General features: G+C 37.3%; 5 protein-coding genes and 1 long non-coding RNA gene across 7 annotated transcripts; 4 read left to right on the forward strand and 2 right to left on the reverse strand.

Annotated features, from left to right (window-relative positions):
• Window positions 1-12202: 12202 nt before the first annotated feature.
• On the reverse strand, window positions 12203-15673 carry LOC112193236 (heparan-alpha-glucosaminide N-acetyltransferase). Its single transcript, XM_024333306.2, has 13 exons — window positions 15249-15673; window positions 14990-15127; window positions 14565-14646; window positions 14370-14446; window positions 14144-14259; window positions 13932-14043; window positions 13729-13845; window positions 13411-13502; window positions 13252-13318; window positions 13061-13142; window positions 12864-12955; window positions 12625-12768; window positions 12203-12529 (listed from the first exon to the last, which is right to left on the reverse strand). The coding sequence occupies exons 1-13, from the start codon at window positions 15531-15533 to the stop codon at window positions 12383-12385; spliced, it is 1551 nt and encodes a 516-aa protein (XP_024189074.1). The 5' UTR covers window positions 15534-15673; the 3' UTR covers window positions 12203-12382.
• An 8017-nt stretch (window positions 15674-23690) lies between these two features.
• Window positions 23691-25840, forward strand: LOC112192762 (protein NUCLEAR FUSION DEFECTIVE 4). The gene has a single exon (XM_024332630.2). The coding sequence runs from the start codon at window positions 23841-23843 to the stop codon at window positions 25641-25643; it is 1803 nt and encodes a 600-aa protein (XP_024188398.1). The 5' UTR covers window positions 23691-23840; the 3' UTR covers window positions 25644-25840.
• A 19790-nt stretch (window positions 25841-45630) lies between these two features.
• LOC112192248 (serine/threonine protein phosphatase 2A 57 kDa regulatory subunit B' beta isoform) lies at window positions 45631-50087 on the forward strand. Its single transcript, XM_024331896.2, has 2 exons — window positions 45631-47221; window positions 49521-50087. Exons 1-2 carry the CDS (start codon window positions 46067-46069, stop codon window positions 49830-49832), a joined length of 1467 nt encoding a protein of 488 aa, XP_024187664.1. The 5' UTR covers window positions 45631-46066; the 3' UTR covers window positions 49833-50087.
• Window positions 50088-67144: 17057 nt separating this feature from the next.
• On the forward strand, window positions 67145-69404 carry LOC112191626. The gene is made up of 4 exons (XM_024331009.2): window positions 67145-67467; window positions 67546-67656; window positions 68196-68264; window positions 69071-69404. Exons 1-4 carry the CDS (start codon window positions 67315-67317, stop codon window positions 69119-69121), a joined length of 384 nt encoding a protein of 127 aa, XP_024186777.1. The 5' UTR covers window positions 67145-67314; the 3' UTR covers window positions 69122-69404.
• A 514-nt stretch (window positions 69405-69918) lies between these two features.
• LOC112191625 (transcription factor MYB27) lies at window positions 69919-71100 on the forward strand. Of its 2 annotated transcripts, XM_024331008.2 has the most exons (4): window positions 69919-70018; window positions 70145-70297; window positions 70390-70519; window positions 70640-71100. In XM_024331008.2, the coding sequence occupies exons 2-4, from the start codon at window positions 70162-70164 to the stop codon at window positions 71061-71063; spliced, it is 690 nt and encodes a 229-aa protein (XP_024186776.1). In that variant the 5' UTR covers window positions 69919-70018; window positions 70145-70161; the 3' UTR covers window positions 71064-71100. The 2 variants fall into 2 exon arrangements, with proteins under 2 accessions (XP_024186776.1, XP_024186775.1); XM_024331007.2 differs by lacking the exon at window positions 69919-70018 and having other exon boundaries at window positions 70129-70297.
• Window positions 70293-71028, reverse strand: LOC121052050. The gene is made up of 3 exons (XR_005807854.1): window positions 70896-71028; window positions 70629-70824; window positions 70293-70467 (listed from the first exon to the last, which is right to left on the reverse strand). It is a non-coding gene; the product is annotated as an uncharacterized LOC121052050 (long non-coding RNA).
• Window positions 71101-71509: the final 409 nt, after the last annotated feature.

The raw sequence follows: 71509 nt of genomic DNA on the forward strand, positions 1-71509 counted from the left end.
TTCTATCTCAGTTTGTGAGTCTTGAGCGGTTCCTTTAGAACAGGGCTCTTGGATTGTAGGCAAATAAATATCCTGTGCCCGTTGAATCCAATGGAGTAAAATCGAGCTCGTTCAAGTCTTACATCCTGAAAGGAAAGCAAGAACGTATTAGTTTCGGAGTCAATGCTTCCACGAAAACTAATATAAGATTTCTGAGCCTTAATGCTACCAAGAAATCGATTTCCAAGAATATTTGGATTAGACCGAAACAATGATGTTTAAATGGTCAAAATCTATGCTCACGAACGCTCTTAGTCCGTAGCATACGAACGCTCTTAGTTCGTTAAATCGATGCTTACGGACGCTCTTAGTCCGAAGTCTTACGAACGCTCTTAGTTCGTTAATTGCGTGAATCCCCACGATTCCGCTTTTCAAGAATCGAACCCACGTTATAAGAAAGGTGGGATGTAGAAGAAGGGAGGTTTTCAAGTCCCCGAGAAAAGAAGAAATATTTAAATTTCGAATTATAGGAACTTCAAAACTTACTCTTTTGAATACTTACTTGTTGAAAATTCGGAGCAGATTCTGTTCTGAACAGCTTGTACTTCGATTGGTGTACAGATCTCAATATAACTCCGATAAGGCTGAAATTCGGAGGTTAGATGGAAGAGACAGAGACGAACAACTTTGATGAAGAAAGTTTTTCGATCTGAGCTTCCGAACTAGACGTTTCGAGGCTTGCAAGAAGACGGATGTGCACAGGAACGGGAAAAAGATGCAGTGGGTGTGCGTTGGCTTGTTTGCGCAGCAGTGATGCTTCGATGGCAGCAGGCTGGAACGCAGGGCTGCAGGAAGGGGGGCAGCAGGGGCTGCTGTGCAAGGATTGCAAGCGCACGGTGATAGGAGCATTTTAATGCGACTTTTTAACTGCATTTCCCTACATTTCTTACGTTATTTCCTTATTAAAATCCTGTTTAGGAAAGTTTCCATTCTTTGATTGGGAAAGTTCCTATTTGTAGAAAGTTTATATTTTTGTAGTTTCTATTTATCATTTTTAGTAAGTTGCCATTTTTCATTTTAGGAAAGTTTCTATTTTTCTTATTAGTTTCTATTTTTAGGACCTCCAAGCAAGTGGAAAATCTTGAGGAGGAAAATCAAAGTTGCAACCAAGTGGAAAATCTTGAGGAGGAAAATCAAAGTTGCAAGCAAGTGGAAAATCTTGAGGAGGAAAATCAAAGTTGCAACCAAGTGGAAAATTGAGGAGGAAAATCAAAGTTGCAAGCAAGTGGAAAATCTTGAGGAGGAAAATCAAAGTTGCAAGCAAGTGGAAAATCTTGAGGATGAAAATCAATTCAAGTTGAACAAGTGATAAACAAGTGGGAAGATATTTTTTACAAATTTGTCTAACATATCTAGCCTTTCATTTATGTTCATCTCCACCCTCCATTCATCATTTTTTGGGCTATAAATACACTTCTCCTCTCACTCTCAAAACACATTCCTTCATCCATTCCATCTCCTTGTCTCACCATTTCCTCTCCATTTTCCTTAGTCACCATTTCCTATATACATTCCTTCATCCATTTCATCTTCTTTGTCTCTCCATTTCCTTTCCATTTTCCTTCTTCATTCTCTAGTTTTAAGTTTCTGCATTTTCAAGCAAGGAGAGGAAGAAGAAGAAGGAGCCGTGAAGATCATATCCTCCATCATCCACCTTGAAGGCTTGCTTCCAAGATTCAAGATCCAACCATCTAGCTATCCATCTCCATCTCCACTCACGGTGTAATTCGTTCATTTTCCTTGTAACCTTTTTGGTTTCCTTGTTTGATTTCGTATGAACTTGTTTCTAGTTAACAATAATGTTTAGGGCAAAGTTTAAGCCCAATTTCTATGTTTAAATAAAGTTTTCGAATTCTATAATTGTGATTCTAAGTTGCTTATGTGAGTTTGTTCGATTAAATTTGCTTTACAGAAAACTTTTATATGTTTATCTTATTTGGGTCGACACTTGTAGGATTTGCATGTAATTGGTGCTAGGTTTAAGAACATGAAATCGACTTTTCGTTTTGTGTAACTTGAATCAAAAGTAGTAAAGGTTCTGGACAATAATCGAATTTAATTGAAGAGGATTGCAATTAGGTGGACTTTTCCATAACTAAGTTGTACACTTGAGTTGATAGCCTTTCTCTATGTCTAATGCGTTGAACATGTCATGATTGACTAGCTTTCTAGGGCTTGATTGCATGTTTGATAGGATTAATCTAGGTGCTTTCGCTTAGGTTAATTAGCATTGAAAAGTAAAATATGGGAAATCATTTGCTTTCGAATGTTTCACATGATCAACTCCTCTCTCATGACTTGGAAGAACAATTATAGGGTTTGAATCGAATTTGATTACATGGAATTGATTTTGATCTTTGTTCCTTGCGTTCCACCCTTGTATATATGTTTTTACATTTTCTTTATTTTATTTATTTTAATTTTAATTTTAAGAATCCTAATCCCCCCCCTTATTTGTGTTTACTTGTATATATTTATTCTTTATTTTATTTTGTAAATAATACTTTATTATTTTAATTCTTTATTTGTTTATACAATTGTATATATTTATATTCTTTATTTTATTTTTGTAAATAATACTTTTCTTTATTTGTTTCACAATTACAAGTGTACCCTCAATCCCCGGAATAGAACGATCCCTACTTGCTTATACTACTATGATATTTTTAGGGTTAAATTGCGCGCTTGCTTTTTAGCGCATCAATTTTTGGCGCCGTTGCCGGGGATTGAAAAATCACTTGCTAAATTGTGTCATTTATTGTATATATTTGTTGTATATAAATTGTTTAAAACTTAGTTTAAATATTATTTATATTATTGAACACAAATTTTAATTGTAGGTTGTAAATTGAGAGGAATAGGTGAAGTCTCTTTTGTTAATATTGGCCTAAACCCCTTATTGGTACCTAGCTCAGGTCCCTTAAGGTTGAGGGCGGCCTTTATTAACACTTGTTGAACTGTCTTCACACTTATGAACTTTTCATCTTAGTAAGTATAGCCTATGTGGAATGGTGTCTAGGAAGGGGACAACGTTCATGACGGGTTTTTGAATCCAGAAGTGCTTGCAAATGGGCCTAAACCACTATGTGGGAGTAGCTCATGCCAAAATGGATTTTCCTCTCGTGTTCGTCCTCCCCCACCTGGCCATTTCAGTAAGGTTGCCCAAACGATTTGAAAGGGAGTTTGTGTCTAGGCGACTATACTTGGGCCGCACGTCCACTTGATTTACCGCTTGGAATTTGATTCGATATCAATAATGTTTATAATAAAAGAAATACTTGTGAATACTCTATACGTGTAAATTATTTTGTTGTTTCACACTTTAAACTTGTAAAAATACTTTTCACGTTTTATACTCACTTGTATACTTAACTTGTGTCTTATGTACAATATACTTGTTAATTATACTTGTAGTTTGTAATTAATAGTTATACTTGTTTTTATTTTGTATTTCTTTGTTAATTATAGTTACTAACTTTATTTAATGTAGGTACCGTCTGGCTGCAAGACGTAAAATACAAGCGCTACTTGGGAGGCAACCCATGCTCAGATTTGTTTTCTCTTTCCCTATTTCTTTTTATTTTTCAATTTTTCTCTTTAGTTTTTATTTTAGGATTTGTTTTCGTAAATGTCTTCTATCTATGCTTACTTATTTCATTGCATGCTTTTAATTAATTACATTGAGGATAATGCAATATTTAAGTGTGGGGGAAGAGATTTATATTTTTGTCTTTCATTTTGAGTCCTATATATATATTTGTCTTTTATTTTTGAGTCCTTTCTATAAAAAAAAAATATTAAAAAATATTAAAAAAAAAATTGCATTCATTCAGTCTTATTTACAAAAAAAAAAAAAAAAAAAAAAAAAAAATTAAAAATTAAAAAAAAAAATATATATAATAATAATAATAATAATACTAAGCCATGTCTGCATCTCTGTAGGAGTTGAGACTGAGCTAAAGGGAAATGTGAGAGCCACCGCCATAATCGCCACCTACCTCGGAAGTAGTCTTCATGTTGCCAAAGATGTCCTCACCATGCATGGGGAATAGTGGAAGGGTTTCAATCTCCTGGTGATCTCCTCCTCGTTGTTCCATGAAAGATTGTCCTCCTGTTGTGCCAAAGGAGGTAGTACTGGTATTAGTGTTGAAGGGTGAGGAGGAATATGGGTCAACACCATAGCCGACACGTGACCCAAAGTTTAGATCAATGGATCTACCATCATCAGTAGAACTAGTGGATCCAAAATTGAGATCGAGAGATCCACCAACCGGAACGTTCCGAAATTCCTTCAACTTCTGCCTCTCACGAGCCTTGAGGTTCTGGAACCAAAAGAAGACGTTTTTGTCCTCGATCTGCCCATACTGTTTCAGATGGAGGCAGATCTCTTGAATCTGCTCTGGAGTTGGGTACTTAAAACCCTTATCATAGTAAAGGCCCTTGAGGATTCTTAGTTGAGGCGGTGTGGGAGCCCACCGGTTATTAGTCCCGGCTGCTTGGTTGTTTCCTCCATCCTCGATTTGTTGCTGGGTCTGTTGCTCCATTAGTTGCAGAGTTTGTGGTTCCATGTTGATGAAGAAAGGATTTGAGTTTCGAAAGAAAGGCTGAAGGGTTGAGAGAGAAAGGCTGGAACTCGGAAGAATTTTCTTTTGGAGTGAACAGTCGCTCAGAATGCACCTATTTCTAGAACGAGTGAGCAGATCTCCACCGTTGGATCGACGATCTCTGAGATTAAATCTACGCGTTGGATTAAAGTCACCCAAAAACACGGAAAAGTTGTTGACGCGTGAAGGACACATGGGGGAACCAAACTGATCTCGAGGAGCTGTGACAGATAAGCTACAGCCGAAAGCAGGTATGATTGCCGTAAATTAAGGAAAAGAAAGGACGCGTGGGGGAATCAAACGAATCTCGAGGACCTGTGACAGACAAGCTACAGCCGAAAGCAGATCTAAATGCCATAAATCCAGGAAAAGAAAGGAATATTTACACGTGGAGGAGTTTCTTGGGCCGTGAACTGTCATAACTCTTCTCCTTCCCGGAGAAGCTTTGTTAAAACCGTGTGCCTGTTGAGATTTCTACCCTATTTTGTGCTTTACATATACTTCCTTTTTTGTCTCCTCCAGATTTTACTAAGGTTTGTTTAAGCGTGCAGTTTCAAATTCGTTCTACTTCCTCATGGCTCGAACCAAGGTAACCCCTCGCAGGGGCGTCAATCAACGCCGTGTTCTCTCTTTGGAGGAAGAAGGTCGTCAGGCGGCCACTAGAGCTGGGCTTACTCGTCCATGGGACCATCGTCCTATCCGTGAGCGTACCCGCAGTCCCCCTCCTCTGCCTCGTCGCTCTCCCAGACTGCATCCCGGAGAGTCTTCTTCCTCACCAGCTGCTCGTGCTCCTCGGCCTATAGCCACCCTGGAAAGCTTGTCGGATTCGATTGATGATTTGCGTTCCTCTCTCCGCGATGGTATTATGGTGACAGATTGGAGAGTCAATTGCATGATCGATTACATCTCTGAGATGAACTGCTCTTTGATCCGCTGTCACACTGTAATAAACAAGCTTGCTCAGGAAGTCAATAACTTGCAGAGTTATCCTCCTGGGTTTCCTCGCAAGGACGCTACTGCATCACAACATGAGGACCCGCCTCCGAAGGCTGAAACCAGCAAGAGGGCTGCCACTCGCCCGCATACCGCTCCTCCAAAGGAGTAAATGGAGGTACAAGTCTAGGCTGAAAGACTTTAAACATTAAGCGCTGCATGGGAGGCAACCCATTTCAACTGTAGCTGTGGAGGAGCCATCAAACGCAGATTTGCTTTCTTGAACTCTTCCTTCTATTTTATTTTCTTAAATTTTAAGTTGTTTTAGGTTTCGTTGTGTTCATTTTCTCTTCTATGCTTGATTTATGCTTTGCATGATTTATATTTGTTTATACATTGAGGACAATGCATGAATTAAGTATGGGGGAAGGGTTATTGCTTTATTGTGTTTTTAGTAGTTAGTATATAAAAAAAAAAAATGAAAAATAGTTGATGTTGGATTGTGTTTTTTGTGTTTTTAATTGATGTTGTGATACACTAAGGTATATTGGATTAAACATAGTCTTGAAAAAGGGTAGCTGTTTCAGTCCCATTGCACATCGAGACTCCCTGTTCCCGTACCTAAGTGTTGAAATTAAATTATTTAAAAAAAAAAAAAAAAAAAAAAAAATTGGTTACTTTTGTTTTTGTTTTTGAGTCTTATAATGCCCTTTCAACTGTCTAGGATGATTCTATATCTCTGAAATCATGATTAAAAGAGGATCACAAAATTGAGATGATTTTTAAAATGGTATTCTTTGGTTAATTGAGATATATGAAAAATGCATGCATGTGTAGTGGATATGGATTTCGTAACCTTGGTACAGAATATGAGCATGTTAGGATGAGTTTTGATTCATAAAAGCCCATGTGAGATATTTGAGCCATGTCCCTTTTTCTTGGAGTGATAAATGAAAAACATATTCTTAATTTCTTGGCGATGTTTTGATGATCTCATTACTCTTTCATTTGATTGATTGCTTGCCATAGATTAAGTTTGATGGACTAGAGAATGCTAGAATTCGCTCTTGTGCTTGTTGAGACGTTTGTCAATACATGGCCCTGATTCTGGAAGGGATAGAGGCAACCTAGGAATTATCACCATTGCCAAATAAGCATGTGTCCCTATTTGTGCCCGTCATGGGACTCCCTTAGATAAACCCCTTTGAGCTTACATTAAGCCTTTTCTTTCATCACCCTTAAATCCTTAACCCTGAACCTTAGTATAGCTACACTCCTACCCTTTGTTCTAAAAACTTAGTGGAGCTATATTTTGGGACTTTACTTGAGGATTTGGCATTGAGAAAGAAGATTGAGAAGAGGTGAAAATTCAAGTGTGGGGGTAGACTTGTCCATGAAAAAAAAAAAAAAATTTGTGAAAGCCGTGAAAAATGAAAAGAAAAGAAAAAAATTGTGTACGGCTAGAAAAGAAAAGAAAGAAAAATGTTTATGGATTTTAGTCCCCCATACTTAGTGATTTTGGAGTTTACTTTGAACTGAAGGCCCACTACAGAAAAATTTGGCCTTTGTCCATTCCACTATAGTTCTAGGGAAGTTTACAATGAAGATTTGACCCAACATGAAGACATTAGGCCCTTTTATGTTACCTCTAGGGAAAGTGACGTTTTTGCAATGCCTTGGTGGATTTCTTGAGGTCTCTACATCTACATAAGCTCTGCTAGGTTTTTAGGACACTTTGATAAATCCTTACCTTTCAATTCTTGAAACCTTGAGCCTTAGCCCCACTACAACCCTTGATAAGACCTTCTTGATCCTTAAGATGGGACAGCCTTTGATTTGTGGAGATGAGTTACAAGAGTTGAACCTATGGCTTGGGTCCATCCGTGCAAGTAGTTGATATCCTTCATGAGATCTTTTCAAAAAAAAAAAAAAATTATATTCACAAAGTGCTTTTCGTTTCTTATATATGTGAGCTATTTGATTGCCTCAAAATATTTTCTCTCACATATAATTGAGTGATTATAAGCTTTTAAGCATTGTCTTGAATTCTGAGAGAAGAAAGAGTGGATATACCTTGTGAGGATATGAATCATACTTGTTCGAAGCATGCTTAACAGAAACCATCACCATTGTCACAACCAAGTCCTACTTGTGTATGTGTGGATTATATGTTTTAATTAACTCTTGAATATCTACATATTGATTCTTGGTTGAGTGCTAATCTTGATGTTGTGAAAGTAGGAGATTTCTGAGACAAAAAGTTGAAGGGCAATAGAGTCATTGTTTTTGTAGAGTCTTTAATTTTCGTTGAGTGTTAGTGTGTGTCTTAGTGTGATTTTGCTAAGGGACTAGCACAAGCTAAGTGTGGGGGAATTTGATAGGAGCATTTTAATGCGACTTTTTAACTGCATTTCCCTACATTTCTTACGTTATTTCCTTATTAAAATCCTGTTTAGGAAAGTTTCCATTCTTTGATTGGGAAAGTTCCTATTTGTAGAAAGTTTATATTTTTGTAGTTTCTATTTATCATTTTTAGTAAGTTGCCATTTTTCATTTTAGGAAAGTTTCTATTTTTCTTATTAGTTTCTATTTTTAGGACCTCCAAGCAAGTGGAAAATCTTGAGGAGGAAAATCAAAGTTGCAACCAAGTGGAAAATCTTGAGGAGGAAAATCAAAGTTGCAAGCAAGTGGAAAATCTTGAGGAGGAAAATCAAAGTTGCAACCAAGTGGAAAATTGAGGAGGAAAATCAAAGTTGCAAGCAAGTGGAAAATCTTGAGGAGGAAAATCAAAGTTGCAAGCAAGTGGAAAATCTTGAGGATGAAAATCAATTCAAGTTGAACAAGTGATAAACAAGTGGGAAGATATTTTTTACAAATTTGTCTAACATATCTAGCCTTTCATTTATGTTCATCTCCACCCTCCATTCATCATTTTTTGGGCTATAAATACACTTCTCCTCTCACTCTCAAAACACATTCCTTCATCCATTCCATCTCCTTGTCTCACCATTTCCTCTCCATTTTCCTTAGTCACCATTTCCTATATACATTCCTTCATCCATTTCATCTTCTTTGTCTCTCCATTTCCTTTCCATTTTCCTTCTTCATTCTCTAGTTTTAAGTTTCTGCATTTTCAAGCAAGGAGAGGAAGAAGAAGAAGGAGCCGTGAAGATCATATCCTCCATCATCCACCTTGAAGGCTTGCTTCCAAGATTCAAGATCCAACCATCTAGCTATCCATCTCCATCTCCACTCACGGTGTAATTCGTTCATTTTCCTTGTAACCTTTTTGGTTTCCTTGTTTGATTTCGTATGAACTTGTTTCTAGTTAACAATAATGTTTAGGGCAAAGTTTAAGCCCAATTTCTATGTTTAAATAAAGTTTTCGAATTCTATAATTGTGATTCTAAGTTGCTTATGTGAGTTTGTTCGATTAAATTTGCTTTACAGAAAACTTTTATATGTTTATCTTATTTGGGTCGACACTTGTAGGATTTGCATGTAATTGGTGCTAGGTTTAAGAACATGAAATCGACTTTTCGTTTTGTGTAACTTGAATCAAAAGTAGTAAAGGTTCTGGACAAGAATCGAATTTAATTGAAGAGGATTGCAATTAGGTGGACTTTTCCATAACTAAGTTGTACACTTGAGTTGATAGCCTTTCTCTATGTCTAATGCGTTGAACATGTCATGATTGACTAGCTTTCTAGGGCTTGATTGCATGTTTGATAGGATTAATCTAGGTGCTTTCGCTTAGGTTAATTAGCATTGAAAAGTAAAATATGGGAAATCATTTGCTTTCGAATGTTTCACATGATCAACTCCTCTCTCATGACTTGGAAGAACAATTATAGGGTTTGAATCGAATTTGATTACATGGAATTGATTTTGATCTTTGTTCCTTGCGTTCCACCCTTGTATATATGTTTTTACATTTTCTTTATTTTATTTATTTTAATTTTAATTTTAAGAATCCTAATCCCCCCCCTTATTTGTGTTTACTTGTATATATTTATTCTTTATTTTATTTTGTAAATAATACTTTATTATTTTAATTCTTTATTTGTTTATACAATTGTATATATTTATATTCTTTATTTTATTTTTGTAAATAATACTTTTCTTTATTTGTTTCACAATTACAAGTGTACCCTCAATCCCCGGAATAGAACGATCCCTACTTGCTTATACTACTATGATATTTTTAGGGTTAAATTGCGCGCTTGCTTTTTAGCGCATCACACGGGCGCGCGGGCTGCAGCGAAGGCTCGGCTAGCTCGGGCTAGGAGCTGCTTTGTGAATGAGTTTTGGTTTTCTGCTGTTTTGTGGTTAGAGTCGTGCTGATAACGTGTTTAAGTATAATGTATTTGAGAGAGATTGATGAGAGAGATGTATGTCATTATAGAGAATAGGAGCCCTATATATAGGGATTACAAAGTGCATAATCTAATGTTACAAGGAATACCAATCCGTGTAGGATTAGGAAATCTAGAACCTTCTCTCCTATTGCTACTCCTAGTTTGATAAGGCACACTAATAGCTGATTTCCTTCAACATAGTCTAGTTTCCCATAGTCTTTATGAAAGGTGGATTCTTTGCTAGTAAAAGACCAATAGGCAGGGGCGGATCCACGTATAGGCGAGCTTAGGCACTTGCCTAGGCTGGATTTTTTTTGTTTAGCTTAATATATATATGTTGGCTGAAGGAGGGACGCACATAGGCAATGAGTGGGGGCAAACTCACGTTTAATATATATGTTGAGGTATAATATATATATAGATAATTGATATTGTTTCACAAAGCACTATGCCACTAATCCACTATCATTCATATATAATTGTATATATGTAAAGGCTGAAGCTTGCCATGCTTTTTGCCATTCCCAGATCGATGACCCCATTTCCCACATTTCTGATTCTTTTTGTCATTTCCAGACTACCTCATTTCCCATTTCTCCTTCTTTTTGCTATTTCCAGACGACCCCATTTCCCATTTCAGCATTTCTCATTCTTTTTGTTCTATCGAGAATCCCCAAACAAGTGAAACAACCAAACTCAATTCTTCCAGTCTTCGATAGTCCGACTTCGACTCTCTGCCATTCTGCAATTCAATCTTGGATTGATGATCTTGATTCTTGAAGGTCAGTTCTTCATCTTCTAGTTTACAATCCATTTATGCTACTGATATTCATCAAATTAGAACAAGTAAGGTCCATTTATATGTATTTTATTGTTCAATGACAATATGTTTTATAACAGTATGAACTATGAAGAGATGTTTTATACTGTGATTGATAGACAACTTTCAGACTTGAATGATTGTTTTAATGAGGTAAACTCTGAGCTTCTTTTTTGTGTTGCAAGTTTAAGTCCAGATAATTTATTCTCCGCTTTTGATAAGCAAAAGTTACTCTGTCTTGCCAAATTCTATCCAAGAGATTTTTCTGAAAGAGATGTCTTATCACTTGAAGACAACCTTGATATTTATGCTAATGAAATGCGATTCAACAATGAATTTTCTCAATTGAAAGGAATTGGTAGTCTTGCTAAAAAATTGGTGGAGACAGGAAAGCACAAAACACATGCATCAGTCTACAAGCTTCTAACTTTGGCTTTAGTTCTACCGGTTGCAACAGCTTCAGTGGAAAGAGTATTCTCAGCTATGAACATTGTGAAGAATCCACTTCGTAATAGAATGGGAGATCAATGGATGAATGATAGTTTGCTTGCTTACATTGAGAAAGATATATTCAATAGCATTGGTAATGATGCTATAATGCAGCGTTTTCAAAATATGAAATCGCGCCGTGGACAATTACCGTCTCGTACTAAATTTGTAATTTAATATTTTTTTAATATCGTACAAATTTAGTTGAATCTTGCCTTACCTGACATTTACTTCTGGATCCGCCACTGCCAATAGGTATTTTAGGTCAAAAAGTTCTCCCACTTCCACAAGTGCACGTAAGGTTTGAGCTCTAATTGAGTTCAGTCCAACTTGCGCACACTCAATCGAAACTCAGGTAAATGCTAAAGCATATTAAAGAATAAAACCAATGAAGAATCTATCAGAAATTAAAAAAAAAAAAACAAAAAATCAATTGGAAAAGAACCATGAAGGGTACAAAGGAAGTGTGTGAATTTCTCGAGAAGCAACTACTATACAGTCTGGTTTTTATCTTCTTGCAACTTATGCTTCTATAGCTTCCAGTACATTCTGTATATTCCAGAATGTGATTTCAGTAAGTATTTGAGTTCAATCTCAGCTCGCTTCTTTTCAAGCTCATCCTGAACGAGGTAAATATGAGATCAAAATTGAACTGTGGCCCTATTCTTTAAAATATATTGGATTTAGATTTTTATGAACTTTGTGAATGCCTTTTGAATGTTTGTTAGCTTTTAGACTGTTGTAGTCCCAGTCATAACTTTATTAGTCATGTTTGCCATCTTTATGGAAAGGTGAAAATTCCGTGCTGGTAAAGGTGTCTCAGTTCACAAAGTTTCCCAGCTTCCACGAGCACAGATAAGGTTTATGTGCTCCTATTTCATTCTGTCAAATTGCACTTTGCTTACAAGATGGTCAAATTGCACTTTGCTTAAAAGATGGAAGCACTAGATGAATTTAGATAAAAGCTGGTACATATGTACTGAAAGTTTGATAGTATACTACTTTCCCTAACTAATAAGCAAATAGAGCAACGTACAGAAACAAAAAAAAATTTATTCACCAGAAAATGGATAAATAGAAAAGAAAACCAAACTGAAAAGAACCCATGAAGATTGTACATCTTGTTGCAATTTTTGCTTCTACAACTTCCAATATATTCCGAGTTTGTGCAATATGCCAGAAACTACTCCCCAGAATGTAATTTCAGCAAATATGACATATAAGAGGGTTCCTAGCCTCTCTGAGTGCCATACATTGTTAAACACATGCTCCTGGATCCAATACACCTGTTGAGTAGAGTTTTGTTCCAAGATTCATTAGATTAAGTTTACATGAAATTTATGTCAAAGCAATTGAAATCTGATATGGTTGTACTACTTACTAGTGTTTTGTCTGGGGATTCATAGTACCATCCATTTACGAAGCCTGCAAAGATGCCTTGAGCTGCCATCACAAACACTAGCATTGCATTCATTCCTATCCATTCCAGGAATAAGAATGGCGTCCGATAGCCCCAAACATCAATCTGTTTGCAAATAAAACATACGGTCATTAATTCCACAAGAAGTGAAAATATAGAGTACTGCTAGCGATAGGTTGAATAGATTAATTGTTTTATACCAGTACGTAAAACCCAGAGAAAACTAATCCAGCTGCACCAGCTGTGAAACAGACATAGCTGAAGCTGTAGAGTTGCTTATTGATAGGAATTGCTGCAAGAAAGTAGGCAATATAATAAGGGCTTATAAAACATAGATGGCCTGATGGTTCATTATAATTTGAGGCAGAGAGATTGCTTGATGGTCAAGGAATCTCACCATCTGTAAAATGTAGAATGATGCCTATGATAATTAAGACAAGCCCCATTGAGACCCATTGTTTGAGCCTCTCTGCGTGACCCTGCATCAGAATTGAGAATCCAACTTCGTCATCCGTATTGAAGTTTCCAAATTGATTGTAATTAAGAAGTACTACTAATATGAAAGCTTTGAGAGAAACGAGTGGTAACCTTGAAGTGGATCAAAATGTGTCCGTAATGGATGCCGATCGTGCCACTAAGAATAGCTGAAATGGAACTAAGAAAGAAGCAACAAATAAATGTCCGTGTCTGGCTCTTGTCATCATAACTTTGAACTTTTAATTCACTGGTGTTACTTGATAAGCATACCTCAAAAGGCCTTCTGGTTCAAAAGGAGCTCTGCACCAACTTGGAGCGCCCTTTCTAAAAGGACCAGCGCTGGGAGCACTAAGTGTGCATGCCTACAAGTTGTCACAATAAATCATATTTATCAACAGAAAGCTCTTTTTTTTCTCTCCCAATTTCAGTCTTTAGCATTATGCTCATGTCTATATCTCAACTACAACCTAAACTCACAGCACTTTACCCCTAAATTAAAAAGGAAAGAGATCATTGGATCCTTCTTTGGTAAAAAAAAATGCAGAATGATTTTATTTAAGTCCTGCAGCATCAAATATTAGAGCTCACCTTCAAACGGCTCCAAACAGGTTGATTGTAGAGATGGTTTATACCCCAGACCTGTCGATCCACGTATCCAACTGCATTGCAAGCAGGTCCTAGATGTCCTCTCATCCCACACTCAACCTGAAAAATAAAGCATTGTCAGATATCATAACAGTTATAGTGAAAGTTTCACATATGTTGTCATTTATTGAACAAAATTAGCATACCAAGTATTTCTTTGTTGAGCCATCGTCGTGGTGTACCACAAAACTCCAATCCGGAACATAAAGCGAAAATGTTGTAATCATGTAGACCAGGAAGGCAACAAATCCTCCAATCCTGGATTGTAAGAAGCAAATTAATAGTGAAACCTGAAACCCTTGGGCAGGAACTCAAAAGGGTATATAAAACGAATTGGTTAATGTGTTTTAACGCTTACCACTGCCATCTATATGCTGTGAAAATAGAGACCGGTCCAGATTCAAGAACAGTTGGTCTGAGTTTGGTGGTAAATGTCTCTATTAGAGCAACAACACAGTAAACCAATGCTATTCTCTGTTTATCATAAACAAAGCACACAATGCACACACACAAAAACGAAAGAAGAATATTAGAATGGGAAAAGGTAATATAAAAGAGTAGGGGTTAGAGGAAATTAAACACACCTGGAGGATGCCAAACCATCTAATTTTTTTCATGTCAACTCCATAAGCTAAATCATAGGGTGCATGAGAGTATCCACCTAAAAATTGATGCAAACTACTTGTTTGTTAAACAAATAAAGTAGACTTCTTCACTAGTAAATAGTTAAATACCCTTTTCCTTGACAGAGAAGGACAAAATCTAAATTTTCCAGTTACCTTGCAAAATGATTCCCCAAAAGAGAAGCTTTATTGTTCTCAGAATAATCTTCTTGATGGCATCACTGGTCTTGGGAATTCTCTGCAAAGAAATTGACAATTGACATGCATGTATATTAACTTGCATACAAACCAATAATTTGGGGAATTATTTTGGTTCACTTAACCATCGCCACGTATGACAGCTTTCCGAAATGAATGTATGCCAATAAAACATGTGTCAAACCATGTAACAAGTTAGCCTCATCCGTCGAATATAAAAGAAAATTACAAATTTTAATACACAGCTTGAATTAAAAGTCAAGCAAAGTCAAGACAAGCTAGTATGAGAAGAATCCCTTACTTTGAAAACTAGCCATTTCTACCTATAGCCTTATAAACCGAAGTTCTAAAACACTGAAAGAGGAATTGTATATACTATATACCTTAAGAGCAAGGGCAATGGCGACACCAACTATGAAGAGGAAGAAGGGCATGACAAAGTCAGCCAAGGTGCAGCCATTCCATGGCGAGTGGTCAATACGCGAGTATGCTCCCCCGGCATCATCCACCAATATCATGACCTTCACATACACACCATCAGCTTAATTACACTATATCATGCAGTCTAACATGTTCGTATTATTGGACTGTGAATTAGTATAACTAGATAGAGTCTTGTCTCTTAAGTAGTAATAAACATACCACAATGGTAAGGCCTCTGAATGCATCCAAAGTAGCAACCCTCTTGCTCTTCTGCTTAACCTGCAGTGGTTGTTCCTCCTCACCCTTGACTTGCTCCACCTCCCGAGGCTCCGACACAGATTTCTTCTCCTCCAAACGGTCAATTATATCTCCACTTCCACCACTTTCATATACTACTTTCTCAGTACTGATCAAAATATCCTTCTTATGCTCTTCTTCATCGACTTCAGGCACTGGTTTATTCCCGAACCCTTCTTCCAACCTCTTAGCATCGTCCTCCACCATAGTGTTTAAGCCCGGCCCTTTTTTCTACTCTCAGCACTGAATGAAATTGGATAAGTAAGCAAATTCAATTATAGTAACAGTAGTTGTACGTGAGAGGATGCAGGAAGAGCAAGATTCAGCAAGACAACGGCTATAGAACAAGAAGAGGCCGGCCTTCGTTGTCTTTGACTGGAGGCAATGGGCCATATTTATAGTTAAAGAGAGAGAAATTAATAATGTAGGTGATGATGATCATTGTATATTTACGAACGAGTCGGACAAATCAAGGAACTTGACAAGAAAGACAGAAATATGGTCCGGATTGGATTCCATAGTACGTGGGTACGTTACCTATAACAGCTTCGATCTGTAACTATACCCTCGGACAAAATGGATGGTTAATTAGCAGGCTCATTTCATTTGATATTTCATTATATTAGGATAAACTAGTGCACAATGCGTTGTGAAACCTGTATTTTGGTTGTTCGTGGACTCCAATCCTTGACTGTATTCTATACATTCATAAATGCATTCAACCTATCAACTTCATTGAGGTCAAATCATACTACAGAGATGAGTTAACATGTATAGGTCTGAAATATGGAACAGTCTATGATAACAGGCTAACAGCAGTATATCAGTTCCCTACAATCGCAGAATTTAGCAGGCCGAGCTAGCCTACTCATGCAGGGAACCAATCTATCTCTACTCTCTAGAATAAATTGGTCTACTTGATATAACGTTATACCGTATATAGAAGAACTCTTGAAATACATGATATTCCATCATCTTGTACACATTGTACATTAAATAAATTTCTTTTTAGTAGCTTATACTTGTGGAGTCTTGTGATTGTTTCATACGGCGTAAAAAAAAAATCATTGATGTTTCAGTTCCAGAATCTATAAACAAAGAACAGTACACTAACAATTGGACCGCTAGGAGTGTATATATATATATATACACAGTCCGTCTCAGAAACGGACGTCCGCTAAGAAACGGATTTCCATATTTAACCCACTTTTCGATCACATTTTCATATAGTAACCGTTCAGTTTTTAGGTCTTAATGTATATATCACTTATACAAATTTTCAACAAATTGGCATCAAAAACTGTAATTTACCATTATAAACACGAACGGTTCCGGTTTGACAGATTCGGTCAATTCTTGTAAATTGCAGTTTTGGATGCCTTAACGATTATCAATTTGACCGAAAATTTGCAGAAGTGATCTCTACATTATAACCTAAAAATGAACGTTAAGATGTGAATGTGTAATCGAAAAGTGGGAAACTGGAAATTCGTTCCTAAGCTTAGGATAAAGTGTATATATAAATATATATATATATATATATATATAGCTGGGATATTTTTATTTTTGAGTAAATACAATGGGGGAAACAATGGCATTAGTCTTGATAAAAGAAAGAAAAATAAAAACAGATGTTTATTTTGGTTTGTGGCCGGACCGTACCGGCGGACCCTTGAACTAAATATTCCAGAATTCCAGCTCACGCTTCTGTTTGTTATTCGAATCCAACTTTGTTGAATCTCCAAGGTGATCCGGAAACCTAGTTCTTAAGTTCTATAAATATATACCAAATCAAATTAAAAGTCAATAAGCAAACTAGGTCCTTGGAAAGCCGGCTAATACGTAGTACTTCATATATACAAATGTATAAGAAGTGATCCTCATAACTGATGCGGATAGGAGGGATTTGAGTAGAGGATGTATTCTCAGGTTGTTGGGAGATACTGAGACTACAACGGGTCAATCCCGAAATATGTAATCGTTGGTTTGATCGAATAAAAATTGACTTTTCTAAAAAAAAGAAGTGATCCTCATAACACACACACACGCATCATCACCATCATCCCGAACCAGTCCTGCATGCGCTAATGTGTCCAATAAAACTCTCTCTTATCAGATATATTGGATGGGCTTTTCAAAAAAAAAAGAAAAAGATATATTGGATGGAATTTAGACTGATCCAATTTATATATACTGCATTGACATGCAAATTATGTTATGGATCTAAATACATCTTGTGTAAATATTATTTCTTAGAATTAATTTCATATTTTCTACATGAGATTTACACCTAAAATTATTTGTTTGTGCTCTTCAAATTTCATTATGCTTGGTTACACTCTTCACCAGTAGCGCGCGGCCGAGCTCGAAAGGGTGTTCATAGCAAATTTCTGTTTGGAAATGATGTGTTTGTTGTCGGGTAAGAGAGTCAAAAACTAGTTGTCGACAGTTCGCGAAGCAATTGATAGATCATAGTTGTCGGCAGTTCAGGAAGCAATTGATAGATCATATATGAGTTAACTATGATTGATCAGATTGGAGAGAATATGGTTATTTGTGATCAAAATTACCAATTTAGGGGTACAAACAATTTTAAATATTAAATTTAAGGAGGTAAAATAAATTTAGCTCTTATTTATTTGCTTATACAAAGTCACAATTAATCATAATTGAATGAAGCAAATTTGCATCAATAAATTTCCATTATATAGAATACTCTTGCCAAATTAATATTAGCGAACTGTTATTGTTAATGTATTTACGTATACGTAACAATTGTCGTTTATCCTTCATTAAGTTCAATATTTATGGCAATTATCGTCAAATCTTGATGCCATAAACCCATCATCTATTGCGTGATCCAAGGTAATTGAATTGTCAAATTATTCCAGTACAATTCAAATCTCCTCTGAAATGGATTGCGACGTATTTTTGCTTGTCCATTTCAATTAAATGGATCTGCTAAACAAGCAAAAAGAAGAAAGAAACGTTCTCATTGACTTACTTGAGGTGCCCATTCTTTAACAAAAGAAGAAGAACGGGGTGTTTTAACTTGATTCGATGATAGCTGACTGAGTGGTGGAATGATGGAAAATGAGTGAGCATGAATCACTCATAATAATCATGGGTCGGTTCCTACGAGAACTGATTCTCTGAAAGCATCTCTTGCAGCTCAATGGAACCTTATAAATCCATAGCACTTGGTCCCTTTGGATAAAAGGTTTCTTAGACATTCATTCAATAGTGAAGATGACACGGGAAGAATTTGGAGTAGTACGTGGTACATGTTCTCTTGCGAATGGAATTTTTTTATTATTTGAATGGAAACCAGATTTCAAACTAGGTGCTAATTAATCCTCTTCAAAGACATACGTAAGTGTGGATTCGAATTTCTGGATCAAGCAGGATTACGGCATCCTCTCCATATTATGGAGATTGCCCATGGAGTAGGGACAGCATTGCACATCGATAAAGCGACGAAAGAACATCAATTTGGTTACTATGCCCGCATCTTAGTTGATATTGTATTTAGTCATCTGCCAACTTCTCTTATGGTGGAAAAATATAGTCATTTTTCTCTGTAGGCATTGCTTATGAGAACTTGTCAAGTGAGTTTAAGGAACAAGAGAAGCCAAGAGGTCGCTCTCGTGACGATCACCATGGTGAGTGTAGTAAAGGTGAAAAAAAAGTTTGTCCAAAATATAGGGTCAAGGCTACTCCGAAATTTTTATCACATGTTGAACAATCAGAAATTGGGATTGCTTCTCCAGAGATTATCCACATTGAAGATACCATTGAGAATGAGGTATCCAAGGAGCTATTAGATCCATTCGTTGCTCAAAACACTAATAATAGGCTTTCTGTTTTCATCTATTGATGAGATTGAGCCTATTGATTCAAGTGTGACTGTTGGCTGTTCCAAGTGAACCACAATAGATAGCACGGCTCCAACAAGATCTACAGGTAATGTCAATGTTTCCACTAGTAACGGTTTTGAGATCTTTGCTCAAGTGCAACAAGATGAGCTCATTGCTGCAAATTAATGAATAAGAGATAGTTGGACTCCACTTAAACACTTTGGTTGACACTGAGGATTTTGTTTTAGTAGAACATAAGTTCAAAAGCTTTGTTGGGATGATTTGGAAAATGAAGAACCTTTTGGTCATACACTTTATGCTCAATCTGAGATTAATTACGAAACTTAGTTTGATGAGGGTGAACCAACTTCAGATGAGAATATTTTCCGCGCTCTCCCAAAACCTCAACACAAAAAATTCATGGTAACTCGATCGACTGAATTCCTGAGTTGTAGAAGTTATTGATTCATGTAAAAAAAAAAAAATTGAAGAAACATGTTTAAGAATTACCACCCTTTTTTATTTCGAAATGATTCCAACTCATTTTTCATGTTTGCTCTGTTTGGTTTGTGACATTCATATTACCACCCGTGGCTCAATTAGGTTTGGAGGATAGGATACCCGCAATACGGTAAATTTCACGTGTTGAGAATATATTACGAATTTACGACCCTTTTTGTATGTCATTTTCTTTGAACACAAAATCGTCTTTGTTGAATGATGCATCTAATGATGTCATAAATTTCTTTTCTTCTTCGTTGTTTTCTTTTGCTACGTTTATGACTATATTCATATTTCAATCTGTGAGGGTGATCAATCATGAATGTGTTTATGAGGCTCCAAATGGACCACGAATGATAAACACAAGCACCTCCGAGCCACAAATCGATCTAAATATGTAATTAGGTCTGTCATTGGTTAGCTTTCATTTCATGATTTCAATATCTCTACCAGCTGGTTTTGAAAGGGAGCCCTGGCCTCTTGGTTTTGCCACTGACCATTGCTTTCGGAAAGTTGAATTAAAAGAAGAGAAAATTAGATAAAAACCCAAAAAACAAAGCTCCTATTAAGAAAAACTCATCCCTATATTTTCTTTTAATTTACACCCAATTCACATAATTGAACATTCCTTATAGGTTTTAAATTTATAATTAAGATTTTTCACGTTTTTTAGTTTGACTTTTTTGTCCTTCTGATTGAATAAATAAAATATTCCTCAAATATAGCTGTTGACTATTTTTTGAATTTAAATATTTAGAACTTAATACAATCAATTTAATCCTTGATTTTTCTCTTATTTAAAAAGATTAATTGCCCGAATTATCCTATATTTCTTCCTTTCTGATGTGATCTATATATTTGCTATTTTTTAATAAATATAGTTGTGTATCATCAGATTCTGTTATATTCCTATTATATAAATATTTCTCTTTTTCGACATGATTAAACATCCTCTCATTAAGGTATGTTATTTTGCTTATCTGTTCTAATAGGTGTAGTTATACAATTATTCCATATTCATTAATTTTCTAAAATGGTCGAGTTAATGTAATTAGCTCATGTAAAATGTATTTGATGTAGATTGATTGCTTTAAGATTTTTTTTTTCCACCCCTACATTTTTCTTCACATAGGTGCTGATTCTATGGGGTGGTCAAGGACCACATAATAGTTATGTGTAACTGTAGAGTTTGCTTAATATATAATTATCCCTTAATTTTGGCACATTAATTTTGAATGTGCAAGAGTTTTTGCACTATAATTTAGCAAACTCATTATTATCATTCATTGTTTTACAATTGAAAATGAACTTTACAATATTAAGAAGTTTATACACATTCTTTTTGAATGAATAAACCTAAAAATTTATTGAAATAGGGACAATGAGCATGATTTTCATCCAGTATTGAAATAAACAATTTTAAATTTGTTTTTACAATTGAAATATAAACTTTACATTTTCGAACCTAATATAAAGAACATTATAACACTTCATCAGTCATCTCGACTAGCACTTTGCAATGTAGTCTTCAAAAATCTCGCAACTACTAGTGCCCTGCATGTTGTGATTCCTTATACAATTGCAAATTACCTTCATGGATATATTTCAAAGGTAAAACTCTATTAGGATTTACATACATATATCCAAAATATATTATCTAAATTATAGGTATATTAATTGTTAATACTATAGGTTATGGAATAAACAACCTATGATATAGAGTCACACAAATAATTTAAAACTACAAAAACAAACATCTAGCTAAATCATAGGTATTACATATTAAAGCAATCCAAGTATCTGGTAATTAGAAACAACGATTCTATTTTGAAGGAATGAAACTAAGTTATGTACCAGATTCATAAATTGAAATTTCTAATTACTAAAAATCCATCCAATTCAAGCTTTACATAAAATCAAGAGATTGACAAAGATATTATACTAAAGAAATCTGATGAATAAGTAATTTGAATTATGAATATGATATATGTACCTATTTGAAAGAAAGTCTCTAACCCATAAGAAAATGATGAAATAAACCTCATGAATAGGTCGTTTGAAATCATATGCAACTTTGTGAAAGGTCTCCATCCAAAGAAAAAATGACGAATGAATTCACTAGCTTCTATATATAGGAAGAACATACCAAAAATTCATCATTATATGATAATAATGAGATTAATGTATACACCAAAAATTAAGTACTGATAAAAACCTAAAGTACTGAAGGTAATATCAACAATAACGACAATCAAACTCCATAATATTTGCTGAGTGGTGCTAGAGACACCAAATTTTTTTACAAAATTTTAATCCCAAATGATGTGGCCTTTGCCACATCATTAGTTTGTGTTGATGTAATTATCAACTAACAAATTAAGCAAATTTCCCTTTTAAGGTAAATTGTTATTTCATATTCTCGTTTAGGAAAAAAGTCTTTAATTATTTTTATTAAAATGATTGAAAAATCATGTCAAATTAATTCCTAAAACGTCAAGCAAAACTCAACATTTCTTTTATGAATTACCATAAAAATTGATCGGTTTATGCATGTTTATGTTTGATAGGTTTAGCCCTTTAGGGTTTGATGAAAAAATATACATTTTCATTAGTGAGCAACTTAGACTAAGAATATAATCTTAAAATAGTGTAAAAAAAAAAAAAAAAAAAGCATCCAGAGAACAACTGTGATTTTTTTTTCCCATCGTTGCAAGTATAATATTGTTGATGAACTTCTAAGTGAGAAAAAGAACAGTGGCGATGTGGTACAATTAAGAAATGGCTAGAAGTGGATGAGTATTGACTTTAATTGGAATTTATGTTAATTGTTTTTCTTAAAGAAATGAATATTTTGAAGACAGATTGAAAATATAAAATCAAAAGTAATGATGTGTCATCTGCCACGTCATTTGGGATCCAAAATTTGGTATACGATTTTGGGATCTCAAGCATTTTCCATATTTGCTAGATGATTTTGACTATTAATCCTATTTAATAGGTGAATAGGGAATTTGATAGTGGCAGCTTTAGTAATTCTTAACAACATTATGTTTTAATATTTATATATTTAATAGGTTTTTTATTTTATTTTGAATAAACTTAATTAATTGGTTTGGGTGTATATTAAAACAGTACTCTTATGGATAAGTTTATTCTAAAAGAGGTGTGTGAATTTGGGTGTAGAATCAAATTCCCCTTAAAAGAAAGAAAATTTACAGGAAATATGTAACCTCTCTCCAAAGTAAGAAAGTCATGTTAAATATCTTTGCATCAATATGACAATATATAACTCACGAAGATTAGAGAATTGCGTGTCCGATAAATGATAAAACAAAAATATAACGTATAAGTGAATAGTTAACTATGAATTACATTGAGGACAAAATACGACATCTAATAAAGTGGTCAAATTTAGAAAAATGTTATTTTATAACAATGGTAGATTAGTAATGTTGCAACATTATTAGATATCAATAAAAATATCATTTCTACTAAAAAAAAAAAAGGTGTGAGGGCAAATATTAATTATATTTGCATTAATATTACAATATAATCAGGTAACAACCTTATAATCGTGAGAACTTATAGCTCTAGTGGATAATTTTTTTGTTTTTTTTTTCATGACTGAAATCTCATTTTCTACCCTACTTCCCACATACTATCACTCATGAAAAATTAAAAGATGATTGTCAACTTCTTTTTAGAGTTTGTGGTGACAAAAGTAGGCCGCAATAGCTTATTAAGGTTTTACTTAGAGACTCCTCTGTGGCTGTAATCCTTCATAATAATTCTATGAAATGTTATTAGAGAGAGAGAGAGATCGAGAGAGTGATATTTTTTTTTTTTGGGTCAAGAAACACGAAATGTTTGCTTGTAGTTTGATAACCTTAATTTGATGTCACCTGCACTTGTATCCGCTAGTCATCAATTCTGTATTTTTGTAGTTTTGTCTACACATGCTTCAAAAGATACGGGAGATTGCACTCTTTAAATCTCCACCAGTGCACCTTATCTCCTACCGGCCAGAAAAGCTTTCCTCCATTCCTTGAGGCAAGTCAACTAGCTAGTCAACCTGAAACACCTCTTGGGCCAAATCTCTGTTATAAATATAGGCACTCGGTGTTAGACATCTTTGTCCAGAACAAAACTCGAAAAAATGGTGGCGGCAGAGTTTAGTTCTGGTGCTTTTGGCTCCACGGAAATGAGAAGCTTTGGGTTGCAAGTACTCCGTGGACGATGGTTCATGTTGTTTGCTTCAATGCTAATCCTCTCCGTGGCCGGAGCAACCTACATGTTTGCTCTCTACTCCAATGAAGTCAAAATCTCTTTGGGCTATGACCAAACAACACTCAATCTCCTAAGCTTCTTCAAGGACTTGGGAGGCAATGTCGGAATCATAGCTGGTCTAGTTAACGAAGTCACAGCTCCATGGGTGGTGCTTTTAATCGGTTCAGTCATGAACTTTTTCGGTTACTTCATGATCTGGCTAGCTGTCACTGGTCGAACCTCGAAACCACGCGTGTGGCAGATGTGTTTGTACATTTGCTTAGGTGCAAATTCTCAGACTTTCTCAAACACAGGAGCTGTGGTGAGCTGTGTGAAGAACTTTCCTTCTAGTAGAGGAAGTGTTTTGGGGCTTTTGAAGGGACTTGTTGGTTTGAGTGGTGCTATTATCACGCAGCTCTACCGTGCTTTCTATGGAGATCACTCCAAGGCTTTGATTTTACTAATTGCTTGGCTTCCGGCTGCTGTTTCGATTGTGTTTCTTCCCATCATTCGTTTGATCAAGATCGTTAGACAGCCAAATGAGCTCAGGATTTTCTACAATCTTCTTTACTGTACTCTCGGACTAGCTGGATTTCTCATGGCTTTGATTATCATGCAGCACAAGCTGAATTTTTCTAGAATTTGTTACATTGGAGGTGCTTCAGTTGTGCTTATACTACTCTTTCTTCCAATCGCGGTTGTTATAATCGAAGAATTCAAGCTCTGGAAGACGAAAATCAAAGCCGTGAATGAGCCAATTCAGCTCAAAGTAGTAGCTGAAAATCCAGCTCCTGCTGAATTAGTACCTGTTGCAACTCCACAAACCCAGCAGAAGCATAAATCTTGCTTGCAAACCGTCTTCAAGCCGCCCGTTAGAGGTGAGGATTACTCGATTTTGCAAGCACTTTTTAGCATTGACATGTTGATCTTGATCATTGTTACAATCTGTGGTGTTGGAGGTACCTTAACCGCAATTGATAATCTCGGTCAGATTGGGAGCTCATTAGGCTACCCAACTGACAGCATTAGCACTTTCATATCTCTGGTAAGCATATGGAACTACCTTGGAAGAGTTACTTCTGGCTTTTCTTCAGAAGCCCTTTTGAAGAAGTACAAATTCCCAAGACCACTTATGCTCACTCTAGTGCTTCTCTTATCATGTGTTGGCCATCTCCTAATAGCGTTCGGGGTCCCCAACTCTCTCTACTTTTCTTCTGTGATTATTGGGTTCTGTTTTGGAGCTCAATGGCCATTGATTTTTGCCATCATTTCTGAACTCTTTGGCCTCAAGTACTATGCCACCTTAATCAATTTTGGTGGTGCTGCTAGCCCTATTGGGGCTTATATCCTCAATGTGAAAGTGGCTGGAAACTTGTATGATGCAGCGGCTTTGAAGCAACTACAGGCTTTGGGGAAGACTAGGAAAGAAGGACAAGACTTAACTTGTGTAGGAGTGGAATGTTACAAATTGGCTTTCATCATAATTGCTGCTGTGGCATTGTTTGGGAGCCTTGTTTCATTTATTTTGGTGATCAGAACAAGAAAATTCTACCAAAGTGATATTTACAAGAAGTTCAGAGAGGAAGCTGAGGCAGCGGAAGCAGATTTCACTCGAGGTGTTGTTGGTGCCGGTACTTCAAGCTCATCAAAAGCAGCACAAGGACCAGAGGCAGACTTGGATTCAAAAACATAGTTCAGGGGAAAACAAATAAGTAGCTAGCTGCTCTATGATTCCCTGATTGTTCAGAATGCACCATACTAGTGGTGTTCTTGTAACTTTGATGATGCAGTGATGCAGTGATGCAATTATGTACAAAGCTTTGTCTAAATTAATGATATAATGGCTCTGGTAATTGTGCTTTAATTGCCATTTAAAAGCAATAATTTCAATCATATTCTGATTCATTTTCCAGTTTTGTTTTTTTGGAACTCTTTTAGATCAATCCAAAACTAACCCTCAAATTATTTAGATCAATCTAAAACTCACCCTCAAATGATTGCAAAGTTTGCATATTGTTGACCAAGGCCCTGTACCAAATTTGCTTTGTCATTTCCTCGTTGGATTCATGTGGGTATTATACTACATGAGGTATGAAATCTTAGTGGAGAAGAATAGATACCAAAATCCAAAGTTGGGTCCTGACCAGATATGAATGCTGGCCTGTCTGCACGTATTAGCTTACTTCAGGAACTTGCCAGTTAGCTTGAATAAACCTCTGCACAGCTTATTCGATCTCTTATCCCATCAGCCTCCAAACCTCCTTCAACTTGTGCACATACCTCCAACTTCATATCATTTTCCAATTCTTCTTTCTTATTTAATTTCTCGGTTCATGTAGGACTAAATACGGATAAATGTCATACAAATATCTCGTACGTATCAGAGAAGTGTTGGCATAATTTTGGTACCTATTGGTCAATGGTTGAATGACCTAAATACCTCTTTTTGCGGGCAGTAGAACTAACGTTCTCACTTCTCCGTTGAGACTTTTTTCAACTCAAAATAACTAAAGAGGCCAAGACAACTAGCAAGAGATGCTGCGGGCCTGCAAATAACTAAAGACTGATCAACTCGTACGTTCCAAATATGAGTTGATGGTCCAACTCCACCGCAAGGCGAGGAAATGAAAGACGTAATCCCTCAAGTTCATTCGTCTGTGGTACCAAATTTTCTGCACACGACAAGGCATGTTTGGTGCAATCATGGGTTTTGACGTTTGGCAAAAGTTGTGGTGTACTTTGGTGGAATGGACTACAGGAGGTATCGCAATAATGCCTGGACACATCAATAGTTGCGGCGCTTTTAAATTTTAATTCCTGGGTTGTGGTATGATTCTTGTGCCTGCTGCTTACCAGTTTATCATGTCATCAATGAAATGAATATTCAACAATGTCATTTTCTGGGGCTCAAACTCAAAGTGCCTCAAGTTCTAGCTAGTACAACCACACACCACCAAGCCACCAAATAATGCAAGGCAGGTAAACAGCCCTAGATTGCGTATCTATGAACAATTCAATCTTGTGTTCTAGATCCATTCGATCTTTCATATCCTAACCGGCTTGGAATTTGACTCATTTTCGGTACAGCAAATAATTTTTCTGTTAGAAGTCTCATTTCAAAATTTGTGTGTGGTTTTTCTTGCATATGCTAAGTGGTGCAGAAGGGCCGAGAGGGCAGTTTATAGAGCAGTTAGAGGAGCTCCAAATTAAAGTTCCCGAAAAGGTTAAACTCTTCTGTAGGTTGCAACGAGAGGAGCAAGACTCAATGGCTGCCTCTGTACCATTGATTTTTGGAGTTCTTAGGATAGTAGGTGGGGAATGTGGGATGTGGGGGGAATGTGGGATGTCTTTGCTTAAGACTTGGAATTTAACATTGGGTGGGTGCTGTGGAGAAAATCAAAATGGGTGCTACTATTGTCACCCTTTGAAGTAGGTGGGAATGTGGGATGTCTTTGCTTAAGAGACTTGGTACTTAACATTGGGTGGGACCGGTGGGTGCTATGGAGAAAATCAAAATGAGTGCTATTATTGTCACCTTTTGAATTTTTTTTTTGTTTTTAAAGGAAAGATGATAAGTTTTATTAAGTGCGATACAAATGCATCAAAAGAAAACAATAAAACAAAACAGAATGCACAAGCGTATCTTAAATTTTTTTAGGAGAAAATATTTCAAACAGTACCCGAACTTAGGCCGACTTCTAACTTCAGTACCTGACTATACAAAATTATTACTTTGGTACCCCAAATTTGAAGCTCGACCCAATAATGGTACACGCCGCCCATCACAGCGTTAAGTGTTTGCTACGTGGCAAACCATGAGGGCCCTCAAAATATGCCACGTGGTTAGTTAGTTAACGCAGTGATGGACGACGTGTACCATTCTTGGGTCGAACTTCAAACTTGGGGTACCAAAGTGATAGTTTTGCATAGTCAGGTACTGAAGTTAAGAATGAGCCTTAGTTCGGGTACCATTTGTAACATTTTTTTTTTATTTCACCCTCTGCATGGTCTCCACTAAATTCGAGTAATATGATTGACTCAGACCGCCATATACCAACGTCACGTGGTACTCCGAAACCACAAAATAATTTCTCCTAACTCATACCCTTGATTAGTGGCATCATTCTTATGTCACAGTTTAATTCGCAAATTAATATAGGAACTGTACGTATAGCATTTGGTCTTAAGTCCTAGCCTAGTCCTAGCAGCCTTGGGACTCACTCTTTTATTCCTTTTACGAAACCAGTAATATTTCTTACTAGAATTGCCAACCTTTTCAGTCCGGGGCACTCAAATTAGTTGCTCTTTCTCCTTTAATTCTTTTTCTCAAAATTCAGGTCCAGTCTCTCTTTGTTTAGTACTCATGGCTCAGAGACATCTCATACTGCTTTTCTTTCTCACAATGGCAGTCTCCAAGGGCGCCGGTGTTCATAGAGCTGGTGATTCTAATGGGCGGATAGCAGGTGTTGATTACACCAAGTGGAGTTCAACGAAAGACCTTCCACGTCCGATCCCGACACCTAGCCGCGCCACACCTAATGGAGGTTCTCTTCCAGCTTCTCAACCCGATATGACGTTATTAACGTCAACACCGAGCGGCGCTACTCTAACTCTCGGTTCTTCCATGTTTTGCATGTTTTGATTGGCTTTCTTTGTTTATTTTTTATTTTTTGCAACTTTATGCTTAATCAACTTTACATTTGGGTATCAGATGCCAACTAATCTAAGTTTCAAATTTTATTTTGCTGCTTGTAGCCCAAAATAGAGGGAGAATCAACATTGCAACCCAGCCCAAAATTAAAACTGAAAATTGCAAGATCAAACAAGGGTTCTTCCTTCAGTAGAAATTTGCAGCTATGCGGTTTGAGTGTCATTGTTTTGATCTTTGTGTTGAAAACTCTTTAGATGATTTATACCTCTGATCTTAAGCATATACAAATTATATTAACCACTTACTTTATTCTCACGAAGAACATTAGTAAAAGTAAGTATAGGTGGTACTTAAATTTATTTCTTAATTTACTCTAATGCCTTAAAATATCATCACAAAAAATTGTTGATATACAACATCAAACAATGTTTTATGAACTACAGTTAATGAGAGAAATATATCGAGAATGGGAAATGTTTTTATTGACATAGTTATAGAACTTTCTCTCAATATAAATGTTGCAACGGTCAATCTGATCCCGAACCAACCTGTATATTAGGATAAAAATCTGTGACTAAAGAAGCACATAAAATGTGAACATATTAGAAGATCATACTCACAGAAATTAAGGACTGTTGTCTTGGCTGCAATGAGTTCAAATTACTACTTGATTAAATTGGAAACTACAGTTCTTCACTAGGCCCATTGACTCAAAATTGGGTTTAATGTAGCCATGTGTCATAATTGGGCTTAATTTGAAAGCTACATGTATGAAATTAATGTCTCATAGAAAAAAAATTCTAAAAAAAAGTTTGTAAATAGTTATGGCTAATATCATGTAAATAGATGGAGAGTCATGTATGTCTTTCACTATAGATTAGTGATTGATGGAATTGTGAATAGGAGTAATTGACGTTGCTATTAAACGTTGCCTATTTGTATACATCATGTACTCCTATATAAACCCCCTCATGGTGAGATGAATAGACACACTCTATCTCCATGCGTCCAAACTCTCTCTTTTTCTGAAACACTTTTGCTTTCATTTTATAACACGTTATCAGCACGAAACTCTAACCCAAGCTCTAGCCAAGGAAAAAAAAAAACAGCCCCCTGCTGCAGCCTGTTTGCACGCCCCGAAACCTCTTGATCGGGACCTCAGATAAAAATCTTTCCTTCATAAAAGTTGTTCATCTCTGCCTCTTCTATCTGGCCTCCAAATTTCAGCCATATTGGAGTTGTTTTGAGACCTGTACACCATTCGAAGTGGGAGCTGTTCAGAAGAGGCGAATAGCTCTTGGATTGGCTGAGAAGACAACCTTCTCAGTTCTGCACACATAAGCTGAAGATTCATCCGTCCGTCATCAAGTAATGTTTTCCAAAACCTAATTTTATATTCATGCTTCTTGCTTATTGTGCCTATTGACTGAATATGAAAAATCACCATAATGCATGAACCCTAGCAAATCCTACATGATTTATTTACTTGGTATACGTATTTGTATATATTTGTTCATGTGTTTGGGATTGTTTGATTGGAAAAGAAAAGAGAAAAATTTATGGACTGCAACTATATATCTGTAGTAATTCAACAAGAAAGAAAAAAAAACAGATTGTGCAGTTGCTAGGATTCGAACCCAGCTAAAAATAGGTACCAACTCAACGTGTTGTCCGCTATACCACTATGGAAAGTTAGTATGTATTAACATTATTTAGTATTAATTCTGCCAGAAGCATATTTGAGGCCAAGTAATTGGTGATTGATTAATCCGTGTGTTGATTTTGATTGATTTCTATCCAAAGCAATTACTATAGTAATTTATGCTCATTACCACAATCACTTCATAATTTATTCTTTCTTATTTCATTATTCATTTTAATAACGTATATTGCGTTTATTACTATAATGATTTTGTGGTGTTACTTGCTTATCTATTTACTCATATTAATTATATGAATATTTTAGTGGCTTTAAAAAATTTCCTTGCACTAGAATATATATGAATAGAATGCAGGTACTTAATGAACCAGAAGTTCACACATAAATATTGAACCAAAAGATCATACATAAATATTGAACTAGAAGTTCACACTTATCGAACCCGTAGTTTCGATAACATTGAAAGGTTATGAATCTTTCCAAGTAGGCGCACCTAATTCGATGCGATGTCTAGGCAAGATACAATGAAGCTGTGTACTTAAGAGAGCCTCGCTCCACCCAAACCTCATACTCTTACCTGGTCGTATTTAATTGGAGTTACCAAAAGGGTTGAGAAATAACATTTCATGAATATCGAATCTGTAATCTCGATAATGTCATATAAGGAACTTGAAGTTTCATTCATGAATTCACCATACATGTTTAATCCTAATTTTCATACCATGTTATAGAACCTGAAGTTCTTATTGATTGCTTGTGGAAATTATTACCCATAGCACTAACAATTATCCTTTGAATCCTTGTAGAGAATGTCAAATCTCAACAAGCTTGACTTTGTTGCTTTGGAAGTTTCCGGAAGGAACTACCTCAAATGGACCCAGGATGTCAAGCTCCATTTGACTGCAAATAAGATGAGATCAACGATTAATGCTGACAACATCGCCCCTGAAGATATGAAGGAAAGGGCTATGATTTTCATCAAGAAACATATGGAGGAAGCACTCAAGGTGGAATATTTAGCTGAAAAGGACCCACGGTCCCTGTGGGTCGCTCTAGAAGAGCGATTCAACCATCAGAGGACTATCTACTTGCCAGAAGCAAGGCATGACTGGCAGAACATACGTTTCCAGGATTTCAAGACTGTCAATGAGTATAACTCTGAAATCTACAGGATTCGGTCACTCCTAAAATTCTGTGGAGAAGAGCTCACAGAAGTTGATCTATTGGAGAAAACTTTCTCCACCTTCCCTCCTTCCTATATGGAACTGCAGCAACAATACAGGGAGAGAAACTTTGCTAGATTCTCAGAATTGGTCACCGTCATGTTGCTCGCTGAAAAGAACAACGACCTACTTTTGAGGAATGATCAAGCAAGGCCCACCGGTACCAAAGCAGTTCCTTTGCCTGAAGCAAATGCTATTGCCCATCGTGAAAATAATCGCTCAAGGAGAAACCGGGGTCGTGGAAGGGGAAGGAGGCCTGAACATCCGAGACATGGAAGGAGAAATGGGCCCAGAAATGCCCCATATGACCGTGACCACCAAGGTAATCGCCCAAGGGGTCGAGGAGGATGTGGACAAGGCCCACGTGGTGAAAACAGAAATGCCTAGGTCCAACAAGCTCAAATTAGAAAGAATGTTGGCCCGGCCCGTCACCCTCAGAATCAGCATAATCTATGTTATAGATATGGAGGCACTGACCATTGGTCTCGCACCTGCCGTGCAACAAATGAAGAGATAGGAGAGTATCACGCCAGACGCGGAACTCGAGAGGCCAACCTTATGGAAGGGTCAGTTCCTATGGATACCACCTTGGAGATTACTGATTTCCAAGCAGCCAATGGGTACATCGAGGATTGAAAACTAGAGAACATGGACATAATAGGCACTTGTGCCATATATATATTATTGTTTTGAATAATAGTTTATATTTCCTTTGGATTATCTTTGGTGATTTTTGGGATATTGGTTTTATAATTTGGTTATGCTTGGATGTTTAATTCAATAAAGTTATTTATTTTCATATATGTGATCCATTGAATTAAATTTATGAATAGGCATGTCTTGTGGGGAAGTTTATTGTCTGGCTGATAGTGCTACTACGCACACCATACTCCGAGATAGGAAGTATTTTGCAAACTTATTGCCTACTCATACCTCTGTGACAACTATATCAGGTCAATCCAACCTAATAGAGGGCCATGGCAAAGCCCATTTTATGTTGTCCAATGGTACTGAATTTACCATTAATGAGGCCTTATATTCACCACGTTCCAGAAGAACGTTATTGAGTTTTAAGGATATTCGAGCCAACGGTTATCACGTTGAAACCACTGAGGAAAAAGGAGTGGAATATCTTTGCATAACCTCCAATTTGTACGGCCGGAAGCGTACATTGGGGAAGCTAAAATGCCTTTCGAGTGGTCTCTACATGACTACCATAAGATCAATTGAGGCAAATAACATAACTAGCCAGAAGCTAACCAATTCGAGCAACTACTTACTTTGGCATGACCGTTTGGGATACCCAGGTCAAAGTATGATGCGCCGTATCCTAAATTCATCCCATGGGCATCCACTTACCAATATGGATCTTGTGTATAGTAACACATTATGCCAAGCATGCTCATTGGGAAAATTAAATGTAAGACCATCATATGCAAAGACTGAAAAAGACTCCAACCTTTTCCTACAAAGGATACAAGGGGATATATGTGGACCTATCCAACCACCATGCGGACCATTTAAATATTTCATGGTTTTGGTTGATGCATCGACAAGGTGGTCACATGTTACGTTATTGGCCACAAGAAATGCTGCGTTTGCTAAACTCCTTGCCCAGATTATTAAATTAAGGGCTCACCACTCGGATTATCCAATAAAGTCTATAAGACTTGATAATGCTCGAGAGTTTACATCAAAATCATTTGATGATTATTGCATGTCCCTTGGGATTAATGTTGAGCATCCAGTTCCCTATGTTCATACCCATAATGGTCTAGCAGAAGCGTTCATTAAAAGATTACAAATGATCGCACGGACCTTGGTAATGCGCACTAAGCTTCCAGTATCTGCGTGGGGCTATGCAATTTTGCATGCAGCTATGTTGGTCCGACTGAGGCCCATTTCCACCCAACCTTATTCCGCGTTACAATTGGTTACTGGGTACGAACCTGATGTTTCGCATTTACGCGTATTTGGGTGTGCAGTTTTTGTGCCAATTGCGCCACCACAATGTACAAAAATGGGTCCTCAACGAAGGATGGGCATATATGTCGGTTATGAATCCCCATCCATTATACTCTTTTTAGAGCCCTTGACAGGCGATCTCTTTACCGCTAGATTTGCGGATTGTCACTTTGATGAGACAGTCTTCCCGCCGTTAGGGGGAGATAAGAACGTTACCGTTCCTGATGAACGATGTGAATTGACGTGGAAATATCCCCACTATGTCTTATCTTGATCCCCGAACCGCACAATGTGATAATGAAGTGCGGAGAATTCTAGATCTACAGAGGGTAGCCCAAAATATGCCAGACGCTTTCTCTGATCTAGATAAAGTGACGAGATCACATATACCTGCTGCAAATATGCCTGCAAGGATAGATGTCCCTGTAGGACACGTCGCCCCAGATGGACGAGGTACGACCATGGTGGCTAACCAGTCATATGTCCCTGCCCAGAAGTGAGGAAGACCACTAGGTTCGAAGGATTCTTATCCCCGGAAGAGGGTAAAACTGGCACAAACCAATCCACTAGACATCGCGATCTCAACTGATCCATCTCACGAGATAATTCCGGATTATGGGTCCGTCCTAGAAGAGACGACGTTGGGGGACGCTCCAATGTCTGAACCCACTCCCGAGAATAGAGAAATCTCGGTAAATTATGCATGCTTAAGTGAGATCTGGAATCGGAATGAGATTATCATCGATGATATATTTTTATTCGCAGTAGCTACCGAAATTATAAATAGCGATGACATCGAACCTCGCTCCGTTGATGAATGTCAACGTAGAGATGACTGGCCAAAATGGAAAGAAGCAATCCAGGTCGAATTAGATTCCTTAACAAAGAGAAAGGTGTTTGGGCCTGTAGTTCCCACACCTCCCCATGTTAAACCTGTAGGATTTAAATGGGTATTTGTAAGGAAGCATAATGAGAAAAACGAGATTGTGAGATACAAGGCTCGTCTAGTGGCGCAAGGATTTTCTCAAAGCCCTGGGATTGATTACGAGGAGACATATTCTCCCGTAATGGACGTCATAACGTTCCGCTACCTTATCAGTTTGGTAGTTTTCGAAAAACTGAGTATGCAGCTAATGGATGTGGTCACAGCTTATCTCTATGGGGATCTTGATACAGAGATATACATGAAAGTTCCTGAAGGACTTAAGATACCCGGTGCAAATAGTTCTAGACCACGGAACACACTCTCCATTAGTTTGAGGTGTTCACTTTATGGATTAAAACAATCCGGACGGATGTGGTATAACCGTCTAAGTGAATATTTGATCGGGATGGGATATGTAAACAATGAACTATGCCCATGCGTGTTTATTAAGAAAACAAGTTCTGGATTTGCAATTGTGGCGGTCTATGTCGATGACATGAATCTGATTGGTACTCCTGAAGAGATCAAAGAAACCGCAAAGCACCTGAAGTCTGAATTTGAGATGAAAGATCTTGGGAGAACGAATTACTGCCTTGGCCTGGAGCTCGAGCACCGTGCTGATGGCATTCTGCTTCATCAATCAAACTACATCCAGAAGATGTTAAGACGTTTTAATAAGGATAAAGTAAATCCCTCAAGCACTCCCATGGTTGTTCGAAGTCTAGATCCTAAGAGAGATCCGTTTCGTCCTGTAGATGATAACGAAGAGATATTGGCACCAGAAGTCCCATATCTAAGTGCAATAGGCGCATTATTGTACTTGGCTCAATGCACTAGACCAGACATTTCATTCTCTGTGAACTTGTTAGCTAGATATAGCTCTGCGCCAACACGCCGCCACTGGAATGGCATAAAAGACATTTTTCGCTACCTTAGAAGTACGACCGATATGGGCTTATTCTATCCCTATGCATCAAGAAATGGATCAAACCCCCTTGATCCTCAGAATGATGCTCGCCTTGTTGGATATGCTGATGCAGGCTATCTATCAGACCCGCACAAGGCGCGTTCCCAAACTGGTTATGTCTTTACTATTGGGAATACTGCAATTTCTTGGAGGTCTACAAAACAGACTCTTGTTGCTACCTCTTCGAATCATGCTGAGATTCTAGCTCTTCACGAAGCAGTACGTGAATGTATATGGCTGAGAGCCATCACAAAGCATGTTCGAAGCACATGTGGACTGTATTCCACTACTGATGAACCAACCACTATCCACGAAGATAATGCTGCTTGTATTGAGCAAATGAAGACGGGTTTCATCAAAGGAGACAACACCAAACATATTGCACCGAAGTTCTTCTTCAATCAGCAACAACAAGAGCATCAGAAGATTGAAGTCAAACAGATTCGATCTGAAGACAATCGTGCAGACCTCTTTACCAAGTCACTACCAAAGTCTACATTCCAGAAGCATGTTCAAGGTATTGGTCTACGTAAACTATCTGAATTACCTAACATGTAATTTTCAGGGGGAGTCGAAATCAGGGGCAGTATCCTGAAGCATACTCACTTGACCATCGTGTACTCTTTTCGTCCTTCGTCCAGGGTTATTTTTGTCCCACTGGGTTTTGTTACCTGGCATGGTTTTGACGAGGCACATCTTTGGCATGGTCACCCCATTAACTGCATCCTGAAGATGTTTTGATTTGACATATATGCATTTGCTCATCTTTTCCCTTCGACCACGGGTTTCTCCCACTGGGTTTACCGGGCAAGGTTTTGGTGTAGCAACTCTAATGCATACCTCTCGTAGACATACTATCTACTTATGATGCTGATAAGAAGACTTCACCTATCTCTGTTGTGATACGACTACTCCACATTCACGCGCGTTGTGCTCTTTTTCTCCTTCGACCAAGGTTGTTTTTCTCCCACAGAGTTTTTATTACTTGGCAAAGTTTTTGACGAGGCAACTTAGAAGCGCTCAGCCTAGGCAACACTATTGACATGAAATATCCAAGGGGGAGTGTTGTAAATAGTTATGGCTAATATCATGTAAATAGATGGAGAGTCATATATGTCTTTCACTATAGATTAGTGATTGATAGAATTGTGAATAGGAGTAATTGACGTTGCTATTAAACGTTGCCTATTTGTATACATCATGTACTCCTATATAAACCCCCTCATGGTGAGATGAATAGACACACTCTATCTCCATGCGTCCAAACTCTTTTTTTTTCTGAAACACTTTTGCTTTCATTTTATAACATTATTTATTATGTAATTCAGCGAACAGTACAATAATAATTCATTTTTTAGACTTATAAAAAAGAATCATCACTCAAAGTACACTACAATAGATAAAGAACTGCCCTACCAAGTAATGGTGACCGGATATGTCGACAACTCTAAGATCAACTCGAGGCTGGTCAAAGAGGCAAAAGCAACAGCTAGACTAGCGATCTCATCTACTATTAGATTTGGACAAATTTTATCGAAGACAACCATCAACGAGTAAACCCAACATAACTGGATCGGAGAAGATGCCCAATAAGATGTTGAACATCATAAGCAACTTATCGCATCAAAAATATTACCAGAATATCTACCAAGTATATATAAGATAGGTGATCCTCTAAACTATTACTGATCCTTATCACCGGTTCACCACCTTGGTCTTGGTGTTTGAGATAAAGCTCTACAAACACAGACTAAATTAAAACCATATTTAGAAAATAATTATCAATATGGAAGTTGGAACTTTGGCAACCTCACAGTCACAAGTCGACAAATGATGACTGGATTCCTATCTAGTGAGATGGTGATGGCAGAAGAGAAGTCTTTTCTACGGGTTTACCACCTATTGTGCCACATTTCAGAGAATATTGAATCTTATGCCCTTGACAACCTTATCTGCTATTACTAAATTTTCAAAGTTAATAGCTACTCGGTCCCCTTTGCTACTAAAATTCCTCCACATGAATTATAATATGACAATAACAGGTCTTATTTAAATTGGTGTTATAAATTGATTATATCTAATACCTTATCTTATCCTATCAGTCGAAAAATTCGAACTACGGGTGTCGGGCGATGATATAATCAATCACCCTTGACTGAGTAGCTAGCTAGCTAGCTAGCTTGTTCCAGAAACTCAAGTCATGCACGGCACGCCTTCAATGCACTACAACACAGAGGTCAATATATGCCAGTGTAAACAGTATTTGACTCGATCATATAACTCATCAATATCTATTGAGTTTTGGTTTGTGTTCTATGCATGAATTCAGAAAATTTTATGGTTGATTGATAGAGGAATGCTAACAACATTCTTTCATCTACCTTCTCTTTCAACCTTCTCCACTTGTTATCTGCCAAGTGTTTTCTAACTTCACTCAATCCTATAAATTAAGGGGCCGTGACCACTTACCTAATTTTAGCCTAAAAATTACCCACTTACTCCACCAAGAGTTTTTTAACTCCATTTACCCAATTTAACAGTGTTTTACAGTATTGCTCTCATTTTAATTAACAAGTACACTCATATCTCTCTCCTCCCCCTCATCTCTCTCTCTCTCTCTCTCTCTCTCTCTCTCTCTCTCTCTCTCTCTAAGCCACCACGCCCACCACTCCACCGTCGATGTCAGCCTCCACCGCCGCCGCTCTGTCCCACCGTCGGACCACCAGAGGATGATGCCATCCAACTACACGATCCCAATCCCTCTGGGCTTCGCCGGTTTTGTTCGTCAGATGTCCGGGAAACTCTCCACGCTGGAATCGGATCTGGGCTTGGCTAGTTTTGTTCGTCAGATGTCCGGGAATCTTCGAAGTTCCACGCCTGAATTGGGCCTGGGCTTCGCCAGTTTTGTTTGTCAGATGTCCGTCCGAAGCTCCACGCCGGAATCGGGTCTGGGCTTCACTTGCAGGTCTTGGACGACGTCAAAACTGTGGTCTATTGGAGGGCAATTGACAGATTATTGCCTGCCAATAATTTCTTAACTGTGGTTAATTAATCACTGAAATTAGAGTTTTGATAAGTCTTATGTTGTTTTGAGTTTATTAAAGTATAATAATTTGTCAATGATAGAAACTGGTGATTTTTGGAGTGGTCTATTGGGAGGCAATAGACAGATTATTGCCCCGCAATAATGTCTTAACTGTGGTTCATTTATTACAGGTCATTTCAACAAAATGCTTCTAGATTCATTAACCAAAATAATTAGTTTTATTGGAGGGTCATAAAAAGTTTATTGCCCCCTAATAATTCTTTTTATAGATGGTCAGAAGTAACTCAGTTTGGTTTTAAATTAGTTTACAAAAGTACAGGTATTCAAATTCAATACTTGGTGAATTTAAGTCCCCAAGCAATCAAGTTATGAGCGCCCATTTTGCCACAACAACCACAACGAATTGGTTTTTTTTTTTCACACTCTCCACTTGACTTGAACCGCTTCACCCTAGGCCTCCCGGGTGGCCTCTTAACAAGAATAAATGCACCTAACAACAAAAGGATCACCCATATTCCTGAAAACAAATATATTATTGCCCCGCAATAAACATATTATTGCCCCCCCCCCCCAAATAATATATCAGAAATACCAAAACACATTACAAGCAGCCTTTAAACACAAAGGAAAATATCACTGAATACAATTATAGAGACTTTATAACAATTAAGACACATTATTGCCTCCCAATAGGAAGATTATTGCCCCCCAATAATCTCGACTCTGGTTGACGATTTTGCCTTCACACTGATTTGACTCTGATTGCAACGACTCCTGTTGCAGCCTGGGACCGGAGATATAATCAAGTTGCGATTTACGTGAGGATCAGTCACCGGCGAGATAGACAGAAGCAAATCGAAGACGTACCCGATTCTATTGGTGGTCGTCGATTCCTTCAGAAGGTCCAACCCGGCCTCGCCGAGCTTCTCAACGACGAGGACAGTCTGCTTGGCGTCGAGCCTGGCCACAGAGAGCACGACGATGAGTTTCGGCGCGGCAATGGTGAGAGCCGGCGTCGTGGGCGATCTGCTGGAGGGATGAAGGGAAGGAGAGAGAGATCTGACGTCGTCTAGAGAGAGAGAGAGAGAGAGAGAGAGAGAGAGAGAGAGAGAGAGAGAGAGAGAGAGAGAGAGAGAGAGAGAGAGAGAGAGAGAGAGAGAAATCGGTGGGGGGGGGAGGAGAGAGAAATCGGTAAGGGGGACACAGAGAGAGAGAGATTGATCTGGGCAAAACAGTCCAAAAATATGAAGAAAACAGGTCCAACTCTTAGAGTTTTGGGTAAGTGGGGTTTAAAAATAAAAATTGTTGTGTAAAGTGGGCAATCTCTTAGAGTGTTTGGGTAAATGGGCTTAATTAACCCCAAAATTGGGTAAATGATCATTTCCCCATAAATTAAATGCTATGAAAATCCATTTTTGTTTCTTCCAAATTTACCCATAATTAATGCAATATTTCTTTTATAATTAATGAAAAGATCTTAAACTTTACATTATTCTTTTTCATTCATTTCTCTTCTTCTCTCCCTCTTTCTGAACATTTGTGCTCGTTCTCTCCCTCTTATCATTTTTTTCTGGCTCAAACCTTTAAATAACGAAGCATAGGTATAATCTCTCTTAAAATTTGAGCTAAATTCTTCACATTGTTTTTCTGGAATGGAAAAAGGTCTCTAGGTTAATTCCTCTTCTAATACTCTTAATTTGTTGAAACCCAAATTTTTCAGAAATCTTATGGATCAAACTCAATTTATGTCCTCGTATGCATCTCAATTGAAGTGATTGCTAGTCTGCCTTCATAGATTCCAAAACCCATAAACCAAAATTGAATATATATATATATATATATATATAGAGAGAGAGAGAGAGAGAGAGAAATTAGATTTTGGGTTTCTATCAACATAGATAGTTATCAAGTTTTGAAATATTATTCATCAACTCTTTCTAGGTTTGTATTGAACAAAAAGGAATGGGAAAAAAATAAAATGAAAAAAAATAATAGAAAGAGACAAAGAAGTTGAGGTGTGGAACAGAGATAGAGAGAAGAAAAAAAATAAGGAACTCTTTCTAGGTTTGTATTGAACAAAAAGGAATGGGAAACAAATAATAGAAAGAAACAAAGAAGTGGAGGTGTGAAACAGAGATAGAGAGAAAAAAAAAATAAGGAAAAGTAAGTTATTGCATTAATTATGGACAAATTTGGAAGAAACAAAAATTGATATTGAGAACATTTAATTTATAGGATTGAGTGAAGTTAGAAGACACTTGGCAGATAACAAGTGGAGAATGTTGAAAGGGAAGGTAGATGTGGAAGGTTGCTAGCATTCCTTTCATTGATATATCTCATTGATATATCTATATATCAAATGTACGTAGGCTACTTTCTTAGAGCAGCAGATTAGTACCTACATTTGTAAATTAATTATGTCTATCAACGTATAGAGTTCGTTTATTTCTTTATTGAACTAGTCTACTTAATGTATGAATATATTAATGTGTTGTAGACAATTTGACTTAACTTTGCTCAAACAATTTGAATTGAGAGAGTATATGAAATGAGAAAAGTCCAATATCAATATTGATAACTATTTTGGTGAATCATTTGTTTCTTCAATACATGTTTTCTAGCCTTTTAGGGCTGCGCATGGGTTGGGCTAAACACAGAGAATGCAGGAACCTCAACCGAATCAAAGTTTTCGATGTCGGTTTGGTCTTATAGTTTTCCGAATCAAGAAGTGATGAGGGTCTGAATTAAAACGTTACAGTTGGGTTTTATAGGGTTTTCGGTCCAAAATAAGAATAAGGAGTACGTTGTAGGCAACCGCGTTGCGCCCCTATCCCAAAGAAGGAAGCACGTTGATTTGCTGAGATGGAGGAGAAGAAGCTCAAGAAAATGGGGAAGAAGCCACTCACCGATCTCAATGACTTGAGCTAAGCACCATTGGGAGGAGGAGGTGGCAGTGATGGATAAGAGATCAGAGGAGTCAAAGAAGAATTAGCAGACATTGATGATGGAATTGATCTTGTATGAAGATAGACAAAATTATACTCAACCACCTTTAAATGTAAACTTAAGGGTGAAAATAAAACAATTCAACTTAAAAATGATTTTTTCCACCATTAGGTTTACATACAGTGGGTGGTTAAACATAATTTATTGGTTAGTGCTTCACGGGGTGAACATTATTTAGCTTTCTCTCTCCATTTTCCTCATCCCAACCAAAATAAAGTACCTAGTCATGTGAATCCAAAATGTGAAATTCGAAATACTATTAAAAAATAGGAAAAAAAAAACTGCAAACAATATCTGCCATTTGACCCATTAGTAACTTTAGTACCTGACAAAAAAAAAATCACTTTTGTACCTAAAGTTCGGACCCTGACCCAACTTTAGAACCTGAAACATTGTTGGTCGTTACGGCATTAGTCAATTAACATATAATAAAGGGTAAATGGATAATTTGAGTCTCTAATATTTTTTGTTTTTTTTCCTCCACTTTTTAGTCCAAATCTTATCTCCGCACCCAGAAATTTGCTCTAGGCACCAATCTCATCATTCTTCGCCATCTACTTCGTGGCCCTTCCCTTCTACCCTTATTACAAGAATCACAATCAACGTATGTACCCTAATTTCAAGGCTTCTCTTTTAGCAAAGGCAGCACACAACTGTGCTGTCTTCCCTCCAATTAATCACGAAAGCCAAGGGAAGCAAAGTAGCCACAGATTCAAATTCCTCATAGACACAAAAAACAACGAAATTAAACGAATTGGTGAAAATTGGAGTTTTTGGTCCGATCTGGATCTGAAATCTGTAGTGGAAGGGATTTGAGATCGAAAAGGTGTGCTGCATGAGAAGGAAGAAGGTGGGGCTGTTGAGGCTGGAGGAAGAGGAGGAAGAAGAGAGAGCATGATTCCAAAACTGTGTCTCCCGTAGTATGCGGGAAGAGATCATCGACATTCAAAGAGCAATTGTCCTTATCAACATCATCGTCTCCTCCTGTTTCCTCTAAGAGAATTTGCTTTTCTTCTTCTTCTTCTTCTTCTCCAGTACGCTTCTCACCTCCCAACACCATATCACTATCACTGCTGTTGTCGTTTTCGCCGTCCGATTTCACTAGGTGAAAATGACGATGCCCAGATGGTCGGTTTGGCCCTGGGGATAGGGTTACTGGTGTTTCAGAGCAACTGGGTTCTATTGAAATTGGGGAGTTAGGGAAAGAAGAAGAGGTTCATGAGATTGATGTGGATAAATTAGAGGGTTTGTTGTTGTCTGTGCTTCACAGTAGTGCTGATGGTCTCTTGAGTCTAGTTTCAATGATTGGGATTTGACCTTAATGAAGAATCTGTGGTTAAAATACTTGAAACTCCACTTATTGGTTCTTCAAGTGGGTTTGAAGGAAACGAGTTTAGAAATCTAGAAATTGAAGTCTAGTCAAGAGTCTAGCTACAGTTTTTGGCTTCTTGAAATTGACTCAAGATTGAGAGAGTTGGATAAACTGAAATTTGAAGCATGAGAGCTTGAGAGATGAAACTGAGTTTGAACTTTGAAGACGAGAATAGGGAGAGTTGGGAGTAGGGGTGGGTTCGGTTCGGTACTGGACCTTGAAGCCCAATACCACCTACCGTACCAGACTAAGTTGGTACACAAAATAGCCTACCATTATCGACCACAGAAGTCTGTATACCGAGATAGTCGGTTGGTTGGGCCTCCTACCGAGTTTTAAATTGGGCCAGATTTCAGCTACGGCCCAACTAAAATTTTAAAAGCCCAAACCTGTCAGCTAATTAAAAACTGCAATCCTCACATGAATTTAAAGGCCCAACCATAAGCAAATGAAAAATCAGCTAAAAACTCTCATACATCAACTTCACTACTTGAGTTCATCACTTCAGTTCATCCCATCATCACTCCATAGTTCATACAAATTTTAAGTCAATAATTCATAGTTCACAGTTCACACTTCACACAAATAAATCAAAATATCAAATGATACAATAACTAAGTGCAATAGTTGAAAACAAAGTGTTCAAGGACTCAAAGTTCATCTCATCATCACTTCATATTTGCTTGCTACCTTGCTGTGATCCCTCAAAGACTCAGTTTCTGCAAATTCAGTTTTGTTGAAAATAATAAGAATGCTGGCAGTTCTGCAGATCTAGTCAATGAAGAAAAATTTAGGCATTTTCATCCCAAACTATCAATGAATAAGAGAGCTCACGATGTAGGCTGCTAGGCATCGGTTTGTTAGAGCTGGTATTGGTCAATGTTGCCTCCACACCTTGATTAAAAGCATTTTCTGCAAAATAACAAAAATGAGGTTAAAAACAATATCATGATTCATAAAATAAATAATCATAAAATATGAATAGCTAGTAGCTTACCCCTCTCAAGTTCCTTCAAAGTGTGGTACATTTCAAGGTCATCTTTAGTGGGATTTTTGTAGAAGTTTGGGGGGGTCAGATTTCAACCAATCCGAAGTACAAACAAGGGCTATCATTACATTCATGGAGGCTTGGAGAAACTCAGAAACACAAAAAGCATAAAACTTTAATCAATTCTGATAAAGACACTAGGGTTTAGAATATTTCAACATTACAAGTAACAACAAAACCAAGATTCTGGATTAGAAACTCCAAATACAGCATGTTAGACCAAACAAGAAAAGAAACAAAAGGAAAACCTACCAGATTCTGGGTCTGCACCTACCAGATTCAAACTTTTCCTTCTTCTCCCTCAAACATCAAACTTAGTCCTCGGTCCTCCTGTTCCTCCAAGCACAAAGAGTTTGTCCTGAAAACCCAGAATAAATTGGTAAATCTAAAGATAATATATGATATATCCAAGGTCGAATCACACCTCAACTCAACAATCCAAAGCTTCTAATCACTAAAATTGAAAACAATCGAAGGTCGTACTCACCAGCAGCAATGGTTCAAAAGATTCGATTGATCTTCAAAGAGTTTGAGACTTTGAGAGCCTCAGAGCCTTACTCAGGTTAGAGAGAGAGAGAGAGAGAGAGAGAGACTGCGGGAGTGACCGAGAAAGGAACTGAGGGATTAGGGTTTGGAAGCTTTTAATCTAATGGTTGTTAGTTAATATGAAATAAAATTGAAGAAAATCAACAGCTATGATTGATAATATAAGAAATATTTAAAATAAATAAATATTATACTAAATACTTGCATAGTACGGTATGGTATACCGTATTTCTGTAAGAATCAATACCAGTACCGTACCAGTTATGTCATCTCGATTAGGTTATACCGTACCACAACTTCGGTTACCAAAAAAACTTGGTTTGGGACGGACTTGGTTAGCTGGTTTGTCTCGGCAAAATTTGCCAGCCCTAGTTTGGAGGAAGAAGAAGATGAATAGAGCGTGAGGAAAAAGATGAAGAAGAAGATATTGAGTCAAGGGACGAGAATGCCCCTCAAAGTTTGCCACCTACCAAACGCCGTAACGGTCAACAGTGTTTCAGGTACTAAAGTTCGGTCGGAGTTAGAACTTTAGGTACTAAAGTTACTAATGGATCAAAGGTCAGGTATTGTTTGCATTTTTTTCCTAAAAAATATTTTTAGACACTAGAGTCTAGAGATAAGAGTTTCCGTTGTACAATCTTTTTTTGAACACTCCCATTGTACAATCTTATTAATTTCAACCAATTAATCTTGTCCCACAATACAATCTCAAAACCTAAATCCGTTTAGTTTGATGTCATTTCAAAACTCATTTCTACAAAAAAATGGATCAACAAACATACCTACTCATTTAAAACATGACATTATCTATTGATGTAGTTCAATCATGACTGAACTAAAATAACCAAAAATCTCTTCCATAATCCCTCTATTTTCCTCTTCCTTTTTTCCCCTAAACACCAGTAATCCATATAAATAATGCACACAACAGCAAATGCCACTCTTGGCTAAATTTAGCAAAAAAATAAAAAATAAAAACAAAACCTTAAAATAGAAAGTTTACTATATCTGCAAACTCACTATCCTCAATCCAGTAAGTGGTCCCCACTACAAATCTACAAAGCGCGATCCAATCCAACTTCCCAGGTTCTCTCCAAGGAAACATGGTAAAATACTAAAATTCCTTTTTTCTTTTTCTTTTTTCCTTACGTGGTCCTCAAACAAAAAAAAAGAACCCCAAATTTTTAGAATTATAAAATTAAAAACTAAAAATTAAAAATATTATTCCTTAAAAATAAACAAGTGTCAGTGTGTGTGTTTTTTTTCCCTTTGAAAACTTTCCTTTTCTTTTCTTTTGGTTTTAATTATCTCCCACTCTCTCATCACACACACCCAGCACTCTCTCTCTCTCTCTCTCTGGCATTTTCTCTCATCGGTTTGATCGCCGGAACCACCACCGTCCGATCAAGTCGCCGGCATTCCGGCGATCCGACTCAGATGACTCTCCATTCCGATCCACCACCACCGACTCATCTCCAAGACGGTACCTTTCTTCTTCTTCTTCTTCTTCGCTTCTTCAATTTCGTTTTCTGAGTTTGATCAACAAAAAAAAAAAAAATCAAACCCGAAAAGATTAGTGCCCAATTTGAATCCCCAATTCGAGTCGAAGGCTATTCCATGCATGCCAGATTCATCCAGTTTAACATTCCCATCTTCACTTTCCGATTCGCATTTGATCCCAAATTCTAGGGTTAGGAAAAAACAACTATGTTCAAGAAAATCATCAAGGGAAACAAAAAGACCCCCAAGTCTGATGCTCATGATCCTTCTTCCTACGGCCATGGGGCCCGCAATTCCGGCGCGGTTTCGGCGAATGTCGTCGTGAACCACGCTTCCCGGGCCGGCCCGGCCGCTACCGGGCCCAATTCCGGCGGGCCCAATCCGGTCCTGCCGCCTTCCGGCACCATCGAGCCTCTCCCGCTGTTTAGGGACGTTCCGGTTTCGGAGCGGCAGACCTTGTTTCTCAGGAAATTGCAGGTCTGCTGCTTCCATTTCGATTTTACGGATACGCTCAAGTCGCCTAGGGAGAAGGAGATTAAGCGGCAGACACTGTTGGAATTGGTTGATTTTATACAATCCGGTTCGGGGAAGATCACCGAGACTTGCCAGGAGGAAATGATAAAGATGGTTTCGGTTAATATATTCCGGTGCTTGCCCCCCGCGTCGCACGAGAACACGGGCCAGGAGAATGCGGATCCCGAGGAGGAGGAGCTGTATTTGGAGCCGTCCTGGCCGCATTTGCAGTTGGTTTATGAGCTGCTGCTTAGATACATTGTGTCGTCTGATACTGATACCAAGGTGGCCAAGAAGTACATTGATCACTCGTTTGTGTTGAAGCTGCTGGATTTGTTTGATTCGGAGGACCCGCGTGAGCGGGAGTACTTGAAAAACATTCTTCACCGCATATATGGGAAGTTCATGGTGCACCGCCCCTTCATCAGGAAAGCTATTAATAACATATTCTATCGGTTTATCTATGAGACAGAGAGGCACAGTGGGGTTGCTGAGCTGTTAGAGATTCTTGGGAGTATAATTAATGGGTTTGCACTTCCAATGAAAGAGGAGCATAAGCTGTTTCTTGTTCGAGCACTTATTCCGCTGCATAAGCCTAAGCCGATTGCAGTGTATCACCAGCAGCTGTCCTACTGCATAACTCAGTTTGTTGAAAAGGATTACAAGCTAGCAGATACTGTTATACGGGGTTTGTTGAAATACTGGCCTGTGACCAATTGTCAGAAGGAAGTTCTTTTCCTTGGAGAACTTGAAGAAGTTCTGGAGGCAACACAAGCTGCAGAATTTCAGCGATGCATGGTACCTCTTTTCAGGCAGATTGCCCGCTGCCTCAACAGCTCTCATTTTCAGGTTTGCAAATATTTATTCATCTTATTGCGTTGCTTCATGTAGTGTAGAAGTTCTAAACTAAATACTTTTGATTTCACGGAAATGGTTCTCAATGACTTTTTCACTGTTTTGTGAATGTAACTTATTGATATTCTTCTGCTTGTGCATGGTCAAATTCTTTGCCTTTCCATCTCATTTTCAATTGAATATTGTTACATTGTTCTGCTCTCGTTTGTACTTATGATTTCACTGTATCAATATATTGAACTGTTTTTCAAAGCTGCTGTCTTGTCTGATAATACCTTTGTTAAAGCACCTAATCTATAGCTCTCATTCATCTAGCTGTCTAGGTTCATCCCCTAGCTCTCCTGCAATTAATTTAATTGCTTGTAATTAGGATGTTAGTTCTTTCCTATAATTCCGTAATTACATAGCTTAGGATCTTGTTCCTTTGATTTAGCTTTCTCATTGATTTAAAACGTTTATGCATAGTGATTAGTTTATTGTAACTAAATATGCATTTCGGAAAAGCTGCCTCCTAGAACTTGTTAGCTACCATTTCACTTTTCTCACTCCCCCTTTTATCTTTTTACTAGAGAGTTTGGTGTTAGTCATTTCTTCCTATCTTGATAGATTCACTTATTCTTGTGTTGTGATGCTGTTCTATTACATGGGTGAGTGAGCAGTTGTTTACCTTGCATCTTTCTCCATGGGGGGACTATCTGCCTTTATATTCTGTTCTCTTTTGTGCAGCTATGGCTATTTCTTTTATATTGACTGGGAATATTACTGTTAGTTTTCAGCTGTCAATCTTAGCAAGAAAAAGTAGACATATCAAGAATCTAAACTGCCAATAAGAGTTGAACGACAAAGTGTTGTTATTAGTGATCTGAGATGTTTCACAATAAGTTCTTTTTTCTGTGAGATATTTTTATTATTTTGAAAGAATTTCAGAGAATGAAATTCGCACTCCCTAATTTGCAATCCACACTCCTCATTTCCCTTTTTGGTTGATATTCATATAAAAAGACAAAATTTAAGTTATTAAAGACAAAATTCAAGTTACCAAAAAATGAAATGTGGAGTGTGGATTGTAATATGGGGAGTGTAAATTTCACTCCCCATATTTTATTTATCAAAATAATTCAATGGTAGTACATAGAAGGTTGTTTTCGGGTTGATAGCAACAAAGAGGTTATCCTCTGTGGGAGTTTCAAGAGGGAGGAGAGAGGGGGTTGTCATGGTATTGTTATTCAATATATATGCTAGTGCATGTGAAACTCCTATTTAAGAAGCAGATGGACTATAATAACATTGTTGTTAATATAATCTTATCAGAAAAAGTTGTAGTCACTAGAGATACCTAGAGGCCATATCATTTAAAGACATTATCGAAAGTGATATGTGAGAAGAGCTATTTTGATACTTTATCACAAGTAACCAATGATGATATCTGTTCGAAAAAAGAAGAAGTGAAGATTGCTGTGTGGGGAAAGTCCCCTGGAAAGTAAGTACTAATCTAAGTGGGATTTAAAGTAGCCATGTGGTGTCATTGTTGGTGGGGGGTGTGGCTGGGGGGACATGTTAAGAGTGTTAGGTAGGTATCCATTTGGATGAAGCAATGATGGAGGTAACGTTTGTTGGAAATTTTACTTCAGTTTAGGGTTTAATGGTTTTCAACACATTTGCTGAAATGCTTGCTGTGGTTGATATTAGCTTGTGATGCCATCCATCTCCTCGAGCTTCCTACTGACAGCATTCCTGATTTGAGAAGTCTGTTCTTATAAGTTTTTGATCATGCATGAGTTTTTAGGAGATATGACACTGTGGTTAGCTTATTGGAATGGGTCTGAAGTACTTCCAGTTTTTCATATTATGCCTTTTATAGTTATTTATTATGCCACGAATCAGGTTGCCTAATGCTGTCCAATGGAAGTATTGGTATTTATCGGCATGGGGAAAACTTATTTAACTTTTTTTTTTTTTTTTTTTTTGCATGGTGCCATAATATGCCTATAGGTATGCTACCTGGTACCCTGCTTGGTAATGTGGCTATATTTTGATACTGTTCAACTAATCTCATTGAAAAGGCTTAAGGAAGTAACTGTTTGAAATTTTAAAGTTGGATCCCTGTCATGGATTATGTTATAGTATTCACTGCAGGGTATGTGAGTTTGAGTAATTGCTGCTATTTTTATATTAGTGTGCTAATTAATGAATCGGAAATTTCCAATCAGACTTCTAAAAGTTGTATATTACTCTGAGAAAGTGAGAATAGCATTTTCTTGAAAATTTTTGCTTAGTCTCTTTCACATTGCAGGTTGCAGAACGAGCACTCTTTTTGTGGAACAATGAGCATATTGTGAGTTTAATTGCTCAAAACCGGAATGTTATATTACCAATTATCTTTGAGGCATTGGAGAACAATATTTCAACTCACTGGAACCAAGCAGTTCATGGTCTGACTGTCAATGTTCGGAAAATGTTCTTGGAAATGGATGCCGATCTGTTTGAAGAGTGCCAAAGGCAGCTTGCAGAGAGAGAGGCAAGGGCCAGAGAGGTGGAAGAACAGCGGGAGATGACATGGAAAAAACTGGCAGATGCAGCCGGAGAGGATATGATTACAGTCTAAATGATCAACCAAGGTTTCCATGTACCTGCCGGCACTGGAAAGTGAATGGAAGGAAGATGACGACAAGTCTGCTCCACCTCTCATTTTGGTGGTATTCTTTTTTAATATTTTTTTTTGCGTTTTAATTTTTTGATCTCAATTCCAGTCGTTGAAGATATCAGAAGAAGCAGTGATAAATGTAATTTAAGCTGTATTGAATTTGTTAGCAACATGCTGCAGATTATTTGTGAAATATATTTTGTATTCTCCCCATCATTTTTTTTTAATTCTCCTGCAGTCAGGTATTGAATCTTTTACTTTGTTCCTCCACAACTGGGAAAATTCATCAAGTTTAAATTCTGGAGTTGCCATTTGCCATGCTCTTCGCGCCATACGTGTTAGGATGGAAAGGCTTACCTTTCCAATTCCAATAATTATAGAAAGAGTATTGTTACACTTAAAATTTGAAATATCCCAACGTAAAGGACCGAAACCAACAAATTTGGAAGTGGTAGGCATTAGGCAGTTTCCAAAAAGCCAAAATAGAAGGCACAAAGCTAGAACGAATTCTAAAGTGTACCAACTCTTTTGTGAGAATTTTCTATCAATTCAAAGTTCATTGCTGTTCCCTAATATTCCATTAGAAAAAAAAAAGATAAAAAGGAACAATGTTATTGACAATCTCTTTTTTGATATATTTTCATTTAATTTCCTCATTCTCACTTTCACACTAAAAATTACAAGATTTTTTCGTTACGTAAACAATCATTTCAGCATATATACTCTACCCCTTGTTTTAGTGATAACTCTAGCTCAATTATTCTCTTTTGTTCAAGTCACATATGAGATTACTTATCTTTTTCACAACTGAAAGAATATTTTTATTTTTATTTTTTTGTTTGTGTTGGTTTTTAAGGAAGTGCTTTTGGTGAACATGTTAAAATGAGGACTTCAAGTCACTAATGAGTCGTCCAAATTTTAGTTAAAATTTTTTTTTTAACATGCATGTCATCCAATTGTCGATTTAAAATTTTTCATTGTAATAATCCTTATTAAAATCTCACCTGTCTTTTCAATATCAAATTAAAAACGATATCATTTTACTGGAAACAAATGAGTAAAAACTACCAAGGTTTTAAATTTCTCCAAAACTGCTGAAATTTCCGTAATTTTGAAGTACCGAAACGAAATTCATATGCTATATCATTTCCGTCAGCAGTTTCCCGAAATTTTCGGAAATTTTTGGTACATTTCCATGAAATTCTTAATTTCCGAAATATCTACACACACAATATATATTTAAAAATTCACACCGAAGTTTTGTCCAAAATTTCTCTAAAATTTCTGTTAAATTTTTATGTCACCTACAATGAATTTTTACTTCATACTTTTATAGAGAAAATATGAAATTTTGATTTTTTTTTTTTTGCAATCAAGTTGAATACAACAAAAAACCTTTTTGTTTTTATCTGCTACAAAGTCGAATGCTCCAACCATAACATGATTTCCTTTTTGCTTCGTCTCAAATATTGTATGTTTCATACACTGTAACATCATATTAGGTAATTCCACAATATTTGATATATGGATTGCATGTGGAAAGGGAACAACACGTACACATACAATAACCATGTGATGAAGTACGAAAATCATTTCCAAAATTCATGTACTTGGGAGCAGTATTATATGATACTAAATGTGACGCAGTCAGAATAGTAACCTAGGTTTACCAGTAATAAACCTAAACAAAGTTTCTGGAGTCCACCAGAGATAAAGAGAAAATTCTCTGTTTGATTGATAAAAGTTGAAAGATAGCATATGCAGCCGCTTGAGGCTGCTTAAATAAGAGAAATAAAACCCTAGGGCGACTAACATTGAACCCTAAAGCCCATGGGTAAAAACGAAAACAACCCAAAAATAACTAAGAAAACCAAAACTCGAAAAAAATAGAAAAACCCAGTTTTGAGGGCCTAAATGACCCCAAGAGCCCGAAAAAGACCATAGTTCATGGCAAAGCGATGAGTCTTGTTTCTAGCGCGATTCCATTTCCGGAAAGGTAAGGCACGTCCCAATCGGACACCGAGCTATTTCGTGTCTACTAGTCACTTTTCATTTTCCTCCTTTTGCCCGATCCAACTGCTCTTCGAATTGAGCTGCCATCCGTTCTGCATCAAAATGAAAGCAGTTCAATCAGCTAGATCGAACCACATCATAGTAGCTTTTATATTCCTTTTGTTGTACTTCTTCATTTTTATTCATGGGGTTTTGGTTTTACGTGCCCCGCCCCACCCCCTTGTATCTAATTATTAAAAAAAGTAAATCATATTTACATTATCAATAGACAACACATTATCAATACACATGGATAAAAACACTAGTTTAGCAACCTACTACAGTACTAGTTAATTACTCGTCCATATAAAATATCATAATTCTATTATAAATGTATAATTTTAGAGATGTTACATTGTAAATAGGTTTATTATAGGTTAGTTTAGTCTATGTAAAAATTTCATTCAAAAATATCATTTTATAAATGCAATTAATTTGATTTCTTTATTTTTAACCAAAATTTCCACCGAAATCGAAACTTTCTCATAAATTTCCTTAAATTTGAAGTACCGAAATCGAAATTTGAAACCTTGCTTAGAAGTCGTCAAACTCGTGGAGATTTATATAATAGAATTATTTTATCATGGTTTTGTCAACTTTTATGGTGAATTTAAAAGCTATTTCCTTTATATATATATATATATATATATATATATATATTTGGGTTGACATGCATGACTAGCCATATATCATTCAGATTAAAAAACCTAAGGTGTTTGGTCTCAGGAAAATCTTGATTGGTGAAAACTTATAAAATATGGATAATTTTACTGTATATGCTGAATGCATATATGTCATTCACGAATCTAATAAACTAAGCACTCAATTACTAAAACGATTACCCATTATACTTCTGTGATTTACCTAGGTTAACGAAAATTATTTTCCCTAGATAACCATAAGAGTTGTTGTAGTGGCAAAAGATCGAGGTGATCAAAGTGGCTACTAGTCATTTTCTTTTCACCCCTGTTCGAAATTCATTCGTGTTGCATGTCAATACAAATCCTAAATTTCCAAAATTGATAAGACAATCCCTCGCTACAATTTCCGTCCCTTTTTTTATGATCCAGTTAGCAACACACAATTTGTTAAAAAAGATTTGATTGCAAGAGCCGTAATTAATCCTTTGTGATAACTTCGTCAAAGTGCATAATGCAAAACATAATAAAGTATGCTGCTAAAAATAATTCACGTATTCATTTTATTCATGTATATTGTGTACAGCTAGATTACAACAATAAATTTTTTCGAAAAAAAAAATTACAACAATAAATTGATGGTATAACATTATTTGACGTTCATTATTGTTAATTACGTGTATAACAATAAATTACTTTACTAGTATCTGCTGTGGCACGAGTTTATTACCATTTGCCAATCGACTTATTTATGATTCATGACCATGCTAGTTTGCACTGGAAACCTGAAGTTAGGGTACGCATATGGAGGAGGCCTGCAAAGTTACTTTCTTTGGTTAATGGTTGAAGCAGCATGACCACTAGCAGGAGGCTTAGGACCAGGCGTGGTGGTCGGATTATGTCCACCGGAAGGGGGATCACCTTTCTGCTTCGACTCCATTAAAACGAAAAGTTTGTTCTTCGTCAAGTTTTCTACAGTGGTGTGGCCTGCAAAGTTTCTTTGGTTAATGGTTGCAGCATAACCACTAGTAGGAGGCTTAGGACCAGGCACGTTGGTGTTACCATTAGGTCCCTGGGAAGGGCGTCCACCTTTCTGCTTCGACTCCATTAAAACGAAAAGTTTGTTCTTCGTCAAGTTTTCTGTAGTAGTGTGGCCTGCAAAGTTTCTTTGGTTAATGGTTGCAGCATGACCGCTAGAAGGAGTCGCAGGACCAGGCACGTTGGTGGGAGGATTAGGTCCCTGGGGAGGCTGACCACCTTTCTGCTTCGACTCCATTAAAACGAAAAGTTTGTTCTTCGTCAAGTTTTCTGTAGTAGTGTGGCCTACAAAGTTTCTTTGGTTAATGGTTGCAGTATGACCGCTAGTAGGAGTCGCAGGACCAGGCACGTTGGTGGTAGGATTAGGTCCACCGGGAGGAAGAACAGCCTTCTTCGTCAAGTTTTCGTCCTCGTCATGCAACACCCTGCCAGCCTCAGACAATTGCATGCTTATGAAAAATAGCAGTAGAACTGCTGTAACTCCGATAACATTAAGAACACCCATGATGATGAAATTGCACTATAAAACTTAGAAGAGCTAGCTAGCAAAGGTTAAGATCTAAAACGACAATTGAAGGATATGTGGAGATGAGGTGAGTTAAATTACTTACACATATGGTGATATGGGTATTTATACTCACCAACATATATGTATCAATGCATGGCGCGCTTATTGGCTTTCAACCTTGTTTCATACGTTAAACATGGTCTAAGTAGAATTCAAATATTGAAGAAAGTATTAAGCTTAAGGGGTCGTGCAAACGTACGTTTAGGGTATACAAGAGAAGGAAAAACTACTATTAGAGACTTCCAGGAAAGTGTTAATAACAGTTCTTCCCTAAATTAAGTTGGAGAGCTTGTTTTTTTTTCTTTTCTTTTTTCCCATACAATGGAATGCATTTTGGGCACAAAGAAATAAAAGACTATATACTGCGTACCATTTTATGGGTTTCTCGGTAATGTTAATGTATAAGAAATTTGGAAAACCTCATAGCATGCCCCTATGAAACTAATATACCAGATGATACTCAGATTTCTGTTAATGAATATCAAAAACTAGACGTATTTGATGTCAATTTGACCCAAATATAGTTTGACCAATAGATGTCTAGAAGAGCAACCTTGACCTTTTGTGTTATACTAATTTGGTCTTTTCCTTTCAAAAAAATTTGGTCTTTTAGACTCGTTATTGGTCTTTTGATTAAGCAAATAGTTCGGGTTTATGTATAACTCGAATATATCTGCCTGACTGCCTTCCAGTATAAATTGACAAATAAATTGAATTGAATTTGCTTGCGTCAAAGTAGTATGATCTTATCGTATAAAGGGTTAGTATGCACCATCTTCAAACATTCAACATTCAGACCCTCCCACATGCTTTCCGATCAAATTAAGCTTCAAAAGCTCAGTCAAAAATTGGGCAGCAAGCAAATAATTGTGTCAAGTAAATAAATTTCATGAACAGGTAAGTCAAAAATATATATGCCCCTCCCTCTGCTAAAAACAAGTCAACCTTGTACACTAGCTTGCTAGTACTTAAGAATGCAGATATTCTAGCCTACAATATTCATATACTTCTCTCTGCTTCAGCGAATTGGTAATTTTTTTTCTTCTTCTTTATCGAAAAGGTGAATAATGCAAAAAGTTATATATAATTTCACATCCGCCCATCGTTTTGGAGCACACAGGTTGAATATTATTTAAGCAATTTCACATATTTAACATATTAAAACAAAAAAAATGCAGATTGTACGTAGAACTAAATAACATAAAGAAGAAATCTCATAATTAATTGTTATCTTGCATGACGCTTCATCATGTAAGAGTAGATGAGATCGATCTCTCAAGATTAATTATGGTCCAAATTCAACAAATTTGTACTTCTTCTATGTCATGTATCTGCACATCAGGTATAATATGTGGTTAAGCTTTTACCTTTGTTTTAGACATATATGGTCACTTAAATACATGTGTTTGTTATGCAGTATATGGTACGCATCATATCATAAATTTCTAGTAATATATAAATAAAAAATGATTAAATTCAGTTTATTCCCCCCCCCTCCCCGGCGAGATTTGGGGGTAACTTCATGTTAGTCTCTGTGGTCTCAATTTAATCAGAAACATCCCTGAGATCACTTATGTGTATCTTTTTCTTTCTTTTGAAATAAAGGGGAGATGGAAAAGTATTGTTGCTCTTCTATCATCAATATTAATTAAAAAATAAATAAAAAATCAGAAACATCCCTGAGTTTTCCAATTTCAGTCAATCGTGTCTAAATTATCAGATTTTGTCCAAATTGGACGTTAAGTCTTACGATGGGGCCCACTTTAAGGGAGAAAAGAGTCATATGGGCTCATATTCCTCAGCCTAGCCCGACTCGTTAGAATAATGAGCTCGGGTTTTGCCGAGCAGCTTTTAAACTTGTCAGGCTTGCGCGTTACTCAGGCCTAGTGGCTCGTTTGCCACCTCTGCTTATGGATAATAGGGAAAGGAGAATAATTTCCTAAAATTATGTTATTTAGGCATTTTCCCTATATCTAATAGTGAGCAATTCAAATAAGAAAATTGGAAAGGTGTATTAGCAATTCAAATATTGTTATAAATACAATCTTACGTGTTTGAATGAGAAAATTGAAAATGCTCCGACATAAATAAATACTAGTGATAATTTATGGTCAAAATGTGTTTTAAATAGCACAAAGAAAAAATAAAATAAAAAGAGACCGGTCTGAAACCAAAAATCTTAAAACAGAGATGTTTAGTGCTTCCATGACGTCGTGTACCGAAACACTAAAGCCTTTTTGAAAGCTTTTCTCTCTGTTTGTGGTTTGCCGCTGTTCTCTGCCGTTTCGCGCCGCCATAGCCGAAGAGCCCATATCTCTCTGGTCAGTACTTCTTAAATTATCAGCAATCTTCTCTGTTTATGACTAAAACTGAAATTTCGATTCGTAGTTGGCTTTTTTTTTTCTTTTCTTTTTTTTGGGTTTTTATTCACATATCCCAGCTGCTCAATTTTTCTTCTGCTCATTGATTTTGATACTTGGTCCACTTTGTCTTAAATTTCCACATCATAGCTTGTCTAGATTCTTCACAACTAGCCCATGAAGGACAGTCCATACAAAATTGGTTCCAACTAATATGCTTAGAACCTTTGAAATTCAGGAATTGATTATTAGGTTAGTGACACAGTTCAATTAAAGACTTAATCTTTTAAGAATTTACTAGTGTTGGAGTTGTTATATATAGTTCACCAAGATATCATTTTTCTAGTTGATCATTCTTACTAGTAAGAAACATTACACTTGTATAGCTGTATGTCATATTTTCACCTCAGTTTTGTTTTGATTTGGTTCTGCAGTAATTGAAGCATTGTCGTGTGAAAGATGAGTTTGATATCGCAGAATATCCCCTCGGCTTTTAAATCCAACAAGAGCAAAATGGAGGTTCCCGATGAGCCTGCGTTTATGCAAGCAAATGATGAGAATGGAGATGGGAAAGAAATGAGTTTGGATGTTATGAGGGTGAACAAGAGAAAGAAACAGCGCAATGAAGTTGATGAGAATCATGTGCTTAAAATGATGTGCTTGTCATATCTAACGGACAGTGTCTCAACTCTCAAGTGTACGATCCGATGACGCCCTTGTTCTTTGAAGCTTGTAGTGAAAATATATAGGGATATTATGCCTTAATTGGTTGACCGAGTGGATCAATGTTATTACAAGGTGGAAAACGAATTTGAAGAAACTGACCGTCTGATGGGAAGATTGAAATGTTTTATGGCTATTGTTAATAACTCAGCCAATTTCATATTATTTTCGACTTCAATCCGCTTGGACAACTATAATTACTTTTATAAATATATATATATATATATATATCATATTTTTCAAAGAGTAAACCCTTTAAGAAAAATGAAAATGAGGCAATCGACTGTTGGATAAGACTACTAGTTAATTACTCGTCCATATAAACTATCATAATTATATTATAAATATATAATTTTAGAGATGTTACATTGTAAATAGGTTTATTATAGGTTAGATTAGTCTATGTAAAAGTTTCATTCAAAAATATCATTTTATAAATGCAATTAATTTGATTTCTTTATTTTTAACTGAAATTTCCACCGAAATCGAAACTTTCTCCGAAATTTCCTTAAATTTGAAGTACCGAAATTGAAACCGAAACCGAAATTTGAAACCTTGAAAACTACTAAATGAAATTAGCATTCTTGCTATCAAAGAAGCCAAAAAAATAAATAAAGGTAATCCAGTATTTTGGCTTTTTGGGTGAATATATATATATATATATATATATATATATATATTTTAGGACTAAATTATGCTTACTACCCTATATTTTCAAGAGTTTATCAGTTCAGTCCTTACACTTCTAATTTAATCAGAAAACTCCTTGCACTCTTCAATTTCATCAAATCAATCCAATTTGCCACCACTCCGTCATTTTTCGGGAAAAATTTTCAAACTACCCATCTGCATTCACAACACTGACGCATCGGCGAGCTGCCTAGCGATGGGTAGTTTGGAAATTTTCTTTGTGAGAAGGTCCCACATCAGCATTTTAACAGTGAAAATTGATGGAATAGTGACGGATTGGATCGATTTGATGAAATTGGAGAGTGCAAGGACTTTTCTGATTAAATTAGAAATGCATGGACTGAACTGATGAACCCTTAAAAGTACAAGTTAATAAGCATAATTTTTTAAGGGGTAATTCCCGCATACCCAGAAAACCTTGGTATTTTTCCCAACTGCCCAACACTTTGGTATTTCACTATTGATGAAAGACAAAGACTAACAGGGATAGTTTTAACAAACAAATTCCATTTGTATCCTATGTTGACCTTAGATTCTTCTACCGTTCTATTCAACAAAAAGGAACAGTAAAAAACTTTAAAAAAAAACAAGACTAGCCTTCAACATGCCACATTTCGCCTAACGACTTCCTGTCTAAACGGCTACTCACAGGGCGGAATCACTGCTGCTTGTCCTAATTTTTCTGTTTTAAAACTGATTCTTTTGGCTGAACAGTAAAGCTTTAGAACTTTAGCTTTCCATGGGATACATGCATACGAATGTTTAAACTTTCCACTTTGACATTGTAAACCTTTGTTTGTTCCATGGTTTCCTGGAACAGAGTTTAAACTTTGTCATAGTAGAATTATGCATGATAAAGATGATTACGAAATGTAAAGATAACAATTTATAAATTAAAGAAGTGGGTGAACATCCATCTGAATTTATTTATTCAAATATACATATAAAACTTTTAAACAATCAGAGCCTCATTCTCAGGTAAACAGCAAAAGCTGTTTAGCTATCCATAAGAATGAGAACAGTTACTTACTTGTACAGCAAGCACACTACTTCACACCTAAACAGGAAAGGAAGCACACTGCTACTATAGCTTATTTGAGAGGATATTTTCTCAAGTTTCGAATCTAGTTCTTAGTTGGACCAGTTTTCGAATTTTTTCGAATTCCCTTCGAATCTTTTCGAATTCCCTTCGAATCTTTTCGAATTCCCTTCGAATGCCTTCTAAGAGAAGCTAAAGCTCCTTATATAGGGAGCGGAACTCAAACTAGAATTCAAAATACAAAATGTACAGGACAACTCCGTGACTCTTGCTTTTCGTAGTGCTCCTGCTGGTGGAGGTCGGTCAGGGAAAAGCAAAAGGAAAAAGTGAAATGTTTTTCACTTAACCTTTTCTTTTTGAAAAGGAAAAAGCAAAAGTAGCTTTAGAAAAGTCTAAAGTTCTACAGTTGCTATTTTGGTGCTGATTCTTCACCTGTAGCTTCACATGTTCTCGTCCGTTTCAGAATGGTGGCCAAAGACAAAGGAGTTGTTGTCCGTCTGGGCCATGCGAGTGGTTGTGGCATTATCCTCGACGTCTGTATCAACATACATTTTGTAGTGGTTGTCATTTTCAAGTTTTTCCACCCAACGCATGCATGCCATTGTCGAGTCTATCTCTTTTCTGGTTAGAGATAGGAATATATCGCTGCTGACTACGTCAGGATGATCGTAAGCAGTGATAATTGTCTTTTCTCCTGCTGCCAGGAATGTGTTGTTGCTGTCTTCAGAGATGATCTTTTTGATGTAGTCAAGAGCCATGGCCTTCATCCAGGGGATGCTGGAATTTGGTTGGCCGTTGTATGCTGCACAGGCTGGTTGAAGATATCTTCTTTGAATAATTCTCACATAATGGTATGGAGGAATATATTCAACTTCACCATCTGTCTTCTGGATCCATTCTGGAGGAGTGGACCTGAACTTCAGACGAAGCATACAGTTGTCTTTTCTGATGTTCTTGACCGTGTTGACAATAATAGGCGGCAAGCCTCTTAGATCATCATTAGTTTTAGTCCACAGATTATGGACAAAACCATTTTCAACAAGCCAAAGCTTGTGTTCTTGAGGATGTTCACTCTGAACATTTACCAGGTACCTTCCAACATATGGTCCTGAGACAATGAAGAGGGTTGGAGGAACTAGGTTTTCAGGATTGTGCCTTCCTATCAGATTATGGAATTCATACCAGTCTGATTCATTGAGTGCCATGATAGGGACCCTAGCACTTTCTGGACTTTCAAGGAAGGATAGTTTTTCTTTCCTTACAGCACTCTGCTGTGTATGAAGCTCTTCACCTTGTGGTCTACCATTCTCGTAGAGTTCTTCAGCTAATGCAAATAGAGCTGGGAACATTAATCCACTGCTTCTTTCTTGAAAGGCAAATAAGAGATTATCCAGGATTGCCTTCTGGTGATAAGCTAGTCTCCTGCCAGTTCTGAACACAGGAGTATCAAAAGTTCTTAATTCATAATTAAAAACATTTATAACTCCACTCGGAGTTGGTCTGCTTTTTGGCAAAGCAGCAGCCATCAACGGTCTTGAGGAGCCTTTACCGTCTGCCGTTTGAGACGGGCTAGCCAATCCTTTACCCTGGGATTGATCAGTTGAGGCCAAGCCTTTTGAGCTTAGCAGAAACCGTTTAAGGATTTTCTCCTTGGTTTCTTTTGGATCTTCTTCAGGTTCTTGTTCTTTCCCAGGCCTTTTACTTCTGGGATTACGACCTTCGTCGTCTTCTCTTTGGCTGAACATTGCCAATTCTCTGGTCAATGCGTCTGGAAGATAGTTCTTGTTACCTGCAATTAATTCAACAGTATAATCATATTGGTTAAGAAATAATTGCCAGTTTGCTAATCTTCCTCTATCAGCAGCTTTGTCAAGTTTAAAATTTTTAAAATTCTTTACTCTAGCACAATCGGTGCGGACAGTAAAGGTTTTTCCCAGATAAGCTGGAGAATTTAAAATCGTTTTCTTGACAGCTAAAATTTCTTTTTCCCCTGTGGGATAATTCAGTTCTGCAGGGCTGAACTTGCCGCTACAAAATTTGCAGATCTTTTCAATGTTAGTTCCAGGCGCTCTCGCCAGAACAACACCGGACCAGTAATTATCACTCGCATCTGTCTGGAGGATAATTTCATCATTCTCTTCTGGTTGTTGAAGAGGAGGGAGGTTCTTGCAGAGGTTTTTTATCTGCTTCACGATCTTTTCATCATCTTCTGTGAAGTTCCATTTTCTTTTGGAACTTGTTTTGGGAGATAACATTGCTGTTAACCCTGAGATTCTAGGGATGAAATCTCTCCCATAATTTATGACACCAAGGAATCTCTCTAGACTCTTAGCATCAGGAATTCTGTCTGGGAACTTCCAGATTTTTTCAAGGATGTGAGGTTGAAGCTTTATGACTCCATTCTTGATGTTTATGCCTAGGAAATCAACTTCATCAAGGATTAAGAAGATTTTCTTTTCACCTAGGATAATTCCATGCTGAACTATCAGCTTTGTTACCTCATGGAGGTGCTTCATGTGTTCTTCTCTGTTTTTGGAGAAGACCAGGATGTCATCTATGTAGACGACACAGAACTCCGCTACATGTTTGAAGATGTTGTCCATCTTTCTTTGAAATATTGAGGGAGCTTGTTTGAGACCAAAAGGCATTACCAGCCACTCGTAATGACCTTGTGGTGTTCCAAATGCAGTGAGAGGGATACTCTCAGGATGCATCTTGACCTGCCAGAAACCCGACTTTGCATCGAATTTCGAAAAGACTTTAGCTCCTCTGAGCTGGTTGATCAGTACTCTGACTTGAGCGATCTGATATCCGTCTTTGACAGTCTTCTTGTTGACATCTCTGTAGTCAATCACCATTCTAGCTTTGCCTCGTAGATTCTCTGCATGATTTCTCACGTAGAATGCTAGAGCATGATGAGGGCTAGTGGAAGGTTGAATTAATCTCTTTTTCAGGAGATCTTCAATATCACTTCTGAATTCTTTTTGATCTTCCTCTTTGTACTGAGGAATAGCTTTGACATGGCAGATAGCGTTCATGTCATGCAATCTCAATTCACAGACCACTGGGTCTTTTTCCCAAAACTTCTGAGGATTTGTATCCACATTCTGCTCGAGTAGTTTCTTGATTTTGTCAAGAGTGGGAGTTTGTTGAGACTCAAGCTTGTTCTGAAAGTGCTTGAGGTTGTGCTCATGGATGAAACTAGCTTCTTCATCTTCACTAGCTTCTTCTTCTTCTTCTGAAGATTCTTCAACAAGCAGTTCTTCTTGTTGTTTGATTTGGAGTATGGGCTGAAATTTGGGTTTGTAGGGGGTAAGATCACCACTATTCTGTTGCGATCTCTGATAGTGTGCAGTAAAACCGGGACCTACCACACTGAATGCATGTGTGAGTCGGTCTGCCCAGAACACCCGTTCTCCTTTTCTGAAGCCTATCGCTTCTTCATCCTGAATGAATCGTTGTTAGAGAATAAAATCATTGCCCAACAAGAAATCAGATCCTTGGCCTTCAGATTGCCAAACATTCTGGATGATAAATGTTCCTCCACCAATGGTGATATGAACATTTTTTGCTACTTTCTTCATGGTGAGATGGCTTCCATCGAATGTAACACCAGTAGCTGACTTTTTCTTGTCTTCGTTCCAGAGTTCATCTGGAATTGCAAATCTCTTTGCAACAGTAAAACCTGATCCATTATCTACAAAAGCATGTAGATGATATTTCCTGTGATCAGGGAACTTGAGTCCGATCTCTATGTAGTTGCTGTACTTACTTGTAGAGACGACTTTCGATTGTTGAAGCTCATTTTCTTGAGCTTGTTCCTGAGGAATGAATGGTTTACATTCTTCTGGAACATTTTCCTGAGTGGGTGATTCAGCATAACTAGCTGATTTTGTATCATCCCAGTCTGTAGGAATTATCTTCTTGTTGTCTGGATTACTAAACCAGGAGGGAGGATCATATCTGACTTTGTAATCAAACTTGCCAGAAGGTTGGCCAAGTAGATCCCATGTGTCAGTATCCGCAGCTATCTCTTGTCTTTCTAAGAGATGAATAGTTTCTGGTGGTTTCACCAGTTCTTCTTTTTCTTCATTTTCTGGTATTTCAACCAGTTCGATATCTTCATCGATTGTTTCTTCACCGATGATTTCTTCCTTTATTTCTGAGGAAGATGGTTGTTCCAGAGTCGTTTCTTGGAATACAGTTGTTGCAACTCCTTTTGTTTGTTCCATGGTTTCCTGGAACAGAGTTTCAACTTCTTTCGCCTTTTTCTCAGCGAAATATTCTTCATATTCTTGCTCAATCCATTGGCTGACAAGACCATTCTTGGTTTTTCTTCTTGCTTCAGCTATGAAGCATTCTTTGTGATAAGTCTTCTTAGACTCTTCGCAGAACATAGGGAGACCATTCTTTTCATGACAAAAGCAGTAGTCACAAACGAATGAACCAGGGTTCACCTGATAAGAAGACATGAAGGATTCTGTCTTGCTTTCTTCCCAGTTTTTGACTTTCAACACATTCATTTGTCTGGATTCGAAGTACTCTACTTCAGAATCTATCTCAGACTCTTCTGATGAACTTTCTTCTTCTTCAGACCAGGCGGAGTAGACTGACCTGTCTTCTTCTTCATCATCAGAATAGGCTATTTCGTAGCCTTTCATGTTTGCTACTTCTACTATTTGCTCATATTCTTCAAAGAGAGCTTTAGTAGATCTATTACCCTTTTCCGGGCATTCATTGGCATAGTGCCCTTCAGCTTTGCACAACCAACATCTGCAAGCTTTCTTGCTAGGTTGTTTATGCTGATGAGTATTCTTCTTTTTCTTGAAGAACTTCTTCTTTGAATCTTCTTCCTGTTGCTTCTTGTAAGTGGAGCTTTTCTTGAATCTCCAATTCTTCTTCCGATTACTCTTTTTGAATTTTTTAGAGTAATATTTTTCTTTTTTCTTCTTTCTGTGGAATTTGGAGTCATGACATCCCCAGTTTGTGGGCATATCCAGTATTCCATAACAGAAATTTTCAACTCCTTTGAGTTGCTTCTTGGCCATCTTAGCTCTAAGATTGGCTTTACATTGCTCCTTCAGTAGTTGCCGGATTCTGTCGGCAATTCCTCCAACTGAAAACCTTTCAATTGGTTTCTCAGCTATGCTTTCTCTCACAGCTGTTCTCCATGGTTCAGGGAGCTTTCTGTGCAACAGATTAACTAGATCAGTATTCTCTAGTTCACCAATTGTACAGTAATATTCCTGAAACTCATTCAGGTATTCTTCGAAATATCTCATGTCACAGATTTTGAGAGCATAGATATTCGACTTTGCCGTTTCTTTGGCTTTCTCACTCAGATTTGAGAGATCTCCACAGAACTGATCGTACAGGGGTACTGCAAAATCATACGGAGACTTTGAATTTTTTATCTCTTCAAGCCAGTCTCTTCCTCTGGCAGTTTCTTTGAAAGATAGGTAGTACTTTTTTGCCACTCCGGTGAGAGTAGTTTCATAGTACACCTGCAAATCTGGTGCTTCAAATTTTCCAAGGGTCAGTGCAGAAGCCATCATCAGGCTGTCTACCCATTGGTCAATAGTTTTTCTTTTGTCTAGACTCTTGTCTAGATTCAACCAGATGCCATAGTTCGTGATCGGAACTCTTGGCAGATTGTCCTCGGGGACGAATCTTTGAGAATTTCTTTCTCCTTTTTTACCCGTGGGGGCTTTCTGAACTGGGAGTTTCAATTCCCTTGTTTCTTTTTTTTTGAAAGTTCTGGAGCTTCCTCCTTCTTCCATTTCAACATCTTGGTAAGGAAAGACTTTTCTTGTCTTTCTGCATTTGAATTCTTTCATTTCCTCGATTAGTTTTTCTAATCGTTCAGGACTTTCACAATTCTCAGCTTCTTTGTAAAGATCATAGAGCCTCTCAGCTCTGAGCATATGGACTGGTCTGCATAGATCAGCTTCCAGATCTTCTTCTGATATTGGCTCTTCTATAGTGGGTTTTGTACCACTGACACCGGCTTCTCTGGTGCTGTAGCTTCTTCTCAGAAGACTGCTGTTTATCCTGATCTTTTCAGGACATACATCACTTTTTCTGTGATTGTCGAAGTTGAGGCTGATTTCTCCAGTTCTTCTACTCTCGTAGATTTTTGCTGTTGCTCTCTCCGGTAGCTTTTTTGGACCGGATAGTTTCCATTCAAGAGGAAAAGTTACTTCATTCCAAGCAACCTTGTGAATCTGCTGTGAATGGTTCTTCTGGCTGGTGAGGAATCCAGTAGTGAGACCAGGGATGTTGGAGATCCTTGTCTTTGGTTCTACTGTGGTGCTCATCAGTTTATAGTACACTCTGTATACTATTGCCAATTCTTGCATTTCTTCTTTCATTGAGATCCCGTCTGTCTTGACTCTCAGTCTGAGGCAGTGGGCTGCATCCTTCAAGCTGGTTGAAAAGTTGGGGAAGCAGTTGAAATATGCTACCTGGTTGCATAGTGATGCTTCTAGAGTTCCCAACAGACTAGCTTGGAAGTCTGTCAATCTGTTGTCTTGCAGGACACATAGGACTGAACAGTTGATGCCTTCTCTTGCCAACAGTTTTATGCCGACTTGGACTGCTCCAATGTGCATAAATTGGTACTGCTTTGCTTGTGCTCTGGCAACTTCAGCAGGGGTGATCATCAAGAGATCTGTCTCTCCTGTTGTTGAGGGGGTTGTGAATTCAAGTATTTTGAAATGATGGCTATCCATCAGGTCAAATGTTCCCCGTCTGTAGATCTGTTTGAAATCCAGCTTTGGAATTGAGGAGTTTTTAACCTCATGCTCGATCTCATTGTATTCAAATTCTTCAGAATTTAGGAGTTGAACTCCTTTCTTTCTTCCAAAGATGCTTAACATCTTCATTTCTCTTTTTTCCGTATTCTCCGGGTTTTCATACCGGATACTAGTCTGACTAGTAGATGGTTCCAGAAAAATCATGCTAGGAACACGATTTGTGTCTGGTTTTTCTAATGGTTTGAATCCATTAGTCTTCTTTTTTACTGTAGGCAATTTCTTGTCCTTCAGTATAGAATCCAGCGTTTTTTGCTGTTCTTTGATTTTTCTACTGACACTCGTCAGTTTTTCTTCTTCCGTTTTTGGAAGATCTTTGATATAATCCAGTTTGTTTTCCAATCTTTCCAATTGGTGGATTATAGCAGGTATTGTTTCTAGTGTCGACTGACATCTAGATATTTCTAGTAACATCTTCTGATATTTCTCATCAGAAGCTTTCAGTAGAGAATTTATTTTCTCTAATAACAATTCTGACATTGTCCCCATTAAGGAGGGGTTCTCCTTTGAGCCTTTTACAAGCTCTGATACCAGTGAGGTGCGGATCTAACCAATGCTCAAATAATTCAGAGGTTTTTGTTCCTCTTCCAGAACATATAGGAGATTTTCTATCTCTTCTTCTATTTTATAGATTCTAGTCTGTAGTCTATAAATAATATCCCAGTAATTGAGAGATTCTCTATCAAGGTTGTCCCGATAGGTTTTTAGTTTTCTCAGTTTTTCTCTCTCTTTCTGCAGTTCTTTAGTAGTATGTTTGCATATAGCAACTAACTCAAGTCTGTCTACAATTGAAATTATGAATAGTAAATTGCACTGTTTACCTTTCGAATTAGAGGATGACTGTCAGCTTCATATATATATTCAAATGAAACAAACTCTGATGGGCCCACCTCGTTTCTAAAACAACATATATAAACATATGAAAGAGACATATGCAGATGCAGACTCTGACAGACCAAAACAGTAAAGGGGTACTGATGGTAGGGATTTTGAAAAGATGGGTAGGTAGGAAAGAAAATGAGAAAAAGTTGTGTAAGAGGGAACAAAAATAATACACTGGGGTGTATGAGAAGTATTTTCCCAGATTTGGGGTGTATGAGCATTAACCCATTTTTTAATTAAAACTTTTTCTTATTATATTTCAAACATACCGATCGGTTTGGATTCCGCGGTTTAAGCAAAAGAGAAACCAAATCAACCCAATTCATAAATGGTTTGGTTTGGTATTGAACCGACTTTTAATTTTTGAAGTTAAAAAATCTTAACCAAACCATATTTACCAATAAGTTTTGATCGATTTAACCGGTTTGTACCATTTTTTGCACACCCCTATCTGCGGTTCGTTTTTGATAACACAAAATTTTGAGCATCTCAGAAATTACAAAACCCCAGCGGCTCAGGTTTCATTTCTACCATTATCCTTCATTCTGTGGCTTCCTTCCTTCCTTGCTCTGATTCTCCTCACCTTCTCTTATCAATCCAGACACACACAGTCACCAATTCAGAAACAACAAAAGACCCTTATGTCCCGCAAAGGAGGAGGAGCTCCGGCTTCACTGCCAAAGGACGTACCTTGGAGGGCCTCAAACTCCAGACCCGTCCCCAAAATCCACCACTCCCCTATTCTGCGTGTGCCCCAAAACCCCACTACCAATTATGCAATCTCCGTCATGAAGGTCCTTCTCCTTCTTCTACACATGTAATTACTTGGTTTTTCTCATCTGGGTCTTCATAAAAATGTCTTCTTTTTGCAGCACCCCAATCCGGTAGGAAATGGGTTGGCCAGGGACGCCATTGTGGAAGCGGCAGGACCCGATTGCATTGTTCCGGGTCAAGTCACACCCGTCAAATTACTTGGTCTCAAGGTAAAAAATAAGGGCCCCTTTTAGCTCACACGAGTTTTGTGTGTTTGTTTGAACTGATTGCTGTTCTGTTTCACTAATAGCTTAAGCATTGTGTTGGGTGTCTCAATTTTGGTGGCATATGCTAACTAGATGGAAATGAAATGTTTGCTACTTTTGTGTTGTGTGAGTTTAAAATGGTTGGGCGCCAATGTTGTTCAATTTGCCTAGTGCTCCTTTTGATTTTTTTTACCCCCCTTTGATCGTAGTTTCTAGTGTAGGACATTGCTTTCCTTTTCTCATATTACCACAAAGTTATTACTTTTAACTTCTAAGCTTGCTGATGTATGTTCTACTTTTAGGAAAACAGATACTGCGCTTGATAAGTGTGTTTGAGAGATCACATTTCAAAATGTAAAACAGGGAGAATCTCTAATGCTGGATACTTTTGATTACTGTGCTTGTGTCATAGGCATTTTAAGTTTGAATTTTGGTGCTACTTAACTTTACTTGGTTGTATTATTCGTTTTTAAACCTTTAGCTGATTCATATTTGGCATGCAGGTATGGCCTATTGAAGTTGACCTACAATTTTTGGAACCCATCGGACGTGAGCTTAAGTCTATTGGAAAGGTAATCTCTATAATTTTAGATCTGGTTTTAATTTGGGTTAGCATTTAAATTTGTAATGAAAGCAGATAGCTTTAGATTGAAGAATTTAACAATAAATTGTCCTTGAAATTGGTGTTGTCCAAGCAAACTGCTGATGCTGGTTCCCAGTTACATGGCATGGGAAAGTAGGAATGAAAAGTTATGGCAAATTCAAGTAATAAAGAGAAGAACTAAGGTTTAAATGAAGTAAACTTTCAAAGTATCGTAATTGAGAAATGGGTTTTCTCCATGGTCAGATCAGCCTGTGATAACTCCCAGTTTTCCTGGTCTGCTTTTGATGCGCTAAGATTATGCCACTTTGTTCTCCTATATTATTTAAAGAAACTTATTACTCTTTTGGTTAAATCACATTGAATTCGGAAAATGGGCTTTGCCCAGCTACATAAAGAAGTTCTGAATTGGAAATCTATATTCTTGCTGCTAAAGGTTATGAGAATAGATACCAACCCGTTTAGAAGTGGTTAGTTTTACTATGAATCGGACGCAGGTTTCAGTTGTATCTGATAAATGGAAGATCTCTATCAATTTTATACATTCACTTGCTTGCAAGTGAAAAAGGAAGTTAATACTTTATGCCTGTTATCATGTCTTTTTAGGGGTCTAAAAAGCATAACTTCCATGCGTTATTGATGATAATTTTAATTTTCTTCCTGTCAAGTACTTGGTTTTGTCGGGAACCAAAACATTACTCTTTCTTTAGATAATACATGAAATCTACGCTTCTAAAGGACCTCAATGATTGACACATTGGTATTTCTTTCATGCAGTTCATGGATGATGCTGTCACTCTCATGAATAAATCATTTATAGATCGCTAGCACACTGGTTTCCCATTATCAAGAGGAGAGAGTTGCAGTGAGCAGAAGCCTGGCTAGGAAGCTTCACATACTAATACGTCTCCCTCTGTGTTGTCTTCTTGCTTGTGCTCTAGTCAAAGCGTAGTTCCTAGAATCTAGGTCAGAAGCAGAAGATACTTATGTTGTACTTTTGCACGAGAGTTCTATTTGTTCAACATCGTTTTGGCTCCAGAACTCTACGGATGTGTGGATGTGACATGAATACTTTTTACTGAAATTTATATAAAATGAGGTTCCTGAGTAATGTCTGGTTTTGTTAGTTTGGAAAACCTTTGGCTACATATACTTCATACATGCATATGTTCAGTTATGAGGCTGCTTATAATCTTTAATCATGTCAATTGACTGTGGATCAAACATAAAAGGTCGATGAAGTTCTTGATCCAATAAATGCTTCTTTCTTTATTTTTTGGTCGAAAACAATAAACCCATCTCAATCCCTCTCTTTAAGAGTTTGATATGCTTCTACTCCGAGTTCGATCTCTTCAGATGTTTAGATAATATAATGCTTTCTAGACCAAGTTCCCTTCAGATAATATATAGTATACAGAAGATCTATTAAACTAATTCTTTCAAATCTTCCCTTACTTCACTACCTTCCAAAACATTATCTCTATCCTTTTCCCTTTTTTGGTCTAATCATACGAAAGTATGTCGCTCTGCTAACGTTTTCCGAGATAGGCAGAGACAAAATGGCTATATTTGCACTGCATTAATATAAATATTTTCATACCAGAACAACCACGGCATATAGAGCTAAAACATGTGATGCAACAGGGGAAATAAAGCTACAATCAACTCTAACTTCATGAGATGACCTAATTGTTGCCCTAAAACATGAAGTTATGTAAGCCAAAGGTGGAGTTCCCACAAACTAGTGTTGTCCACCTAGTGTACCATCTAAGAGATTCTCATCACTCTTGTTCTTTCTAAATTTCCTAATTCTCTACCCTGCTTCTCATATAAAAGGGTTTTCTGTCTCAGGGTTTGTCACTCCAACAATGGCTTATGAAGCAGCAGCTGTGGAAGGTGAAAAACTGCGCAAAGGTCCATGGCTAGAAGAGGAAGATGAACGACTCACCATGTATGTAAGACTTAAGGGGGATCGGAGGTGGGATGCATTAGCCAAGGAATCAGGTACGTATGGTGATTCCTACTGAAAGTAGGAGATATGCAGATTTTGTGCTTGTATTCAACAAGTAAACTGAGAAGCTGTTCACGTGTTGCAGGTCTAAGGAGAAGTGGTAGGAGTTGCAGGTTGCGGTGGTTGAACTATCTCCGCCCCGATCTTAAGCATGGTCACATATCTGTCGAAGAAGAGAAAATTATACTTCATCTTCATGAACTTTGGGGTAACAAGTAAGTTGTGACATCATTACCTTCTAGTAATAGGGTTAGCAATGTTTCGTAAGTGGTTAACTAGGCTGCACTGAGTTTGCAAAGTGTTGCTCTAACTATACATATCTACCTTTTCTGCAGGTGGTCAAAGATTGCAAGAGTGTTGCCAGGAAGAACTGATAATGAGATCAAGAACTACTGGAGGACACATTTAGTGAAGAAAGCACAAATTCAAGATGGTGATGCTGCATCTGCTGGAAACTTGCAATGTACATCGAAAAGGGCCCAACAGGGTCTTTTCTTTCAGGATGGTGATGATATGAGTGCTGAAAAAAAATATAACTTTGATCAAGATCTGGACTCAGTTGAGAAGTTATGGGGAGCTAAGGAAACTTACTCTGATGATCTCTGTTTATCGGACTTTGCCTTGCCAAGCTCTCCATATGAAACATGGTTATCAGATTGGATATCTGAATTATCGAGTGAACAAAGTGGTATAACATGGATTCCACATCATGATAGTGATGCATGGGATTGTTCAAGTTCCCTCTGGGACATGAACTAACCCCACTATAAATTTTGAAATCTGATGAACCTTCAAACTGTAGTGCATGTTACTCCAGTTTGTTCTTCCCAACTCACCAAGTGGAATTTTGGCACATATGGGGACAGAGTATGCTGGTGAATAGCATTGGTCAATTCATCTACCTAGGAGAGAGTAATGGGATCCACTAATGTATTGCACTTCACTTAGCAAGAAGGGTCTCCTTCAATCTGTAACTCCGAATGGCATGCACGTGCTGCCCAACTTTCTTAATCAAATCTATATTTGTCTATATTATCTGTCTCTTTTACACTGTTGAGCTGTTGCTTTTCCTTTTGTCATCGTAAATGCTGGTAATGAATGCCTAATGTCTCCAAATTGTTTACTAAACGCTCCATCCACCATTTTTTGGATGGTAAACTGAGGTTCAAAGAGGGTCCAATTTTGAATAAAAGAACCAATACTAC

The sequence above is a fragment of the Rosa chinensis genome, chromosome 3 (genome assembly GCF_002994745.2).
Source record: "Rosa chinensis cultivar Old Blush chromosome 3, RchiOBHm-V2, whole genome shotgun sequence".
NCBI lineage: Eukaryota > Viridiplantae > Streptophyta > Magnoliopsida > Rosales > Rosaceae > Rosa > Rosa chinensis.

Coding starts and splice junctions, on each gene's coding strand:
- LOC112191626 (XM_024331009.2), top strand. CDS start 67,315: ATGTCCCGCAAAGGAGGAGGAGCTCCGGCTTCACTGCCAAAGGACGTA. Junction 67,468..67,545: donor ATGCAATCTCCGTCATGAAG/GTCCTTCTCCTT, acceptor TTCTTTTTGCAG/CACCCCAATCCGGTAGGAAA. Junction 67,657..68,195: donor TCAAATTACTTGGTCTCAAG/GTAAAAAATAAG, acceptor TTTGGCATGCAG/GTATGGCCTATTGAAGTTGA.
- LOC112193236 (XM_024333306.2), bottom strand. CDS start 15,533: ATGGTGGAGGACGATGCTAAGAGGTTGGAAGAAGGGTTCGGGAATAAA. Junction 13,503..13,728: donor CTGTTTGGAGCCGTTTGAAG/GTGAGCTCTAAT, acceptor GACAACTTGTAG/GCATGCACACTTAGTGCTCC. Junction 12,530..12,624: donor AATCCCCAGACAAAACACTA/GTAAGTAGTACA, acceptor TCTACTCAACAG/GTGTATTGGATCCAGGAGCA.
- LOC112192248 (XM_024331896.2), top strand. CDS start 46,067: ATGTTCAAGAAAATCATCAAGGGAAACAAAAAGACCCCCAAGTCTGAT. Junction 47,222..49,520: donor TCAACAGCTCTCATTTTCAG/GTTTGCAAATAT, acceptor TTCACATTGCAG/GTTGCAGAACGAGCACTCTT.
- LOC112192762 (XM_024332630.2), top strand. CDS start 23,841: ATGGTGGCGGCAGAGTTTAGTTCTGGTGCTTTTGGCTCCACGGAAATG.
- LOC112191625 (XM_024331008.2), top strand. CDS start 70,162: ATGGCTTATGAAGCAGCAGCTGTGGAAGGTGAAAAACTGCGCAAAGGT. Junction 70,298..70,389: donor TGCATTAGCCAAGGAATCAG/GTACGTATGGTG, acceptor CACGTGTTGCAG/GTCTAAGGAGAAGTGGTAGG. Junction 70,520..70,639: donor CATGAACTTTGGGGTAACAA/GTAAGTTGTGAC, acceptor CCTTTTCTGCAG/GTGGTCAAAGATTGCAAGAG.